Consider the following 71065-nt stretch of genomic DNA (forward strand, 5'->3'; position numbering starts at 1 on the left):
GCCTGTTTTTTTTTTTAACAGGATTCCCGCTTGTTAGATCCTAAGCCAGTAAACAACCCTCCCAGCCTGTTTCTGAAGAGTGGGCTTTTCTGCTAGTGGCCTATGAGAATCCCACTTTCTTTGTCTTTCCTAGGCCTCTTCCCTCAGATGCTGCGCTACATCCTGGTGGGATCCGTTGTCCTCATCCTGCTGTTCTTTGTTTTTCAGATTGTCCAAGCGTAAGTTTTGCACCTGCCCACATCTGCTAGGCCAGTGTTTTTCAACCAGTGTGCAGTGGCACACTAGTGTGCCGCGAGACATGGTCAGGTGTGCTGCGAAGCTCAGAGAGAGAAAGAAAGGAAGAGAGAGAAAAAGAAAGAGAGAAAGAAAGCAAGAGAGAAAGCGAGCGAGAGAGAGAAGAGGAGAAAGAGAACAAGAAAAAGAAAGCAAGAGAGAGAGAGCAAGAGAGGGAGGGAAGGAGAGAGAGAAAGACATAGAGGGAGGGAGGGAGGGAGAGAGAAAGAGCAAAAAAGAGAGGAAGGAAGAGGAAGAAAGAGGGATGGAGAGAGAGAAAGAAAGATGAAGGGAGAGAAAGAGGGAGGGAGAGAGAAATAGAGCGAAAGGGAGGAAGAGAGGGAAATTTTTTTGTCCAAACTTTTTTTAGCCACCCCACCCCACCCCGCTCAATGTGCCTCAGGGTTTCGTAAATGTAAAAAATGTGCCGTGGCTCAAGAAAGGTTGAAAATCACTGTGCTAGGCCCTGGCTGGAACCCCTTCGCCCCCGGGGGTGGGGAGGGGAGGGGAGGTGATGTTAACAGCCACGTTTTGTGCCTACACATTTCCTGCAGGATCTGATTTTCCCATCTTTTCCCATTTCAGGCTTTTCCGTAAACAACGCGATTAGAGAAGACGACTACAGTTCCTGAGCTTTTCCAGGAGTCCTTCCTGTTAAGTAAAAAGGCCTTTGAATTTGTATGCATTTGCAAGATATTCATTGGTGAGGAAATGATGCCTCAGGCTAGAAAGTGGGGGAGAGTTGCGACTTCAAGCCCCACCTGAGTCCTGAAAGCTGGGTGGGTCGCTTTGGGCTGGTCACTCCCTCCAAACTGAACCCACAACACACACAATACAGTATTGTTTGTATGGGAAAGTAGGAAGGAGTCGCTGTCTGCTGGATTATGTTCGCCGCCTTGTGTCATTCGTGAAAAATAATAAAGGTGGGATAGAAATAAGTAGACAAATAAAAGAAGATTAAAGAGGGAAGAGTTGTCAAGACAGCTATGCGGTCCTCAAAGGTTTTAGGGAAAGACTGATCCGAATATAGGACTCGGCAATACACACCTAGGGAGTTTGGAATTAATAAACGACACACACATCCCCTCCACTGACAGTAGATAAAGGCTCCTTTAATACTTGGCAGACCTTGGGTTATAAATACATTCCCCCCCTGCTCTTTATTTACAGCTAGATTCCTGCCCTATGAAGTGAGGAAGGGGTCTAAGAGTGAGCAGTGAAGGGAATCTGTGCTGAAACAGAGGAGAAGATGTCAAGAGGAGAGAGCTGTAATTTCTCCTGCTCGGTTATTGCTATGGGGAGGGGGCATGTGTGTTCTTTAAGCAGCACCCCTCTGATCATCTTGCTACAGAGTGTGTGCGTGCGCGTTTGTGTGTGAGATCACACCCACACCCACATATGAATGAATTAAATATCCTGGGTAGATGACATTCCAGTAATACTGAAGACCATGTTATTTTACTAGCATCCAAAAAAAAAAAGAGATCCTTATTGGTTATTCTACAAATATAACTAATTCTGCTGATAGATTCCCCCTATTGCTGCCTGGTGTGAGGGCAATCCAAACCCAGTATTATTTCTCCATCGTGTTTACATGTGATAGAGATTCTGCAAATCTAAAGGAAACAGGATTGGGGAGAGTTTGACTTAATCTTCCTACCCAGCGGTATATAACCCCTGCTTTTGGGTAATAGTATCGCCCCCATGCAAGCCACACGGGTCTCTCCTTGGCTAGCAGTACTCAGGAAATCTTAGGTCATCTAATCATAGTCCAGCAAGCAATAACCACTACGCGTTCGTCAGCTCGGCAGAACCCCGATACACTAGAAACCTGGTTTTGCTCTACAGGCCCACATCCAGTGGATTCTTTGATGTGGAGTCCCACAGTTACGAACATCTCCCCAATATAGATAGTATCCCCTTTGGCTTAGGACTACTCTCTGGTTCAAACCCTACCCAACTCATAGACATCTCAAAACATCGACAGCATTGCAAACTTAGAGGGCAAAGGATTTCCACATAGCAAACCAAGGAATACTTTGGTTTTATGCCCTTTAAAGACCTTCCTTTGAGACCACCACCACCACCCCCTTCCCAGACCCTCCCATTTTCCCTTTTGGCATAGCAGCCAGCGTCCCCACCTCCCTCCCATCACCCCAATAAATAAGTCATAGGGGGAAAAGGCGGCTTGCCCGTTTGCGGCTGAGGGAGGGGGGCAAGAGAGCCATTAGTCCAGTGCCTGGGTATCCAACCTGTGCCCGTTTCGCAACACTTGTTCCTTGGTGGTACCCCTGGCACAGATGACACGGAACGCTCCACGGCAGATGAGGCCAAACCAGTATATCTGGGGAGCCATGAGGATGGCCGATCCCAAGTTGTACTCGGCAGGGATGGAGAAGGGCACACGGTAGAAGGGCAGGCCAGCATACTGCCCATATACCCAGTACATGTATGGAAAGAGCAGGATGCGGCAGAAGAAGAATGTGACTAGCATGGCCATGCCATTCACCTTGTGGAGAAGGGTGTGCTGCTGCTTGTACTGCGGAGAGAGGGAAAAAGAGAGAGTTGAAAGGCAAATTCAGGACAGGGCCGGCTAACTCTTCGGCCTTTCCATTATGTCTTTTCTTTCTTTCTTTCTTTCTTTCTTTCTTTCTTTCTTTCTTTCTTTCCTTCCTTCCTTCCTTCCTTCCTTACCTACCTACCTACCTACCTACCTACCTATCTATCTATCTATTGGATTTGTATGCTGCCCCTCTCTGTGGACTTGGAGCGGCTAACAGTGATAAAAACAGCATGTGACAATCCAATACTAAAACAGCTAAAAACCCTTGTTATAAAACCAATCATACATACAAACATACCATGCGTAAATTGTAGAAGCCTAGGGGGAAAGAATATCTCAGTTCCCCCATGCCTGACGGCAGAGGTGGGTTTTAAGGAGCTTACGAAAGGCAAGAAGGGTGGGGGCTATTCTAATCTCTGGGGGGAGTTGGTTCCAGAGGGCTGGGGCCGCCACAGAGAAGGCTCTTCCCCTGGGTCCCGCCAAACGACATTGTTTAGTTGACGGGACCCGGAGAAGGCCAACTCTGTGGGACCTAACTGGTCGCTGGGATTCATGCAGCAGAAGGCGGCCCCTGAGATAATCTGGTCCGATGCCATGAAGGGCTTTATAGGTCATAACCAACACTTTGAATTGTGACCAGAAACTGATCGCCAACCAATGCAGACTGTGGAGTGTTGGTGTGACATGGGTATATTTAGGGAAGCCCATGATTGCTCTCGCAGCTGCATTCTGCACGATCTGTTCTTCAAAGGTAGCCCCATGTAGAGAGCGTTATAGTAGTCGAGCCTTGAGGTGATGAGTTATTTTAGTTATGTAGAGTCTCCGATCTTAATCCTAGCGACTTTGGGCATCTAATCAATAAAGCACCATCTAAAATAGTAGTTGTCAACCTGGGGGTTCGGGAACCCTTTGGGGATTGAACAACCCTTTCATTGAGGTCACCTAAGACCTGGGGAAAAGACAAATTTCCCATGGTGTTAGGAATTATTCTGGCATATTGGAACATATTTTTACAATCCGACCAATCATCCATTTACAGTGAGGGTGTCCCTCTGACCTTCTTGCCAATCAGCTTAAAGCTCTGTTGGGAGAATTGGCGCTAGACTTATGGTTGGGGGTCACCACAACATGAGAAGGTGTATTAAGGGGTTGCAGCATTAGGAAAGTTGAGAAAGATTGATCTAAAGTGTCCACAAACCAAACAGCCAATATATAAAACCTATACAGGGAATCCTCGACTTATGACCACAGTTAGGACCAGGGTTTCTGTTGCTAAGCAAGGGGGTTGTTAAGTGAGTCACACCTCATTTTGCCATGGTTGTTAAGAAAATTCACTGCCGTTGTCAAGTGAATGACACAGCCATTGAAGGACTCTGGCTTCTTCTACTGACTTCACTTAAATGGAAGCCAGCTGGGAAGGTTGCAAATGGTGATTACACAACTTTAAGACACTGTAACTATCGTAAACACAAGCCAGCTGCCAAGAGCCCCAAATCTGATTGTGTGACTCTGGGGATGCCACAATGATTGTAAGCCATTTTTTTTCAGTGCGGTTATAGCTTTGAACGGTCCCTGAGCCAGTGCAGGACTTGCAACAGTTCATTTAGTGAACTGTTCAAAGTTACAGCATCACTGAACAAAGTGACTTACGGTCGTTTTTCACACTTAGGATCGCTGCAGCATCCTCGTGGTCACGTGAATTACACTTGGACACAAACATTTATGATGGTTGCAGTATTTCCCGGGATCAGGTGATCCCCTTTTGTGACCTTCTGACAAGCAGAGCCAAAGGGGAGCCAGATCCACTTAACAACTGTGTTAGTAATTCAGCAACTACAGTGATTCACTTAACAAATGTGGGAAGAAAAAGGGCTTAGGGCCAGACTATTTATGGGACCGTCTCCTGCCACATAGTCCCAGTGACGGATTAGATCACTAGGGTTGGCCTTCACCACGTCCCATCGACTAAGCAGTGCCGGTTGGGGGAGCCATGGGGGAGGGCCTTCTCTGTGGTGGCTCCTGCTCTCTAGACCCAACTACCCCCCGAAGTTCCTACTGTCCTCATCCTGGTTCTGCCGGCAGACCTGGGGGCCATGATTCTGGCCCCAATTAAACATGAATTGGGATGTACAATGTGGCGAGACTGCATGAATGAGGTTTCACATGGTATTATTATTATTATTATTATTATTATTATTACTACTACTATTATTATTACTATTATTATTACTATTATTATTATTATTATTATTATTATTACTACTAGTACTACTGCTGCTGCTGCTGCTGCTGCTACTACTACTATTAATTAGATTTGTATGCCACCCTTCTCCAAAACCTCGTGGCAGCTCACAGAGTAAATATAAAAACACAGCGTACAGTACAAATCTAATACATTAAAAAAAATTATAGCTAAAAACCCTATGTATTACTCAATCAATAATATTATTGTTATTAATTGTTTACATTGTTTCATTATTCCTATTGTTGTAAGCTGCCCTGAGCCCCTCGGGAATAGTACATAAAAAATAAATAAAAATTGCAAAATGGGGCAAAGCTCACTTTAAAAAATTCTCACTTAGACACACAAAGGGTTTGTGTGCCCAAACTTTGTGTGAGACATTTTTAAAGTGAGCTTTGCCCCGTTTTACGATTTTTATTTATTGATTTGCTTAAGTTGAGGACTACCTGTGGTTATTAGTTGATGGCTAACTACTTGTGATGCACACCAAGGTAAAAACCAATCCGAACCGTTCCCTTTCCCTGGCTCCCCAAGAGAAGCTCAGCGGCAGGTGTTACTCACCAGGATGAGGACCTTCCCAAGGCAGACAAAAGGGGTGCTGAGTTCAGCCATCAACATACAACCCAGAAAGAAGTCACCTTTGCCTTGACGCCACAGCTGGAGGAAGGAAAGGGATAAGCATGACAGACCTGGGCAGGTGTGGCAACATCTTCTAAAGCACAGCATCTGCGTTTGCAGCTTCCGTCGCATGGATCCATAGCCCATCCCTTCCCTTCCCGTCCTCATCTCTGCATACGGGTCGTCCTGCCCCCGTCGTCTCCCCCCCCTCCCTCCGTCCCTGGTCCCACTCACCACAGACACAGGGAAGCAAACCAACACCATGAAAAGATGGTGAATCACCATCAGTAATTCCTTGTGCAAGTAGGCACGGATGGCGGTGTTCAGCGTCCGGGTCTCAACGCATCTCGACTCGTGCCCTTTGACCTGGTACCTGTGCCAATAGCACAGGAACATAGCGTAGATGTCGTAGATGAAGTAAGGGACTGCAAACTGGGTGTAGTTGGCAGTCAGCCAGTGCCTGCAGGAGGTGAAAAGGGGCAAAGGAATATAGAAACATAGAAACATAGAAGTCTGACGGCAGAAAAAGACCTCATGGTCCATCTAGTCTGCCCTTATACTATTTTCTGTATTTTATCTTAGGATGGATCTATGTTTATCCCAGGCATGTTTAAATTCAGTTACTGTGGATTTATCTACCACGTCTGCTGGAAGTTTGTTCCAAGGATCTACTACTCTTTCAGTAAAATAATATTTTCTCATGTTGCTTTTGATCTTTCCCCCAACTAACTTCAGATTGTGTCCCCTTGTTCTTGTGTTCACTTTCCTATTAAAAACACTTCCCTCCTGAACCTTATTTAACCCTTTAACATGTTTAAATGTTTCGATCATGTCCCCCCTTTTCCTTCTGTCCTCCAGACTATACAGATTGAGTTCATGAAGTCTTTCCTGATACGTTTTATGCTTAAGACCTTCCACCATTCTTGTAGCCCGTCTTTGGACCCGTTCAATTTTGTCAATATCTTTTTGTAGGTGAGGTCTCCAGAACTGAACACAGTATTCCAAATGGGGTCTCACCAGCGCTCTATACAGCGGGATCACAACCTCCCTCTTCCTGCTTGTTATACCTCTAGCTATGCAGCCAAGCATCCTACTTGCTTTCCCTACCGCCTGACTATAAGCAGCTAATAGACCTAGTAATCCCTGCAGATAGCTTGAGCCACGAGCAAAGAGCAGGACATTCTCCGCCCCTTTGGAATGGACTCAAGGCCACAATCAATGAGGAATTGATGGCGTGCTGATATGCTCCACTCCCAAGGACATTGGTAACATAGATTCTGCCTTGCTCACATCTCTCTCCCTCTCTCTCTCTCTCTCCCTCCCTCCTTTCCTTCCTGATCCTGATCACAAACTTTCCCTCCTAGTGCAAAAATGGTTTATCTCCAGTTTTAACCTGCTTCACCTTATTTCTAAGGTACCACAGACACTGCTGCACGCAGGAGAGGTATACTAATAGTAATTCCTCCTTAATTGATAGATCCTACTATATTACTCCCTTTATGTACAGGATGCTTTGGCTTTTGCTAGCATCTGCCTGGGACCCGTGCTTTCGACTTTGCTTAAAAACCCACCAACTGTATAAAAAGACACCGAGATTCGTGTAAATTCAGAACATTGTACTTAGTCTCATTCTACTTAAAATGATTTAAAACACAGGGGTTTTTTTTAAAAAAAATCCTTGGTCAGGGCTCATTTTTGAAAACGCTAAAGAGCCGCCGAAATAAAGATAAATAAAACAGGGTTTCTTTAAAGATAGGAACCAACTTCTTAACCATCGTATCCCTTGCTCAGCTCTCTCTGCTACATCTCCCTGTCTCCCAAACATTTCTGCTGACGTTACTCTCTGCTCCATGCAAGGTGATTAGGCCAAATGCCAAAGCAGCAGTGCAATGCAGGATATAAGCTCAAACGTCCTTGTGGAGTCCAGATGTATAAGAAAAAAGTACGGCATTTGGCATCTGAAGCACTTTTGGGAGGACTGGGCTGTATCCTTTGAGGATGAGAATTTGATTTCCATGCTGAAAGACCTACATGGGAAGCGTTCTTTCTTGCTTTTTAGGTATGAGGGTCAATGAAGAGGATACTTCAAAAGTGTTGAAACGTTGCCAGGGAAACCTCACGTTATTTCCCAGAAGGAGATTTGCTTTGGAAATAAAAACGCCGAGGTAGCTTTCACGTCCTTAAAAGAAGCCTTATCTCATAGCTCCCTCCTTCTATGCATATCCAATCAGAGCTCATGGCAGAGGATCCAACAACCCAACTTCACTCTGTTTTAACCTCCTCCTCACCTTAAGGGCCCTGGAGCTCCTCGTCACTGGCTGCCCAATAAAACTTAATTACACATACACAGAATGCAAATCAGCAATGGAAGCAGCTGTTCCTTTGGTCTAATTCCCTCTGCTGCTCCCACATGCCTATCTAACATCACCCAGGGAGGGAATTAATCCCAACTAAATTCATTAATGAGAAACTAAACTATCCTTGGGAGAGAGAGAAAAAATCCAAGAAAGGATATGATGGAAATAGATCCGGCGACACCTCCTTGCCATATCTTTACAGCCACCCCAAACCCTTCATCTCTACCCTCCCCTGTCCTCAGAGTTCCTCAGTGTAGACTTGTGCTGCGTTTCCAATCCTCCTTGTCCTGCAGAACTGCCCTACTGCCAAATTGGATTCTGCAGAAACCGAGGTCTGGCAGCCCTCCCAGAAGCCAGAGTGACTGACAAATCTGATCCTGGAGCTTATTTCCAGCACATATTGTGGAAATAAGCACCTCTCCCATATATATTGTATCAGGATTTAGGAATACAGTACAGCACAGGAGTGGGAAGACTTGCTGTATAGCTTGAGTGGGGCTGTCCATGGTGCTGAAAGAGTACCAATCCAGAGGCACATGGAGGTGTGTGTGTCTCCCCCCCCCCCCTCAGCACCATGGACAGCGCATTATTGTTCAACAAGGCTTGGAATCTGCCCTCCTGCTACTTTTGTCTTACGTATGCTAACACCTCTATTAAGTTTTGTCATGGGTGCAATCTTTATTTGCAAAGCTTCTAGTCTCCACTACTCCAAAACACCACTTTTCGGAACAGCGTCCTGGACACGCTTTCTCAGCGTCCACAACTCAGTGCTTGGCCCTACGCTGCTATCGACCATAGCACTCCTGTTGGTGGCCCCAAACTCTCTGCCCTGCTCCAAAGCTTCCTGATCCCAGCCTACTCATTGCGGTACATCTGCTTGGAACATGTCACTGTCATCCTGTTCTAAATTTGGTGCCACTCCTGGCGCAGGTATCAGGTTTCTCAGTAGTGTGACCTTGCCAAGATGCTGGTTGAGCTGCACTCAGAAAATAAGGTAGAGATGCGATTGGGGTGGGAAGGAGATTGCTGCACCACAGTGCTGCCCTGGCATTACACCATAAATGCTGACTTACTGGTCATCGATAATGTGCTTGCAGGATGTGGAGATGATGTAGCCAACGGTGGAAGCCATGATGGCCTGAACTGAGGAGACCAATCTGTGACAGGAGAATGGGAAATGGTAAGAAGTTTAAGTAACTGTTGTTTCTTTTTCCTTTTCTCGTGGATTCCAGCACTAGGTCAGAAGGTATGAGGCCCAAACAGTACTTCTCAATCCCAATGTGATGTTCTGGCAGCTGCCCTGGATTATTATATTGCTCCAGAACTCTGCCAGCCTTGACCAGCAGCTTTAATCCCAACCCACACATCTTTCACCATCCCATAACAACTGCCATTGGCTGGATATATTTGGAGATAAGTAGCAATGGCTAAAGGGTTCAGCTGCCCGTTGATCCTGCTACGTTCTCAAGTAATTCCAGAAGTCAGTCAATAGAGAGGCTTTGATGCTTAAAAAAAAACATCCTAAGCGATGAGGGCAACTGAGTGTCCTCCCACCCCATTTTAGAAGACATCCCTGGGGTTTTCACTACATGGCACTTTTTTAAAAAAGCATCTCTTACTACACCCAAACAAAACATCTAGCTCTTTGAAATACTCCTTTTATTTTCAAAATAATTTCTATTTTGGAGTGCCAAGCTGCGGGCACTTTAACTTGCAGCATAATAAACTTACAGTGACTCCAATAACCCATTTGGTGACACCTCGATTCTAGGCTCAATATACCCAGCTAAGGCTTGACTTTCTTGAGTTATCACTACTGTTGGGTTATCAAGAGGCAGCAGTGACACCCTTTCGGCTTTTACTGTGTTGGTTGCTTTTCCTACAATGATCCCACTCCCACTGTGGGATACTAGGAACATCAACTAGCTCACGACCTCAATACAATGCTTCTTCCAGAAAACCCTGGACAGTTTTCTATTTATAGAGATCCCGTACAGGTCCAAGAGAGTTTGAAACTCAATGCACCCTACTCTATTCCCAGCCAGTCCAAGAATTGGCTTCCGGCTTTAACCTCTACTTTTGCAGCTACCAGGAAACCTTGCTAAGGATGAGGACACCACTCCCCTTCCAAAAAACCCTCACCCTTCCCATTCCATCCCCCCAGGAGCCACAGTCCCCCCCCTTTTCCTTAAACCCACCCACATCAAAGTAACAAACCTACAAAAATCAAGGTGCCCAGCAGCTCATCCTTGAGGCCTTCTGCCAGCCCTCCTTCCTTCCCACCCTCTGGACTGCTAGTTCCTGCTGGCATCCCCTCCTGCATCCCTGGTTACCTGGCTGAGACGATGACCGCGTCAGCCTCCTCCCATCGCAGGCCCGGTAGCCACTTGAGGCCGTTCTTGGACAACAGGAAGAGGCCAGGAAAGACAATGGTCCCTGCTACCAAGGCGTGAAACATCTCGCTCAGGCTGCAGGGTTGGGGTGATGGGGGGGAGGAGGAGGAGGAAGGAGGGCAGAGCGGAAGATGGGGAGGGTCAGTGGGGCTGGGATCCCTCCGGGTGTCCACGAGGAAAGCTCATGGTCCCCCAGGGGGCGAGGGGGGATGGAGAGGGAAGGGGGGATGGCGGTGGGAGGGTTGGTCCCTAGCAGAGCTGCTGTGACAGACACAGAGAGAGACACAGTCGGGGGAAGGAGGGAGGGAGGGAGGGAGGGGGAGCAGCTGTCAGCACAGTGCGGAAGCAACTTAAAGAGACAGTGGACTGCGCTGTGCAGATGGACCCGCAGAAAGAGGAGCAGGGTAGCACAGCTCAGCGTTGAATAATCGCAGCCTAAAGAAGCTCAGGGCCCAGACTGCAAGGCATGGTGGGAGACGGGAGATGAGATCTATGCATGGGTGGAGGGGGATGGTGGAGCCCCTGCCAGTTGCGGGGGGGGGGGGGGAAACAAAGCTGGGTAGGATGGATCTGTCTCAGGATTGGAAGGTAGAGCGGGAGGTTTGGGAATCTCTCAGAGAGATCTGGTTGCAGTCCTCAACATCGGCATCCTTAACATCCCGTGTCAGAATCCGCTAAGTTAATCCGTTGCTTCTTTCCCTCTGGAAGCCGGTTGAGCATTGCTCCCCCTTTTCCAAGGCAGCTAATCAGGCATCATCATTTAACCCCTGCAACACCAAAGCCTCACTTCCTCTGCCTCTTCCCTTCTCTGGCAGGATGGCTGGAAATTTGGCTAAGCCTATAATCTCAGCTCAGTTTTGTAGAGGATTGGAAAAGAGACTATGGGGCAGTTAACCCGTTTCCCTCCCTCCTCCCTTGTGCATTAAGGGATAATCCTCCACCTGCTAAGAGGTGACCCTGGTACAAGCTTTGATAGGTAAAAGAGCGATTGGCTGCCACGAGGAAATAACTAAATCGGCAGTGACACCTTATGGCTGACTGTGAGCATTGTAGCATGCTGGTTTGGTAAAACAGGGATGGGTAGAAGTGGCCAGGTTGGGTGGGTAGATGTTCCTGGAAGAGCCGTGAGGGATTTTCTCCCCTAGTCTTTGAGCCTGTGGTTCTTCTAGGTTTGCAGGGAGCCTCCCACCTGGCGGTTAAATAGACGGCAAAGCAGAACTCCATTTTCCAGATGTGAACCAGGATCCAACGCAGGATGTAGTAGAAGCTGGGATAAGCTACCAAACCCAGGAGGAAGAAGTAGGAGAACTGCAGGAGCAAAGGACAGGACTCAACAATTAAAATAACCAACTTTTGTCTAAGCAACACTGGTCCCATTGCTTTCCCTCCTGAACTCACAAAGAAACTCCGAGCATTGATTCCATAGGGTGAGTTTCGTTGGTTTCTTAATAACACAATCTCAACATCCCAATTTTTCCAAGGCAGTACAACTTTTCCATTGGCTACTCAAGCTTTCTTTAAGTATAATTGCACGGAGACCCAATTTATACAAGCGATTTAGCCAGGTCCACCTTGACTTGACTTCTACCACAGGAAGCCATAGGCCTCTGATAGGGTTTTTTTTAAAAAATTCAGATAAATGAATATCAGTTTGCTCTCTTTATGAATGAGTTCAGAGGTTTTACTGGTTACGGGCTAACCATACATAGCCCTTTACACAGTTCCAGCAAGGGAGATGGCCTTTTTAGTCCTTAAATAACCAGTTCATTATAAACAAAGTGAAGTTGTGATGGAATTGACTAAGCATATTAATATGGGTTCAATCAAAATGTTGGTTGGTTAAATGCATAATTAGAACAGGTAATCCATAATGGATCAGGTCAGAGGCCTATCAAGAATTGTGGAATCTGTATGCCACCTGGAGGAGGCATAAACAATTATGCCTAAACATTATTTTTTAAAAAAAATATGAAGGGATTTGTATACAGTTGGCAGTAGTAGGAGATATACCTAACAGGAAAGTATCTAAAGGATTGTCCCATAAATTACCCAGAAATGGGGGGGGGGGGGGTTGTTTGCTCCAAACTTAAGAATTTGGGATTTGATGACATACTAAGACCTTCCTGTTGATGTCAACATTTAATAGTGATCATCTGAGAAGCTGGTGGATCCTCCACAGGCATTAAGCAGAGATAACCAACCACTATATCTGGGAGAGGATCTTTTCTTCCTTTTACCATGGATTAAAATCCTTTTAACTACTTCAGCTAAGGAATCAGTTGACTTCACATATTGTATTACTGATCCATAATGACATTTGCTTGATTTGTGTTGGGCATTGTGTTTTCAAAGACAGGATCAACAGCTCGGCGCGTTAGTGAACCCATCCAATTATGGCTTATTTAATAAACGGAGAGGCAAGCCGTGGCTAATATACAAAAGTGCACTTATGCAAACCCAGCCAGCTTCTCTCCCCTTTACTGCCTCTGAAACCAATTGAGAAGGAATGTATACATACTGGATCTTAGCCGATTGACTCACCAGTTCCTCTGCCATCCTATTGAGCCCAGAAAAGGTGAGAAATGACAGCCATATTATTCCATGTGTCCTCCTCTATGGAGGGTACTTCATGTTGTCAAGATGATTCCCTGGGGGGCTAATTAAGACACCATTGAAATATCATAAGGTAGAAGGGTTTTACTTTTTATAGTAATGAAACAATCAAGCTGGAACATTTGGTTAATTAATTCAGTGAAATAAACGACTTGTGACAGTAAAATAACGTATTGCCTAACAGTTATCAGAACAGCACAAACTAATTAAATGGCATTTCAAATCCCTACATTGTGATGAGGATTATTTGGGAAACTCTTTGCTCAGCCTACCTGATAGGGTTGCTGTGGTTCTAAACTTGGGAAAGGCATGGCAAAACACACACACACCCCGCTCCCAAGGATATGTTTCTTGAAGGAAGAATATGGTAAAGTGTAATCAAATAAGTAATTGTGTGGAGAATAAGGAATAAGTCATCAGCAGTTCGATCGTAACAAAATTCAAAGTTTAGCGAAAACTGCTAATCTCTAAATCTCATTAAACTGAACAAGTTATTTCCAGTGTTATCTGGCTAAGCACATTTCATTGCTCTAGATAATTGCAATCAAAATTAATTGTTCTGAAAATAATGGAAATGGGATTGATTTACTTTGGGCAGGACCGTAGATGCAGAAATTATAAGTGTGTAGTACATAAATACTGTATAGCCCATTTTGCCATATTTATACAGCCTATATATAAATATAGCCTATGTTTGCCATATTTCCTGAATAAATTCCCTTTGCTCTAATCCATATCCTAGTAGATGTATTTATGTTTATCTTTAATTCAGACATTGCACTTGATTTGGGAAGCTTTAAGTTTGCAGCAAGAAATCCTTCCCTAATATATTACTGTTGATCTAAGCTGAAATGAAGTTTGTTGCTTCAGACTGGAAAAATAACAAGGGCATAAGAATTTAAAAGAACGTGGGCAGGAGATACTATATCAATTTACCCTCCAGATTGTATACAGTGACCTGATTAATGAAGCCATAATGTGATTTATTTTGCTTTGCCTTAAGGTGTTGTACATTGACAATTGTGGCCTATTGTTGCAGTGGTTCCCAAACTTTTTTGACCATGTCCCACCTAAGCATCTTTAAAATCCTCCTTGACATATAATTCTTAATATTCAAAAGGTTATCTCCTACTCACACAGAGGAAGCCTAAAAGGCCATTAACTTGGTTTAAATAAGGTTCCAATTTCCCCCATTAAAAATCATGTTGCCCCCTTGTGGTGCATGGGCCCCACATTGGGAACCACTTTAGAGCATTAAACAGCCACTGACTGTAGCTCAACCAACTAAACATGATTTGCAAATGCTTAATTATTGTGTGAACCCAACTAGTGTTAAACATAGAGTTGCAACTCTAGATTGAAAAGGATTAGTCTTAATTTAGCACAACATGCAATCAATTTAGTGCCCTGGAGGATTTAGATGAGTTTTGAATATAGTCCAGGCAAGGCAAAAAGAGCCAATTTCCCAATATGAGTCTTGGGAAATTGTGTAAATGGAATTTGTGTAAAATACCTGTCATGGAATTTGTGTAAAATACCTTTCTTGATTGCGCCTTTAAGATATTAATTCCATATTGAAATATAAACATTAGGCATATATTTATGTTATCCATTTCTGTCTGCATTTCAAGTCGCTGTGAGAGTTACAGAAAGCAAAGAAAATTCCATGGAGAAATACCACACACACCAGTCTGGTGGATAATGAATTACCAGATTTTTAGGCATATAAGATACACCTTAGTTTTTGGGGAGGAAAATGGGGAAGGAAATTTGCTAGCGTTCTTAGTCTGATCAGCTTCATCACATTATTTTATCCCCTGGTTAGGGCTGAAAAAAACCTCTGTTCGGAGAGAGTAACAATGAGAAAGCCTGCAAGTGGTAAGAGCTGGCCTGGTTAGGGCTGGAACGAAATTTATTCGGAGCAAGTAGAGCAATGAAAAAAAGCCTGCAAAGACTTAGGTATGGAAAAACATTTTTCGGAGGAAGAAACAATGAAAAAGCCTGCAAGGGAAGAGCTGGGAAGATCATTAGCAGCTAGCTGGACTGGGGGGGAGGAGAAGCTTAAAAAAAAAAAGCTACATTCAGAATATAAGACCCACCCAAATTTTCATCCCCTTTAGGGAGCAAAAACGGTGTGTCTTATACTCTGAAAAATACAGTACTTATACATATTGACACATTTCACATACTTAGTAAACTTTATCAACACTTCACTGTTAAAGATTGCATTTCTTTAAGAGATCTAATAATTCAACAGTGGAGCAATTGTTTTTGTTTTTAATTTTCTTGCGTGTTAATGGATTTTAGGGGAAGTATGTGTATGTACCTTCGTGCTATTTTATGCCTCCTGGCAACTGCCTGGATGCATTTCTGCAGTTTTCTTTGCAAAGTTTTTAGAAGTTGCTTGCCATTGCCTGCTTCCTAGAGCTAAGAGCGACTGTCCGGCTGGTTTCATACTTATGGCAGGACTGGATTAGAAGGTCTCCCAGCCTGGTGGTTTATTTTCTGCTAATAGTTAATCTTTAATTATTTTGACAAAGTATGAGACAGAATTAGCTGAAAAATGCAAACAATCCGCAAGCTCTAGTAAAAGAAGTCTGGGAACACAATGAAAAAAAAGGGACTAAAATAAAGAAAACCAGATTAATGACAGCAGGTACATACAATAACCAGCCTTAGACTTATCAATTAAGATATTGAGGTAGTGGATAGCTTTTGTCCTTTAGGAACAACAATCAGCAAGGAACAAGAAGTTATAAAATACAGTGCATTGCCGGGAAGTTGTTGGAAAAGGTATTAAAATGCTGCGATGTCTATAATTACAACAACCAGAATCATAGAATTAGTGATGTGTCCTATGACACCCCATGGAAGTGAAAATTGGATTTGAAGAATCAGGTTAGGAAGAGATGCTTTTCAACTTTGGGGCTGAAAGCTCCTGAGAAAACCACAGACAGCCAAGAAAATAAACCAGTGGGTCTCTCTACAAATCAACCCAGTGGTCTCAAAGCACAAATAAGCTGGCTCAAATTAATCTGGACACATTACGTGAGGATCTAGCTCTCTAATGCTGGGAAATGTGAAAGAAAAAGGATATGACGTTGGAAGACCTGAAGGGTAAGTTAGGGACAGGTTATCATGGAGATAATTGATGTGGTCACTAAAGGTCAACAATGACTTGAATGCACATAATCACAGAAGCAACTCTTCAAATGCTTTATCCTTAATGAAAAATTAAATGTTAAGACTAGCACAAAAAATATATAATGCAATATGCTGCAGCTGGGTGCTCCCCAATATATTGGATTATAGCACCCAGCCTGAATTCCCAACCTGGAAGCTATTACATTGCTGGACCCTGATAGCATTTGAGTATTTGTGGGAAAGGGGATATGCTACGATTTCTATGTTTTGCCCCAACATATCTTTAATGGTTGGAATGTACGGGGTGGCGCAGCAGGTAGAGTGCTGTACTGCAGGCCACTGAAGCTGACTGTAGATCTGAAGGTTAGCGGTTCAAATCTCATCACCGGCTCAAGGTTGACTCAGCCTTCCATCCTTCCGAGGTGAGTAAAATGAGGACCCGGATTGTGGGGGCAATAGCCTAGCTCTGTTAAAAAGTGCTATTGTTAACATGTTGTAAGCCGCCCTGAGTATAAGGAGAAGGGCGGCATAAAAATTGAATGAATGAATGAATGAATGAATGAATTCTACTATATCATAGAGCCTAGGATTCAGTCTGATGTCTGCTCTAGAACAATACCTGGGCTGCAAATCACTTAGTGACTCCTAGAGCAAAGAACTGTGGTTAGCCTCTCTTTGTGGTCACCCAAAGTAATTTGCACTGATTGGTAACACTAGGTTGTCAAATGCCTTATTTCTACTGCTTTTCCATTACTATTAAGGTGGTAATGGGAATGGTGGGGAGGTTTATTTGATACTAATATGAAGAATAGCAATTTAGGAAGTCTGATGTTGCCTTCCATCAAGGCAAGAGATATATTGCATTGCTAAGTGAAAGAGCCACATTTCTGGCCTCCTTTGCTGAATTGAGAACTAAGCACAGGGTCAGGGGCTGTTTGATGTTTGCTATGCAGAGTGGTTGAAAGCATTTCAGAAAAAGGCAATAGCATTCATTCCTATTTCCTCCCAAGCAAATCCGGGGACTTCATGAAATCACCAGGATAATTGGAAGAACATTTCCCTTTTTGCATTAAGAGTCAGGATGCAATCCAGCACCTGCCTCCATGGCAATGAGACATTTAATAGCAGTAGCAATTGAGCTTAGACTTATATACTGCACTGCACTTTATGGGCAGTTGACAATATCAGCATCTTGCCCCTAACAATCTAGGTTCTCATTTTACCAACCTCAGAATAATGGAAGGCTGAGTCAACCTTGAGTAGTCAGGATCAAACTCTTGGCTGTGGGCAGAATTTGCCTGCTGGACTGCATTCTAGCCACTGCACCACCAGAGGCCTATATCTATTTGAAACTTATTTAGGAATGGATAAAATCATCTCTGAAGCTTTTACGCTGGCACTAACTTAGCCAGCCTTATACATCTTTAAATAAACTATTAAATGCAACAGAAATATTTAATGCTTGGCCTCTGGGGAAGTCTGACAGAAGACAGCTCCGTTCTCACAGAACTAAAGATCTCAGCAAAAAGAGGAGCCGGTGAATGGAAGAACTCCTTGAAACTCTAGGTCAAGGACAGGACTAGGATCAGGGGTGGGATTCAGCCGGTCCGGACAAACCAGATACTAATTTTACATCTGGTCTGCCAAACCGGTAGTTAAAAGGACTGGTTGGCCATGCCTACCTCCTCCCAGGAGTCTTCACGCAGTCAATTTTGGATGCAAGGTCCTGCGTGGAGGCTCTGGGAGGGTAAAAAAGGGGCCTTCTGGAAGTTCCTGAAGGACCCATTTCCAGCCTCCAGAGGCCCTCTGGAACCCAGGGGAGGCCATTTTAACCCTCCTGAAGTCTCAAGGAAAGTCTCTGGAGCAGTAGAAATAATGCATTAGACACCTCAGTGTTACTAATCTATGCTAATTACCAATCTGTTTCACCCTCCTCTCAACATGGTGCAGGCTGCATATACTACCCCCCACAATGGCCACGCCCACCCAGCAACCGGGTAGAGAAATAGTGGCTAATTTTTTTTGAATCCCACACCCGGCTAGGACCAAGCATAAGCTTGCAGAGTCTACCACCAAAGAAATTGCAAAATAGCAATTCTCTAGTGGCAGGGGGGGTGGGGGGATCACCTTGCCCAGGTTGGGCAATTATATTCCCAAAGGGCCACATGAGAAACTAGGAACTTTGGTGAAGGGCCAAATTAATGTAACTTGATTTGGTGTCCTCAAATTCAATCAGCCCAACTCCACGGGCTGTTCCGGGTGAAGGTTACACAAGCGCAGATTTAGGAGGTGCACCAACAACTGTGCAGAACCAGACCTAACTGAGCTTCTTCTGTCCCCCCCCCCCCTTTACATTTGATTTCTAATTTCCGATTGACCTCATGTAGGCCAGACATAGACCGCCAAAGGACTGGATGTGGTCTGGCAGCCATAACTGCCCAAGTCTGGTGTTGTCTAAGTCCAGTTTCAGTACCTTCAAGCAGACCCTGGGTTGACCCTCTTCCTCTTTTATCTACTTTAAGGGAGTATTTTGTTATTGATTTTCAAGATGTTAAGAATCTTCTGAATGGCAAATATCATCATGTCAGAAAAGTTTATTTCTACCCTTAATGAAATAAAGTTTATATATGTTTAAGGATTAGGATTAGAAATAAAACTGTAAGCAGGACTAGAATGTTGATTTCTGAAAGCTAAACATAGAAACATAGAAGACTGACGGCAGAAAAAGACCTCATGGTCCATCTAGTCTGCCCTTATACTATTTCCTGGATTTTATCTTACAATGGATATATGTTTTATCCCAGGCATGAAGAGCTAAAAGAATGTTTCCTATGGAGTGTTTTAAAATATTACTTAAAAAATACATGAAAATCTTGAATCAACTGTAAGAAAACCTCCCCTGGGGGAAAATTGCTAATTGGAAAATAAACATATGATGTGGGAACTTAGAAGGTTGACAGAGCGAAGCAGAGAGAATTAAGCTTTACAACAAAGGAGAGGAGAATATTAATACAAGGGAGCAATACTATTTGGCTGTAGAAGAAATTAAGCTTGTTTGGGAACAAGCTACACAGAAATTGGTTACAAGATTGACTGACACAATAAAAATGAATTTATCAGAGGATATAGAAGAAGGACAAATTTTACTGGACAAAACAGAGATGGGGGCTGATTCAAAATGCATAATGGAATAAGATGCTGCGGATTTCAAAATGGATTTATACCAAACAACAATAGTGATATTGAAAGGGATGCTATAATGGGATTACATTTGAAACCAGCTAATGTTTTAATAATTAAAGAGGACATACAAATAACAAATCAGAAGAATGGTTTTGAAAGCCTTATTTGGTTTTATGAACAGGATGTGTTGAACTACTGAAGCTGTTCCTGAAAGGAGAGAGATAAAGCGATAAGAAATCAATTTGTGGGATATCATTTGATGGATTAAATAAATGGAAGGTAAGTGAATTTATTTGACCAGAGTTAAAATGTATGCATTGTGGTTTCTGTTTGCTATTAATGACCAGAACTGAATGACAAGGCTTTAAAAATCTATATACCTGTACTGTATAAATGGGGAAGGATTCCTTCTGCTTTTCTTTTTATAGGAAGTGATAACTTGGAATACCAAATGGATTCATTTGATTAAAGTTAAAATAAATTGTCATTTCTGGTAGTTCTTCATAGCTTTTTCCTGATTAAAACTGAGTTTTCATCACATAAATTAAATCAAATACTGTAGATGTTAAATATACAAATATTTTGTTGAAGATGAGAGAAAGAAGTTGGAACATATAAACATATGTGGTGGGATTGTGATAGTGCACAAAAATATGGGATATGGTGTTTAGGGAAATTAGAGTATTTTTAAATATAAATTGAGCTATGTCATTGAGAATTACATTAGTGTTGCTGGTGGAAAAACAGGATATAAATAAAACAACAAAGGAGTTGATTTGATGATAAATTAGTGATGGCTAAATATTGGGGACAAAATTGGGATATTCAAAAAAATGAGGAGTATAATGAAATCTGGAGTATGGCAACAAATGATAAATTAACAAATTTAAATTTAAAAAGAGATGATTAAAGTGAACAATTATAATGAAATATAGGGGGATTTCATTAAAAAACAGTGTTGGTGGAAGGCAAAGGGAATAAGCCTATCCAAGAATACTGTATATGTTGTTTTGGAGGGGATAAGGGCACAATAGGAATACATTGTACAGTGATCCCTCATTTTTCGTGGGGGATACATTCCAAGACCACCCGTGAAAAACAAATTTCCGCGAAGTAGAGGAAAGATATATTTTTATGTATTTAACAAGTATTTGGCTTTTTAAAATCCTCCCTGTATTTTAACAACACACCGCTGCTGACCGCTGAGAGAGACTGGATTCTCTCAGCGGTCAGCAGTGGTGGTAGCGGCTTTCCTGTAGTCGGGTGGTGGAGGACAATCTTAAGAGTTGAGAAACATCCACGAACTGGAGGACAAGGCAACCCGAGCCTTCCCCGCGCAGGGTGAAGGAAGCTACCGCTGCAGTTTCCCTCCCAATATACACACCCACAAACCATCCCTGACCAGGCGTTCTAAGGTGTGAGGCCTCTGCCAGGAATGGGGATGGAGAAGGGGGGACACATCAATCACCCTGAATATTTTGGATATTCATCTTTCACGGTATCTGCGATATAGCAGTCATAAGCTCCCTTTCAAAAAACTTGTGAAGGAGCGAATCTGCGAAAGATGAACTGCGAAGTAGCGAGGGATTACTGTATATCTTTTAATTGACTGAATAAGAAATAAAAGTGGGAAAATGGTTTTAGGAGTGGGGTGCACTATGATATTTGCATTTTTTCCTTTTTGTATTGATTTATATGTGTTATGTTTGTATTATTTGTATTCAAAATAAAATATATATTTTTAAAAACTGAGTTTTTATAATTTTATCGATAAGGAATGAGATACAAGATCATTTTTAAAATTGAAAGGTGTTAGTTTGCTATACTGTTTCTACTTACAGAATCTGGAGGAAGAGGGGAAGTCATTTTTTAATACATCCTTTCATTTTTATTTTATATCTTTATTATTTATTTATTATTAATTATATTTATATGCTGCCCAACTCCCGAAGTCTGGGCGGCTTCCAACAGACAAAAACAATTTCAACAATTTCCTATCCCTTTGTACCTCTTTAGATTTTACATTTTTCTTGGTTTGAATTATTTTTTTTAAATCTTTATGTTTGTAACTTTTAACAAAATTATTTTAATAAATGATTAATATATTAGTCGACTCTACCATGTTAACGTAGAGAAAACACAAAGTATAGAAAAGTTGAACCTTCTTCGACAATGGAGAAATGCATGTTTGCTAAAAGTCGGAATCATGCTTCAAGCAATGCAGCTTTCCAGAAAAGTGATGCAATGCAACGAGCTAAACCCTTTCCTTCAGTGACGTCATAGCCTGATGTGCCAGGGATTAATGACTTCTGTCCTCCCTTCCGACTAAATCAATTTGCATCTCTCCTCCCCCTCCCCGCCCCGCGTCCACTAGTTTAAGGAACTCATTAACGAGTGGTGATTGGCTGGTACATTTGAATTCCTGCGGAGCAGCCTCAGAGGCCCTTAAACACGCCAGCCAATGAAAAGCCCACTATTCTCTACCCTCCCGCCCACCTGCCAAGAGCCTCTCTAGGGTCCCCGGAATACCCTGTGGCCGCCACGGTGAAAGTTTGCCGTTCCCATAGCAACGGCAAAGGGGCTGCAACGAGGGGCGTGATGGCCATTTTGTGCGCATGCGTAATATGGCAGCCGCTCTTCAAGGTAGAGACAGGAAAATGAAGAGTTGGAAGATCGGAATGGATCTAAGAGAAGTGGAGTCCCCATGCCATTTATTTCCGCTGACCTTTTTTTTTTGGCTTCAATTTCTGGCCACAGAAATAATAAAACGCAAATATTTAATATTTAATAATACATATGACATATTATTCAAAAGGTACTTAAATTGTTGATTTGTACCAATTTTAAGAATTTCATATTTGAGTTACCAAGTCGACAAAGCAACCATGTAGAAAACTCTTACGTAGAAGACAAAGTTCTTCTTATGCAGAGCATGGTAGCCCATGGGTTCTATCTATTGTAACCAGCACTTCGAAGCTTTTGGCAGCAAATGCAAATCTTTGCAATCTTCAAAATGCAGTTAACTTCACCCAGGAAACCATTTTCACCTTAAAAACAGCTTTCACGTAGTGTATATGTAAAAGCATTGAAAAGCCCGTCCCACTCAGCACAGCGACCCAATATTGTTAATAGTCTGGTTAAATATGAGACTCAAAAGTGCAAATGTTAACCCAGGTGTAGCTTGCACAAGTAGTACATATATAAACCTACAGAATGGGTAAAGTGGGAAATATCAGAATTATTTCTGAAACTGACTCTCTTTGTATATCTCTCTCTATTCCTTAAAAGAACGAATCTTTAGTCCACCACCACTGAGCGTTTGCGCAGTAAGGTAGAAGCGGAGTACGTATAACGTAGAACGAGGCAAATGCGCAGGCGTGGCATGTGGAGGAAAAGCCACTAGAGGCCGCTATGAACTCCCAATTGAAACGGGTCTTTTACATCTTTCTCACTCCACCCCGTCATTCGCGAATTGTGATTGGTTGCCATAATACTCGAAAGGCCCGCCGAAGAGCAGTCTTGTTGCTGGGTGGATTTTGTAAAAGAAACGAGCCGATGCACTCTGTATAGATTAAACAGGAAAGAAACAATGCTTTGTCCCGAATGATCAGAAATATAAGAAATAAGTTAATAATTTATACTGCTGATGGAATAGGAAAAGGTTTGTATTCCCCTATAAACATTGTAATATTGCCCCCCACCCTTATGGAAAAATCCTCCTTCCGATAACGTCACTTCGGAAGCAGTTGCCAGAACATTGAGGGACGGAGCTTCCACTTTAGACGGTGGATGACCTCCGAACTGATATATGGGAAGCGTTTCTCAATGACGTCACTGGTTCGCTGGACTCTTCCGCGAGCCGGCACGGCTCCACCAAGTTTGGTCGCGATGGGAATCCGTAGGAGCCTGACGTGACGTTGGAATAGATCTAGTTCCCTTGGCGACGGAGGAACGCGATTTTGATTTACACCCTGTGGAAACGGACATTGGTTGACTTTCCTTGCGGGGTTGTTGGGTAGCTCGCGAAGCACATTGTGCAACCTCGATGCTTATCAATATTAACTAAGCAACTTTCTGGCAAGATGAGCAACATCCATAGGGTGAATGCTGATGGGAAACGGTTTAACCCGTTATTTATGTTTTTTTATTTGTTTATTTGTTTTGTCAAATACATATTTGAGATATGTAAAGATATAATAATATTCATATACATGATACTAGTAATAAGAGTAAAAAGTAAGAAGAAACATTAGATATAATAATATTCATGTGCATGGTTCTAATAAAAAAATAAAAGAAACATTAGGGCGGGATGGAAGGGCCTCTGGTGCAATTATGCACGCCCCCTACTGACCTCTTCGGAATGGGGAGAGCTCAACAGTGGATAGTCTAAGGGTAAAGTTTTGGGGGCTAGGTGATGATATTACAGAGTCTGGTAGTGAGTTATGCTGTTGAGAAAGAAAGGCTGGGTTAAGGATTCTTTGATACTTTCTAGCGCTTTTAGTGGGGGGGTTTATGAAAAAAAAACCTGGACAATTTTAAGATGTACTGAAGGTGGACTTCAACTCCCAGAATTCCCCAGCCAGCAATTGCTGCTTATGGAGTTTGGGGGTGGTGGTGGTTTGAAGTCTTGCATAGCTTAAAAGGGGCTGGATTGAAAGAAAACCATTCTAGAGTGCTAATTTTATTTAATTTAATATTCACCATCGAGGGAAGCAATTTGGAAAAGTGAGTGTGCAGACAGCTGTTGAATTCAGATCCTGCAACCGTAATGGATCGGGAAAAAAGTTTTATATTTTCATTACAAAGTCATTAGCTAATGAAAAATCTGAGGTGCATATAAAAGTTACAAATAAGATCATTGGTACCCTGCTTTTGAATAGGGCTTGCCTTTCTTTAAACTTATGCTACTTGTAATGAATGTACGTGCAAATAGGAACTTGGACTAATTGTTTATTAAGCCTTAACTATTTTTTTATCAGTCCAATTATGTTTATGTGGTACAATTTATTGACAATATTTTCTTTCTTTTAAGGCTGTTTGACATCTATGGAGCCTCCAGACACATTTCCCAACTGAGGAATGGCAGTAAGTGCAACACCTCTCTTAGATTTGTTTCATAATTATCCTTTTCTGCCTCTCTATAGGAATGGAACTGCACTTCATAAATATACTTATAAATCAGTTATCTTAGAAGCCCAGAGTTCAACCCCAAGTAACATTGAATGGAATGAAATGGAATAGAATTCTTTATTGGCCAACTGTAGAATAGAATAGAATAGAATAGAATTCTTTATTGGCCAACTGTAATTAGACACACAAGGAATTTGTCTTTGGTACATATACTCTCAGTGTACACAAAAAGAAAAAAACCTACATTAATCAAGAATCAAAAGATACAGCACTTAGTGCTAGTCATAGATTGCTAATAAGCAATGAAATCATACTAGGAAACAAAGTTATATAAATTGTAAAGATACAAGCAATGTGGTTATAGTCATAAGTGGCAGGAGATAGGTAATAGGAAGTATGAGAATAGTAATACAGTCTTAGTAAACAGTTTAATAGTATTGTGGAAATTAGTTGTTTAATAGAGTGATGGCATTGGGGGGGAAACTGCTTGTGTCTAGTTGTTGTGGTGTGGAGTGCCCTATAGTATCATTTTGAAGTTGAAAGGATTTATGTCCAAGATATGAGGGATCTGTAGATATTTTCAAAGCCGTCTTTTTGACTTGTGCAGTATACAAGTCTTCAATCATGTCCTCAAAGCAGATTGGTAGCAATTGTTTTTTCTGCAATTCCAATTATCTGTTGAAATAGGTATCTCTCTTGTTTGGTTGCAGAGCTAAAACAGACAGTTATAGAGGTACAGATGATAATAATTCCTCTGAATCAGAAATAATCTCAATTTTAAGCATTAGATAACTATAGTATATACATGTATTTAACATAACACAAAATGCATGGCATGTGCTATAGTTGTATTTGGATCATTAAGCTGAAAGATTACCTGACTTTTGATTGTTGGAGGAATTATATATTTGGTATAAAGATTGTCAGTCAAAGCTGTTTGGTTTGTTAATGTTTAGTTGAAGTTTACCAAACAAGCCAGTTTGGTCTGATGGTTAAGTCATCAGGCTAGAAAGCAGAAGAACACAAGTTGCAGGCCCATCTTTGTCATAAAAGCTAGGTGAGTGCCTTTGGGCCAGTTCCTATCTCAGCTCAAATCACTTAAAGAGTTACTGTAAAGAAAATAAGAAGAGGAAGGTATGTTGGATATGTTCACTACTTTGACTTATTTATAAAAATAACGAAAGAAAGCTACAAAATAAATAAATATCAAATATTGGACTAACGTGGTCTTGCCTGCGACTCCATTTATGCCTCCTTTACTCCTCACCCCTGCTACTGTCAACCTGCCTTTGACTTTTTCCATCTTACAGACTCCATCGCTGAATCCTCCACCAGATCTCCCCTTTGCTGCCACCTTGTTCCTGCCCCTCCCTGCCATCGTTTTCTTGGTTGTTGGTTCCTACCTGCTGCTCCTCATTCTGGTCCTGGTCCTCAGACAATGCCTACTGGTAACTGGGATGAAAGGATAAATAAGATCTGAACTATTTTCCATATTAATACTGCTCTTATTTCAGCAGTTTTCCATTAGAAAATGAGCAAAAATAATGCATTTAGGCATCAATCATGCAATCCTGAGTGGATTCTCATTCATGCAGACTGAATTAGTTATTGCACATAGTCAGATCTGTTTTCCACTGTTGCCTTACTTAGTTTTACCTTAGCTTTTCTCCAAAGATTGCCAACATGCATTGTTGCTGCTTAGACACGGATTACAGATAGTCCTCGATTTACAATCATTTGATTAACGACAGTTCGAAATTACAAGGGGACTGAAAAAAGTGGCGTATGACCATTTTTCACCCTTGCAACCGTTGTAGAATCTCCATGGCCATGTAATCAAAATTCAGATGCTTGGCAAAATTAAGCCGCCCCGAGTCTACGGATAGGGGCGGCATACAAATCTAATAAATAATAATAATAATAATAATAATAATAATAATAATAATAATGATAATAATAATAACTGATTCATATTTATGACGGTCGCAGTGTTCTGGAAACATAATCACCTTTCGTGACCTTTGGATGAGCAAAGTCAGTAGGGATGCCAGATTCACTTAACAGCTGTGTTACTAAGTCAAAAACTGGAGTGACTCACCAACTCTGGCAAGAAAGGTGGTGAAAAGGGACAAAACTCAGTTGTCTCACCTAGGAAAAGAAATTTTGGACTCAATTGTCATAAATCGAGGGCTGCTGTAATTTGCAATATGTAAATCCAAGAAAAAATATATAGAAGCTTTGGCCAGTGAGAAGCAATACAGATGAAATAGTTTTTTCTACTGTGTTTCCTCAACAATGAGACATGTCCCCATAATAAGGCCAATCAGACTTTTCAGTGCATGCATTGAAATAAGCCCTCTCAACTACTTTTCGGGGAAAGTGGGGGGACATGCTCCATGCACCCCAAATGCCCTTTCCTAAGTGCATTGCTTGCTGCCTGCTCCTGCCCATTTGTTCCAAACCCTCCACTCTTTCCTTGGAGAGAGAGAAGGCAGTGGCAGCAGCGGCCACTCACTCAGTGATTGAACCCATGCCCAGAAGCATGACATGGCGAGAAAGAGCTGAGGTGCTATGGAGCCTGCCGAGAGAGTCACCCACCAAGCCAGAGACACAGGGAGGTGGATCCCGGGACAGATGGCTGGAAGGGTCCTTCTGCGTCTCACTGGCGGATGGTGGGGTGGGGTGGGGCTCTCCCACATCCTCAATTCCTGCCTCAACTCCTCTCTTCCTTGTAGGCAGGAGCACATTTCAAAACACCGCTGGAGACAGAGCCCAGAGGAGGCGAGTTAGTCCTGTGGAGTGTGCGCAATGCCGCAGCAGAGGGAGTTGGCAAAACTGCCTGCGTGTGTCCGCCTCTCACTTGTGCTCTTTCTTTCTCTCCCTCACTGGGAGCTGCACCCATTGAGACGCATGTCTCTTGGTCAACCTTGCTCCACCTGCCACCCCCAAATTGTGTCACACTGCGAGATGCACATTCTGCCTGACACATAGCTCCATCACGTTCCTCGGCGTTGTGTCCAGGGAAGGAAGTCCATTGTAAAAGAAAACATCTCGCAAATTCAACTCAACTTCATCAACTAGTGAGAAATTTTCTTTTTTAATGAGCTTTCATCTCTGGACACAACGGTGAGGGACACGACAAAGCTACAAGTGTCAGGTAGGACACCCGTCACATGGTGAGACGCAATTTGGAGTTGGCAGGTGGGGCGGGGTGGGATAGGCCGCAAGACACACGGCCTATCTGACATTTGTAGCTCCATTGTGTTCCTCGGCATGTGTTCAGAGAAGGAATTCCATTGCAAAACAATATGTCTTGCAAGTTCGAGGTTTGATTGAATTCACGGGTTTTCTTTTACAGTGGACTCCCCTGGACACAACGGTGAGGAATGCAATGGAGCTACAAGTGTCAGACAGGACACACATCTCATGGCCCAGCCCACCTGCTAGAAATGAGTCTCTGTGAGACTTGTCACGCCACCGCTGTTGCCTTGTGGAGCAGGACTCTACAAGGCTTCTTGTGCCATTGCATTCATGAACAGCAGCACCACCTCGTGTTTCAACATATTGGCACAACCACGAGTGGTAGGACCCAGCTGTGCCGGTATGATGAAGCCTTGCAGATTTTTTCTCCACAAGATGGTGGTGGCAGGCCAGCCGCTTGGCTGGCGCCAAGAACAGGGAGTGGAGGTGGCAATAATGGGACATCCAGTCCCACACTCAACGCCTACTGCACCTCCAAAATAATAAGCATCCCCTCAATAATAAGGCCAAGGCCAGATTTTAGGGGTCAAAATAAAATAAGACCCTGTCATAATTTTGGGGAAACACAGTAAGTACTGTATTTTTCAGAATATAAGACACATCCCCCCCTCTAAAAGAGGCTGAAAATTGGGGTGTGTCTTCTACATTGAATGTAGCCCTATCTACCCGCCAGTCCCCACGCTTTGGATGTTTTCAGCCTTCACACAAGCTTTTAGACCCTTTCCAGACAACGGAGATCACCACAGCACATTGTTGTCTCCATGCGTCATGTTTTCAGTCTCCGCACGTCACATTTTGGCCTCCGAAAGCTCCGTTTTAGACCTGTTCCTGGTCGCAGGTATTGCCACAGCACATTGCTGTCCATCACCGCCTCTGCGCATCATGTTTTCACCCTGCACGCATCGCATTTTCAGCCTCCTCACACCCCATTTTTAATCTCTGCGCATTGCATTTTTGTGTGGTTCCAGGCATTGAGGTTCAGCAGCAGCAGCAATCCCCACCACCTGGAACTGCCCAAAACCACAACAATCAGAAGCCAAAAATGGGAAGTATGGAGGCCAAAAACATAATGCACTGAGACAGTGATTGGCAGTGATGTGCTGTGGTGATCCTCGCATCCTGGAATGGGACTAAAACGAAGCGTTCGGAGGCTGAAAACGCAGTGCGCAGAGGCCAAATACATGAGGCACAGAGGCCAAAAATGAAAGTCATGGAGGCGGTGATGGTCTGTGGCAATCGCTGCAACCTGGAACAGCTGATTGGGAGTCTTCTAGGACAGAGGTCCCCAACCTTTTTTGCACCAGGGACCGGCTTTAAGCTAGACCAGTTTTCCATGGCCCGGTGGGGGGGGGGGGGGGGCTTTGGTCATATGGGGGTGGGGTTATGGAGGGGTGGAGCCAGGGCCGCCATCAGGAATTTTGGGGCCCCATACAGCCTAAGTGTCTGGGGGGCCCCCTCCCCGCCATTTTAAAACTACTTTATTTTGCGACATACCAATTATGTATGAAATTTACCTTCTTTGGGGAGGGGTGAAAGGGGAGAGTAAGAGAGGAAGGAGTGAAAGAAGGGAATGAGGGAGGAAAGAAGGGAGGAAGGAAAAGGAAAGCAAGAAATGGAGGAAGGAAAGAAAGAAAGAAAGAAAGAAAGAAAGAAAGGGGGAAGGGACAGGAACAGAGGAAGGAAGCAAGGAAACTTATGAAAGGGGAGAGTAAGAGAGGAAAGACTGAAGGAAGGGAGGGAGGGAAGAAGGTAGGAAGGAGAAAGAAAAGAAGAAATAGAGGAAGGGAAGGTAAAAGAGAAAGAAAAAGAGAAAGAAAGAAAGAATGAATGAAAGAGAAATAAAAATAGAGAGGGGGAATGAAAGAAATGGAAGGAGGGAAGGAGAGAAAGAAAAAGAAAGAAAGCAAGAGAGAAAAAAGAATGAAAGAGCAAGAGAGCAAAAGAAAGAGAGAAAGAAAGAAAGAAAGGCAACTTCAAAGAAAGGCTCACTGAGCATCTCTCACTCTCTTTCTATCCCTCTTTCTTTCTCTCTCTTCCTTTCTATCTCTCCTCTTCCTTTATCTCCTCTCTCTCTCTCCCTCTCTTTCTCTCCCCCCTCTCTCCCCCCTCTCTCCCTCTCTCCCTCTCTTGCTATCTCTCCCCCCTCTCCCTCTCTCTTTCTCTCTCTCCCTCTCTCTCTTTCTCCCTCTCCCTCTCTTTCTCACTCTCCCCCCTCTCTCCATTTCTCTTTCTCCCTCTCTTTCTCTCTCTCTCCCCCCTCTCTCCCTCTCTTTCTCTCTCTCCCTCTCTTGCTATCTCTTTCTCTCCCCCTCTCTCCCTCTCTCTTTCTCTCCCTCCCTCTCTTGCTATCTCTTTCTCTTTCTCCCCCCTCTCTCCCTCTCTCTTTCTCCCTCTCCCTCTCTTTCTCTCTCTCTCCCCCTCTCTCTTTCTCTCTCTTTCTATCTCCCCTCTCTCCCTCTCTCTCTCCCTCTCTTGCCATCTCTTTCTCTCCCTCTCTCTTTCTCTCTCTCCCTCTCTTGCTATCTCTTTCTCTCTTTCTTTCCCCCTCTCTCCCTCTCTCTTTCTCTCTCTCTCCCTCTGTTGCTATCCCCCCTCTCTCTTTCTCTCTCTCCCTCTCTTGCTATCTCTTTCTCTCTTTCTTTCCCCCCTCTCTCCCTCTCTCTTTCTCTCTCTCCCTGTTGCTATCCCCCCTCTCTTTCTCTCTGTCCCTCTCTTGCTAACCTCCTGTCTCCCTCTCTTGCTATCTCTTTCTCTCCCCCCTCTCTTTCTCTCTCCCTCTCTTGCTATCTCTTTCTCTCCCCCTCTCTCCATCTCTCTTTCTCTCTCTCCCTCTCTTGCTATCTCTTTCTCTCCCCCTCTCTCCATCTCTCTTTCTCTCTCTCCCTCTCTTGCTATCTCTTTCTTTCTCTTTCTGCCCCCCTCTCCCTCTCTCTTTCTCTCTCCTTCTCTTTCTCCCTCTGTTGCTATCCCCCCCTCTCTCTTTCTCTCTGTCCCTCTGTTGCTAACCCCCCCTCTCTCCCTCTGTTGCTATCTCTTTCTCTTCCCCCCTCTCTCTTTTTTTCTCTCAGCAGCGGCAGCAGGGTGATCAGCTGTGAGGCGGAGCTACGGAACTGAGGCACGGACGGCGGCGGCGCAGGCTCGCCCAGCTGGGAGGCGGTGTTCTCGCCCCCCCCCCCCCCAGCTGAAACTGACATCCGGCCGGGGCGATTCTTCCCCGGCCGGACAAGCACGCTTGTGCTGCCAAAGGCAGCGTGTGGGCAAGCCTGCGCTCTGCTCAGGCTCGCCCAGCTGGGAGGCGGTGTTCTCGCCCCCCCCAGCTGAAACTGAGGTCCGGCCGGGGCGATTCTTCTGCCGGGAGGGCAGCGCCGCCGCGGACCGGCTGGAAAACCCCAACGGCCCGGTCCCGGTCCGCGGACCGGCGGTTGGGGACCTCTGTTCTAGGAGGCCGATCCACCTCCCAATCAGCTGCTCATGCTGAATTAGGCTGTGATAATGTGTTGAAGCTGACCAGGCTGTTTGCTATTTGCTGCAAGGATGCCAACCAGATAAATAGGCAGAGGAAGATTTTTTTTTTCTTGTTTTCCTCCCAAAAACAAACATAACTGTTATACTCTGAAGCATCTTATACTCCAAAAAAATAACAGTAGTTCTTATGTAATGAAACTATACGTTGTTTTGTTTTTTAATACTGCTTCCCAGGCCAGAGGTTTTTGTGCCAATTGCTGTTCCTGTGAGAAGCGGTCTTGGCCAACCATGTGTGAATGCTGTATGGCTTGTGCCGAATCATGTGACTGTGCCCTTCACACTCCAGCCCATTGTCTAGATCACTGCTGTTCTTGTGCTAATGTGAGTTTTCTCAATGCCTTTTTTTCCTTGAGTAAGAAGATAAGTTGATTTAGATAATCAATTGTGAGGGCTATGTTGAATGCCGACAGGGAAACCTTCAGCGTTTAGAAAATGTTAAGAATGTTTGTAAAAGGGAAAATGTATTTTGGGTCCAATCTGAAACAAACGTATTGTGTGTTTTAAGTTTCGCAAAGTTATTCCAGACAGCTGTGAGTCAGTAGGATCAAAAGCCTGGAAATGATGTTTTTTCTGGATTTGGACCAAGACAATATCCAAAGGGCAAGATCGGTGTTGGATTTAGATTAGGGAGAAGCTTTACTTGGCTATACAGATAGTCCTCATTGAATGACCGTTCAGTTAGTGACCATTCAAAGTTACAACAGTGCTGCACAAGGGGCACTTGCAATAAGCCCTCCTGGTTGCAACCATTGCAATGTCCTGTAGTCATGTGATTATGATTCAGGTACTTGTCCACTGATTCATAATTACAACATTGTAATGTGATTGTCCGTCTTGACCTTCCCTGCTGGGTTCCACTGGGCAAAATCTATGAGGACACTGGCAAGAGGTTGCAAATAGCAATAGTACTTAGACTTACATATCATTTCACAGTGTTTTACAATCCCGTCTAAGGGATTTACAGAATCAGCACTTTGCCCCCAACAATCTGGCTCCTCATTTTACCAACCTTGGAAAGATGGAAAGATGAGCCAACCTTGAGCCAGTGAGAATTGAACTGCTGGCAATCTGCAGAATTAATCTGCAATACTGCATTGATGCTGTAATTGCACAGAATTCACCTAATGGCAGCAAATGAGAGACTGCCGCAACTACTGAGTTAGAGTTGTCCCCAACTGCCTGCAGCCATTGCCACATACTACAATGCAAAGAGGTTGATAAGTAAGTGGAGGTTGCAGAGGGCTGCACATGCGCCAATGCAAACACTTTCCTAATCCCAACCATGTGTTGTGTTGAGGTGCACATCCTGTGTGTTGATTGGTTGATCCGACTTCCTCTTCTGTGCTTTGCTGTTTGGGGACCCCCTAACCAGAACATTCAAATTTACTGACCTATAAAAGGAACACCTATGCAACCTTCTCCGGGTCCCGTCGACTAAACAATGTTGTCTGGCGGGTCCCAGGGGAAGAGCCTTCTCTGTGGCGGCCCCGACTCTCTGGAACCAGCTCCCCCCGGAGATTAGAACTGCCCCCACCCTCCTGCCTTCTGTAAACTCCTTAAAACTCACCTCTGCCGTCAGGCATGGGGGAATTGAGGCATCCCCCCCCCTCCCTCGGGCCTATACAATTTATGTATGGTATGTCTGTGTGTATGTCTGGTTTAATAATGGGGTTTTTAATTGTTTTTAAAATTATTATATTTGTTGTGAATTGTTCTATTGTATGTTGTGAGCCGCCCCAAGTCTACGGAGCGGGGCAGCATGCAAATCTAATTAATAAATAAATAAATAAATAAATAAATAAATAAATAAATAAATAAACCATCCCCAAGCAACATCTGCATAAGTTCCATCTCATATGCAGTGTCGGAGAAGGCTGCTCCAGCCTTAAATTGTCCTGGTCACATGACATTCCACTTTATGACTGTATCACTTAGCAGTGGGGTTGCTCCTCCCAACGTTTATCATTAAGTGAGGCCTACATGTATTATTGAGCCTTCATTTTATGATGGAATCAGATTATCCAAGAATATACCAGTTATGCTATAAATATGTCCCTAGATTTCTGACTACTATGGAGAAGACAGCAGCCTCCTAGGATGAAGTTTTTGGCTATGGAGAAAATCAGAATTTCTAGATGTCTGGGTTTGTAGGGAAAGTTATATCAGTTAATAAATTGTACTAAAGTAATTGAACACCACTTTTTGCTAGCTTTTACGAATATGATTGCTTTTTTTAAAAAAATCTGAAATTGCCCTTCTCAATAAAACAGACAAGAGGGTCTGTTTTACGAATGAAATATCTCGGAGCCAAGAAAAATTAATTAAATTTTGAACAGAAAGGCATAAATGACTGAGAAATAAAGCCAATACATAGTTAAGTGATAATCATGAGATCATGGTTAAGAATGAATGGAATACAAGTAATTCTTGATTTATTACCTGCCCATTATGGTAGTAAGTTTTGACAGTCATAAAGTAGGACACCTAATTTTACACCTTATTGTGCCGGTTGTTAGGCAAACCCCACAATTGTAAAGCAAACCCATTGTTTGCTGTAGACCATTTTTGCTGAACACCATAGATAAATACTATTGGGTTTCAGCAAAAATGTCCTAAAATGTGTTTGTGTGACTGCAGGATGCTGCAAATGGTCATAAATATGACCTGCCATCCGGTCACATATTGGCAGAGGGGGTTGGCCATTGGAACCTCAGAACCTGGTTGGAAGTAGCTCTGAAGAGGTCTGTTGTAACTTTGAATAATTGCTGAGCAACCAGTCAAAAATCGAGAACTACTTATACAATACCAATTTAATTGACTTAATTGACCTAAGTAGAAAAATAATGCAATTTGTCTCAATCTTCAGTGAGATAGAATCTGAAAGAAAACGAATCTCAGTATTCAAAATGACTTCCAGCTGATGTCCTTCAGGTTGCCTATTATCTCTTCCTTGAACATAGATCACAATTCCAGAAGCTTTATGCTAATCATTCTGCAATATTGCTCCATGCCTTCAGTTTGAAAGGATTAGTAGATTTTGATGGAGAATATTCTGTGGCTTAACAACATATGATTTTTCACTTCCCAACAGGGCTTGGAGCCAAGAAGTTGCTCTTTTCCACGCCTGTGCCCACTTTGTGACTGTGCCTGTACATACCAGCCCCCAGACTGCCAGAATATCAACTGCATTTGTTTTGAAATCAAATTGCGTTAAGGGACCTTCGCTTTCTAAATAAAAGAGATTTGTATCTGGAAGCATGACAAAATGTAGGAGACTGCAAGTGATGATTAATACAGTAAACTGTTGCTCAAATTAGCAAAATTATCTTTTGTGTTGCCAAGAGATTTAAAACTTTGCACTTCTTTTTCGTATTCTACCCCCAAAAAAAATACTATTGATTTTTATACTGCTTGTTTGATACCATGTTTTATATGAATTGCTGCATTTTATAATAAATTGAGTTGTCTATCCCGTGTCTTATATCTGTACATGCATTAAAACAGTGGCCCCTAATCTTGGGCACCAGGGATTGGTTCCGTGGAGAGAGGTTTTTCAATGGTCTATAGGGTGTGTGGTTTTGTGTGCTGCCTGCATCCTATGGATGTGGCTTTGCTTGTCTGTGTGGTCCTGTTTCCAGCATGCCGCAACCCAGTGCTGGTCCTTGGAACAAGGCGTTGGGGACCCTTGCATTAAAAGACTAGTAAAACAGTATAGATGTAGATACACAGTAGGTATGTATAAATGCAAACCTCAGTGAGCAGTTTGGATGCCAATTTTATGGAAGTGCTTGGATATTCATATGCATTTTGGTAGTTAAATATTAAACAAAACACTCAATTTCATGCAACAATCGTTCATCTGATGCATTTTGTCATCCTCCCATGGTCATAAAAAAAGTCTTTCTTACCTGAATAATTTTATTAGTTGCAATCTGGAAACAAGTGAATTTTGATTTGGCATAGATAAGCATTTTTTTAAAAATTACAGGTTTGTTCAGGTTTGCAACTGAATTGGTATTTTGGAAGCCAAGGCAGCAGAAAGGGAATAACTGGAAATATAACAAAGTTGAAGGGACCTTGGAGGCCTTCTAGTCCAACCCCTTGCTCAAGTAAGAGACCCTACACCAGTGATGGCGAACCTATGGCATGTGTGCCACAAGTGGCATGTGAAGATATGTCAGAGAGTACGGGAGGCATTGCCCTATGTCAGCTCCAGCATGCATGCATGTGCTGGCCAGCTGATTTTTGTTCTTGGGGAAGGCCATTTTGCCCTCCAGAGGCTTCAGGGAAGCTTCCCTAAAGTCCTAAAATGCAAAAAACTGCCAAATGGGCAAACCAGAAGTTGGAAAAAAGTTGGACTTCTGGTTTGCCCGATGTGCTATTTTTCACAGTCCAGAGACTTCAGGAAGCTTCCTCGAAGCTTCCGAAGTGTGAAAACAGTGCAATGGGCAAATCAGAAATCAATTTTTTCCAATTTTCTGTTTGTCAGTTTGCCTGTTTTTTCACCATTCCATGTTTCATTGAGGCCTGTATGCATGCACGGGGGTGGAGTGGGTTGGGTTGTGCATTTTAGCACACAGACCAAAAAAGGTTCACTATCACCGCCCTATACCATTTCAGACAAATGGTTGTCCTAAGTTTTTGTGAACTCCAACCCGAATGCATCTTGGCTGGATCTGCACATTGTGCCAAGCTAACATAAGGCCACTTTGGGTTACTGTGTCCTGTGATCATGCCACAGTGGTTTGTAAGCTGGCTTAATATTTTATGATGCGTAACGCCAATAAATTAGTTTATATAAACTATAGATAAACAAGCCATGGCTTTACAGGATATGTGAACAACTCATTTTCTAACAAGTTCAAATTTAAAGAAGAAATTTATATTTTAAGCTCATATTTCCCTGCCAGGGAGCCTAAAAATTGCATTATAAGAAGGATAGGTTGAAAGGGATATGGGTTCACCCACTCAGATTTATGCCTGAGCAGGAATGCAAAGCTATATCCCCTCTCTCCAGCCAGATTGGTACTCTATATCACACCAGCTATTAAAAGCGGTCTGGCTCTGTTTTTTATCTTACAGTGAAAGATACTGAGGTGTCTCATTTAGGTAGCATGTAGGCCAACTTTTTGCTGTTGGGGCCAGAAGCAAAAACCTGCACCAGTGAAGATTTGTGCTATTATGCCAAGCTGCCTAGGGCCAGCAATCTGTTTGTGCAAGGATCCAGATAGCTCAGCTCACATGTCTGTAGCTGCATAATGCTTTTCCTCACGTAGGTAAACAAATTAAAGCAACTGCTATCTTGATTGCTGTCTTTGTAGCATAGCCAGAATTCTTTCAGCAAGTCAAATGTTGCCCTCCAAAGCCATGATTCTTGATTCAAAATATCAGTATACAGCATAAAATGAGCTATTATATATATATGTATGTATGTGTGCATCACAAACCTACGTGTATATCTTTTTTAGATTCGTACGTAAATGTAAACAAGCAAAATACCATCTTTTCCCATGTATTTATACACACATTGAACCAAGGGAAACCCTCTCCTTATTTGAGTAAAGAGTAAATGACTTGAGGACAAAACAATTTGAAGGGCAATGGACAAAACCAATGTAAATATGTAATAATTGAGGGTTAAGGTGTGAGGACCTTTGGTCTTAACTGACTTAAAAGATTGCTGCTATACCTCCCAGACAGATATAATTAAGTCTAAACATTTGCTCTTAGTCAGATGACCTTATAACAAGGTTAAAGCCCACTGAATTATGACTTTGTACGGTGACAAATGTATATTTTATTTTGTGTACACTGAGGGCATCTGCACCAAAGACAAATTCCATGATTAGACACACATGGAATTTGTCTTTGGTGCAGATGCCCTCAGTGTACACAAAATAAAATATACATTTGTCAAGAATCATGAGCTACAACACTTAATGATTGTCATAGGGGTCAAATAAACAATGAGAAAACAATATTAATAAAAATCTTAAGGATACAAGCAAAAAGTTACAGTCATAAGTGGGAGGAAAAGGGTGATAGGAATGATGAGAAAAAACTACTAGTAATTTTAGGGCAAACTTAGTAAATAGTTTGGCAGTGTTGAGGGAATTATTTGTTTAGCAGAGTGATGGCGTTCGGGGGGAAATTGTTCTTGCGTTTAGTTGTCTTGTGTGCAGTACTCTGTAGTGACGTTTTGAGGGTAGGAGTTGAAACAGTTTTATGTCCAGGATGCGAGAGGTCAGTAAATATTTTCACAGCTCTCTTTTTGACTCGGTGCAGTATGCTGGTCCTCAATGGAAGGCAGGTTGGCAGCAATTATTTTTTCTGCAGTTATCCTCTGAAGTCTGTGTCGGTCTTGTTGGGTTGCAGAACCAAACCATACTGTTATAGAGGTTCAGATGATAGACTCAGTGATTCCTCTGTAGAACAGAATCAGTAGCTCCTTGGGCAGTTTGAGCTTCCTGAGTTGGCGCAGAAGAACATTCTTCGTTGTGCTTTTTTGATCATGTTTTTGATGTTAGGTCTTGAGATGTGATAGAACTTAGAAATTTGAAGGTCTCTACTGTTGATACTGTGTTGTCTAGCATTGTGATAGGTGGTAGGATGGGAGGGTTTCTCCTAAAGTCTACCACTGTTTCTACGGTTTTGAGTGTGTTCAGTTCTAGATTGTTCCGGTCGAACCGCGAAGCTAGTTGTTCAACCTCCCATCCGTATGTGGTTTCATCATTGTGTTGAATGAGACCAATCATTGTTGTATCATCTGCAAACTTTCAGTAGTTTAACAGATGGATCCTTTGCGATCCAGTCATTGATACATATGCAATTAAAATATGTTCATTCCACAGGTAAGCAATTGTTTGCTTCATTCATTATTTACTGACTAAATAGAAAAGTATGAAGACAAAAATGAATGATACCAAACAGAAATTGTTAAGTTTGTTGAAAATTCTGAAAGTGGATGAGAATTGTAATTACGGTACGTAACACCTTTCTCTTTAAGATCTGGACACACCCTCACCAGCCTTAAACTTTTGTAAAGTTGTTAGGGCACTTGGAGTAGCTGGATAAATTCAAATTGTTAGATTAGGGCATCTAGTTTTTCTTGTTCATTGTATTGTTTTATTGTGTTTCTTATTACTGTTAGCTGCCCAGAGTCGTATTTCATGAAATGGCGAGTGATAGATTGTGTGTAAGAGAGAGAGAGAGAAAGATAAGATTTAGCTGGAGGGTTGAACCTGTAGGGTGAATATTAGAGGTCTTAATTCTCCATTCCTATCATAGAAGACAATTGGTTCTTTATAACTGGACTTGCCATCTTGACTTGATGCAACTTTTATAATTACTGCTGCTACGGGATGCTGTTATCAGATGTCCTGCTTTTAACTGTAACTTGTAAGATAGATAGGGGTCCTAGAGCCTTTCTGGTTAAATTAGTGGAAAAATAAGGCTGATTTAAAATGTCATAAATTATACAGCACCAATTTGTTAGTGTGAAATGTGTGTCTGGGCAAATCAGACACACACACACACACATACCTTCCTCCTTTGGGAGCCAGATTAATATCACATGCTGCACACAAATTTCACAAGTTTTACACACACAACAAAATGTTTTAAAAAGCCTTTTTTCTAATTTGAACTAAACATCAAAGGTGAAGATAAAAATAGAGAAATGTGAAGATCACAAAGAGCATCTGAAGATAATTTTCAGTCAGAAAAAATATGTAAGAAAAGTTAGAACTCCGCTAAGATTTACAATCCCTGACTTGCTATAAAGAAAACAGAGCTGAGGGAGGTAGGAAGAGGGAGGGGAGCAGGAGGGGGAGAGGAGAGAAGAAGCTTTTACTTCAAATTTGTTACCTGTTCTTCAGGAATAAATAGATCGCCATCTGTGAAGGGCCGCTCATCTTTGGCGCTACCGGTGCGCCCTCTGGGGGCGGTGTGTGTATGTGTGGTATATGTGTGCGCACCCGTCAGCACGAGATTTGGCTTCTGCGCATGTACAGCAAGCAGAATCTCGTGTGAGGATGTGTGGGCGAGCAAGATTTTGGTGATTTTTGCTGATATTTTTGCTTCCGCGCATGCGCAGAAGCAAAAAACCCTGGCAAAAATCACCAAAATTTTGCTCGCGGAGTGTCCTCACACAAGATTTCGCTTGGTGCGCATGCACAGAAGCCACATCTCTCACAGGGCACATGTGCGCACATCAGGGTCGCGCAGCTGTGCAGGCATCCTGGAATTTTCTACCCAAATGGAGCACCTGACCACACCGGCTGCTGCCCATCACTGACCACTGTGGGAAAAATACGCTGCTGCTTCCTGGATTTATTAGATCCTTAATTCCAGCGTTTGAACAGTAGGCATCTGGGGGACAAACATGAAACCTACAGTCTTTTTCACTCTATGGGTTCAGCCACAGAACTTTATTTTAATTCACAAAATAAACTTACAGTACTTATAAATCAAGCTCTATTTCTGATGACAGCCTAGTTGCAGACATTTTTTTTCTTGGCAAGAAAATTAATTGCAGAATTCTGAGTTTCTGAAATCTCATTTGGACTGCTTCAGCTCCCTGTTGCCAAAATTCATAGAGCTTTCGGTTAGGATAGGTAGAGGAAAAAGGACACCGTGCTAGGAGGAGTCTATGGATGGGGGGCTTCCCACACAGACTTCAGAGGATAATCAGAACTGGGGGCAAAATTGCTGCCACCATGCCTTCCATTGAGGACTTGGGTACTGCACAAATCAAAAAGAGGACTGTGAAAATATTTACTGACCCCTCACATCCTGGACATAAACCTGTTTAAACTCCTGCCCTCAAAACGTCACTATAAAGCACCGCACACCAAGACAGCTAGACATAAAAACAGTTTTTGTCCCGAATGCCATCACTCTGCTAAACAAATAATTCCCTCAACACTGTCAAACTATTTACTAAGTTCTGCACTACTTTTTTAAAAAAAATATTTTTATTAATTTTATAATATAAAACAAACACATAACATATAACAAGTGTTTTGTGAATTGTGCCCACCACCAGAAAAACATTCGAGCCCCACCACCAATCGGGGGTGTTTCCTGTATAAACCATTTTAACCCAAGAGCAAACTATCTATTTACATATAAAGTGATTCCAATTTGTAGCTTGGTCTCGGATTCTACTCGCCATGTATCGTATTACCTTGTCCCATCGTCCCATCAGTTGTCGCAAGTCAGTTTCATTTACCAATTTCATCCTTTTGTCCATAATCTCAAATTGAATGTGGTCCACCATGTACTGGTACCAATTTTGCATTGTCCATTTTGTTGCATCCTTTCAACCCAAGACTATTACCGCCTGAGCACTTTCTATCGCTGCTTGTTTTATTTCTCTAAATTCTCCCATCTCATTACTTTTGACTACGGTAATACTGCCATTTCCTTAGTAATTATCCATCATATATTTAACATCCTATTAATATCCTCTTGCACTTTCTGCCAAAAATTCTGCACTACTGGGCATTCCCAAAACATATGCATAAACACTCCTTTATCTTAGTTCTGCACTATTACTACTTGTTTTTTCTCATTATTCCTATCACCTATTTCCTCCCACTTATGACTGTATGACTGTAACTTGTTTCTTGTATCCTCAGAATTTTTATTAATATTGTTTCTTCATTGCTTATTTGACCCCTATGAGTGTTGTACCTCATGATTCTTGACAAATGTATCTTTTTCTTTTATGTACACTGAGAGCATATGCACCAAGACAAATTCCTTGTGTGTCCAATCACACACTGTCCAATAAAGAGTCCTATTCCATTCTATAAAGAATTCTATTCTTTGAGTGTTAAACACCTTAAACTGTTGCCGACCTCTGGTCTAGGCTACATCGTGGTGGTGACTCTTTCAAGTCCTGAGTAGTCCTGGCCTTCTCAGGATATTAGCTTACGTAAAGTTAGACATCTGAAAAATGAATTATAAGACCTGCCTGCATCTGTTTCTAGTTTCTACTGACATTCTTGGTCCTCTGAATTCCAATACCAAGGACCATTGGAAGTCAATAATCTTAAATATTGGCTTTTGATCAGCAAACCCATGGCTAACTGGACTGATACTGTATGTTTATATTTACAGATTTAAAAACCCCACCTATTTTCATTTATCTGTGAAAGCTTCTAAAAATCTAGTCTAGTCCTGAGTTCAGAATTGTGCCCCGGTTTATTGGAAACATCCAGAGGTGGATTCCTACTACTGCCACTGCTGGTGCGCTTCATGCGCAGCTTGGTTCTCTTGTGTGGATGCACATCCCAGTGTGCTTTTTGCTTCTGTGCATGCGTATGAAGCAAAATGTTACAAGGGGACGTGTGTGTGAGATTTTTGAGATTTCTTTTGCTTCTGCACATGCGCAGAAGCAAAAAATCACCAAAATCTCACACATGCATGCCCTCACATTTTTCTTCTGCGCATGCACATGAAGCAAAAATACTCTGGGATGCGTGTTTGTACACCTAAGAAAAGGTGCATGCACAGCCTAGTGTTCGCTACAAGTGCGCTGTCCTCTTCCGTACTGGTAGAAACTCACTACTGGAACCATCTGTTAATAATCGTACCCCTAATCATATGTAACTTATATGTAACTTTTTAAATTCCTCATACCTTACAAAAATTGACTCCATATTTCTATATACTTTTAATGCTCCGTGTGTCAAGCCGGTGCAGAAGTTGGGGAGAAATTAATGGCTTGCCACACTATTTAAAAGAAGGCCTGATGTTTATGGGCTCTTGGTACACCATGTACTCTAAGGCATATGCCAAATAAAAAAATTAATTACATCCCCATCCATCCACCTTTGCAGCTACAAATCCAGCTCGACCGCAGCCTCCACCTTCGCGTGGAAGGTCATTCCCACAGTCAAGATGGTGGCAGCCCCTTCCCCTAGACCCCTTTTGCCAACCCTCAAGATGGCTGCCCCCCCCCCCGCCGCCGCCGCTTTAACAGGGGAGGGGGAGGAGAGGGTGGGTGGGTGCGTCACTTTCCCATCAGCCCTTCGGCAGCTGCAATCCCGATTGCGGGCAGCGGTTTTCGGGCAGGGGCGGGTCGGCTGTACCCCCCCCCGTCCCATCCCAGGACTCCCAGGCTTTCCGAGGGCAGGGCAGTGCCGGGGGGCGATGAGCGCCGGGCCGCGGGGGTTATCCGGGGAAGGCGCCGGCTGTTGAACTGGGGTGCCGCGGGCAAGCCCTGCTGCCTACCCGGGAAGGAGTGCAGGGAAAGCGGGGTGACATGTGCAGCCGAGGCTTTATTGTGGAGTCCCTGCGGGGGAGCCTCGGCAGGTCGCTCCGCTGATTCGGAGGATGTCCTGGGCGAAAGCGGCGCCGGGGAGTTGCGGGACTGCGATGCCGCGGTAGAGAAATCGCCGGGCTGGCGGAGATAAAATGGGGGTTTCGGGGTCTCTTTGCCGGGCAGAGTTGCGGGTGGAGGGGTAACGAGGCCGGCTTCGGAGGAAGAGCTAAATGGCATCATGTGGGATGCTCCCCATTTAGGGAGGGGGGTCGCCAGGGTTTCTTTTTCCTGACTGCTGCAGTGGGGCTTTTGGGGGTGGCGGGGAGAGAAGGCGGGTCAATTCCTGATGTGCCAAGAGGCCTTGGGGAGATAGTTTTAATTAGCTGAGAAGCAGCAGCTGTTAATTGGGGTGCGGTGGTTCCCTCCCGAGGACGACCTAGCAATAGAAGGATGCAGGGCAGAACGGAGTCGAACTGTGGCGGATCCACTCGAGGCTTTTGTGCGTTAAAGGCTACGTGGGCATAGACATTCTTCCTTAGGATGGGTTTGTGGCTCCGAGGAAGATAATCCTTTCCGTTTAGGTGCCTGTGTACCATGCCGGCTTTGTCTGTGAAAAATTAGGGCTTTTCAAATTTGACTTTAAAATGAGAGCACCGTGTTATATATATTTGCGTTGCTGATGTCTAACGTGATGCTTCGTGTTAATTTAAACGGAGTGGAGATTTTGTAGCGGACTCAATCTATTCTCTTAATTTTATCTGGATATTAAAAGACCCCCATATTGATTCCTATGTAAATATATTACTCCTATTGTATGCTGATGTTTTTCGATGGAAGCTACCTTTCCGTAGCTGGTTAATTCTTAGATTGATTGTAAACATAAAGGGATTTATCCTTGGAATGGTTTATGGTTGTTGAAAGTGTATCCCTCCTATTATATTCAAAACCGGGAAACACAGGAAAGACTTAATAATTGCATCCTGTTGATGATCATTTGATTGCAGAAACTTTTTTTGTTTTTTTGCATTTCTGAGATATTACTTTTCTTGTTCGGGGAAAATATTACTGTGGTGTGGAAGTGCGTGGATACTCTCAGGAGTTTGAACAGTGGACTTTAGGTGGAAAGATTTTAGGGTGAAACTAGATAAGAAATCCTGGTCCCTTGCAGAATTACCCGTCCAATTATTTAAAGGTCCTACTAAACTACTGAAAGAAGCAATACTCCAATGCAAATATTCAACAGGGTAACGTTTATTTCGTAAAGAGTTGTTAAATACTGGAGCAAAACGTACCAGGTTTTTTTTTAGGGCTAGCATTCAACAAAGGGAGTGGTGGGTTTTTCCACCTCCAATGTTCCCCCAAGCCATGTCTGCTTTTGGGGATGCGCATGAATGGTACATGGGAGCTCTGAGCCGTCAGGAAGCAGCTGCCTGTCTGCAGGGACATCGCCATGGGACCTTCTTGGTACGGGACAGTACGACCTGCCCTGGCGACTACGTTCTATCCGTCAGTGAAAACTCCAAGGTGATGGTTTATTTTTTTTTGCGGGGTGGTGATGGTATAATTCTAATATCTGGTGGGGGGAAAGAAAAAAGATTCTTCAAGAGCCATGAGGGCAAACCTATGGCACGGGTGGGGCATGCTGTCAGCTCCAGCGCACTAGTTCGCTGATTTTCGGGCTTCTTTTCCCCCCCTCCAGGCTTCAGGGAAGCCTCCTCAACCCTGGGGACGGTGAAAAATGGCCCAAGAGGCCAACCGGAAGTCCGGAGGCTTCAGTAAGGCCTGTGTGCATGCGTGGGGAGCAGTGCGGAGGGTTGTGTGCATGCAATATGGGTGCATTGCATTATGGGTGTCGGCACGCACACGCGCTGTTGCACGCATGTGCATTCTTTTGGCACCCGAGCTAAAAAAGGTTCGCCATCACTGTTCTGGGGTCTTAGCATGGATTTCCTGATATATTTATGTGACTTTTAGACATTTGAACTTTGGTGTCCAGAATACTTGGCATCGGAGCATTTGTGGCATAACCTAGGGCAGTGATGGCAAACCTTTTTTTTTCCTTGGGTGCCGAAAGAGCAGGGGTGCACACTATCGCACATGCACAAGTGCCCACACCCATAATTTAATGCCTGGGGTGGGCGAAAACAGCTTCCCCCATCCCCCTGGAGGCCGGAAATGGCCTGTTTCCCAACTTCTGGTGGGCCCAGCAGACTCGTGTTTTGCCTTCCCCAGGCTCCAAAGGTTTCCCTGGAGTGGGGAGAGGGTAAAAACACTCTCCCCAATCCCCTTGGAGGCTCTCTGGAAGCCAAAAATGCCTTCCCAGAACCTCTCTGCAAGCCAAAAATCAGCTGGCTGGCACACACATGCACATTGGAGCTGAGCTCGTGTGCCAGCAGCTATGGCTCTGCGTGCCACCTGTGGCACCCATGCCATAGGTTTGCCATCACTGGCCTCCTCGTTGGTCAAGATGGATTGCTCTGTCATAGGAATTTGATGGAAGGTTTGCGATAGCAACATTAACATTTCTTTGCTTATTCTGTCTCTTTCAGGTTTCACACTACATCATAAACAGCCTCCCTGGGCGTCTGCGGATCGGGGAGCACGAGTTCGATGGTTTCCCAGCTCTTTTAGACTTCTACCGCCTGCATTACCTGGACACTACCACCCTGGTGGCCCCCTTGGGACGCGTCGTAGCCCCTTCCTCTGCCCAGCCGCCCCCTGCAGGCGAGTGGGTCCGTGCCCTCTATGACTTCGTGGGACGTGACCAGGAAGATCTTCCCTTCACTAAAGGGGAGCCTTTGCGAGTTCTGGCCAAGCCAGAAGAGCAATGGTGGACAGCTCAACGTGCCGATGGGCGTGTCGGCATGATACCTGTGCCATATGTCCAGCCTTGTCCATATGCTCATCCCAGCAGCCACGGCGCCCCCCGACACGCTCCCGTAATAGCCAGAGCAGTGCAACGAAGGGTGCCTGGCGCCAGTGACAAGACAGCACTGGCTTTTGAGGCAAGTCATCAAAACACTAAAAAATAATAATATCTTTCTTTTTATTTATTTATTTTTATTGAATTTTCAAAAAGTTTTACAGACACACATAAAAATAAAAAGCAATGAGATAAATACATACAACAAAAGGAAAATAAAAGATAAAGAAACAAAAACCCCCAATGCAATATAAATAGAAGAAAAAAGAAAAAACATACACTTATCACTAATATTTGCTTCTTTGACATCAATATATTGTTTTTTGTAATTGTTTATATCAATATACAGTTTACCTATGTATAAATGTTTCCTTTTCTATTAGTATCGCAATTATACATTCACCATTGCAATCTTTTGTGCAATATCTCACCCCAATTTTATTGTTTTTAAGTTTATAATTTTTTTTCTCTTTTCAAGCCATATGCATAGTTTCTCCCATATAATGTATATTTCTTTCCTTTGCTCATTTTGCAATTCTAAGGTAAGTTTGCTCGTTTCTGTGCATTCCAGTAGTTCATTAATTACCATTGTTTCAGAGGGCATGTGTTAAAAAAAATGAATATATTTCAAAGGGGTCAGGATACTCTTGATCATGGAGGCTGGTGGGGTGATCTGGTTATTATGTTATGTGAATGGGGATTTATGACTCACAGTGGTGATGTTATAGGTTAATGATGAATCTTGAGCAATGCTTCTTTTGTTACCAGGAGGCATGGAATTATGGCCTGCCACCCCATTACCATTAAAAGTAATAATGTCAGGGAGGGAATGCTAATGATGCTGATAGGATTATTCAGCAAAATGTTGACTGGAACAGCTTTATTGGTGAAAGAATCCAGACTGCAAGCTTCTGTCCATGCTCTTAAGAAGCCCATTGCAATGATCAAACTATTTCCTAGGAGGGAGGGATGTACAGGAGAGTGAATTTAAAAATCATAATAAACTGAACATGCTTGGATTCTGGCATTCCTAGTTCCTTCATGCCAGCATTTTTGCAAATTGGAAAAGGCAATAGCATTTATTTATTTATTTGTTTATTTATTTATTTATTAGATTTGTATGCCGCCCCTTTCCGTGGACTCGGGGCGGCTCACAACACAATAAAACAATTCATAACAAATCTAATAATATATAATTTAAAATTTAAAATAGTTTAAAAAAACCCATTTTTAAGCAGACATACCTACAAACATACCATGCATAAATTGTATATGCCCGGGGGAGATGTCTCAGTTCCCCCATGCCTGACGACAAAGGTGGGTTTTGAGGAGTTTACGAAAGGCAAGGAGGGTAGGGGCAGTTCTAATCTCTGGGGGGAGTTGGTTCCAGAGAGCCGGGGCCGCCACAGAGAAGGCTCTTCCCCTGGGGCCCGCCAATCGACATTGTTTAGTTGACAGGACCCGGAGAAGGCTGACTCTGTGGGACCTAATCGGTCGCTGGGATTCGTGCAGCAGAAGGCGGTCTCGGAGATATTCTGGTCCGATGCCATGAAGGGCTTTATAGGTCATAACCACCACTTTGAATTGTGCCCGAAAATTGATCGGCAACCAATGCAGACTGCGGAGTGTTGGTGTAACATGGGCATATTTAGGAAAGCCCATGATTGCTCTCGCAGCTGCATTCTGCACGATCTGAAGTTTCCAAACACTTTTCAAAGGTAGCCCCATGTAGAGAGCGTTACAGTAGTCGAGCCTCGAGGTGATGAGGGCATGAGTGACTGTGAGCAATGAGTCCCGGTCCAAATAGGGCCGCAACTGGTGCACTAGGCGAACCTGGGCAAACGCCCCCCTCGCCACAGCTGAAAGATGGTTCTCTAATGTGAGCTGTGGATTAGACTTACATACCGCTCCATGGTGCTTTTACAGCCCTCTCTAAGCGGTTTACAGAATCAGCATGTTGCCCCCAACAATCTGGGTCTCATTTTAGCTACCTCGGAAGGATGGAAGACTGAGTCAAACTTGAACCGGGAGTGAGATTTCCTGAACTATAGCTAGCAGTTAGGTGAAGCAGCCTGCAGCCCTCTAACCACTGCGCCCCCCTGGCTCATGCCTTTATGCCAGTATTTTTGCAAATTGGAAATGTCACTGGCGTGGAACCTATTCCTTATGTGAGATTACTTGCCTCATTGGTCAGGTGTTGGGGGGAAAAGAGGCCATTTTTCACCAGCTTGATGCCCAACAGTTGTGGGAGTTGTATTGCAGGAGTTATAATTCTAGCACAGAAGTTATAAAAAAAAGTCTGAGATGCTGGGAAAGTACAGAAAGGTGGGCAGACTTCTGATCTTGGCTTTGTGTCTTGTGATATTGCACAGGTGGGTGATCTCATTGCCGTCACCAAGATGAATGTCAACGGCCAGTGGGAGGGAGAGCTGAACGGGCGCCGTGGGCACTTCCCTTTCACCCACGTCAAAGTCCTAGACTCTGAAGAAACCAGCTGAACACCCAATGGGACACTGAACTTGCTGAGCCTCACAGGATTCTGAATTCTGAATTCCCTTTTGGACTTCTTGAACTTTTTGACCTGAACATTAAATTATGACTTCTTCCTCCTCAGTAGACTTTTGTGATGATCCAGCTCAGTTCCTGGATACGGACTCTGCGACCATCTTTACCTCCTCGACTTAGGAAAGCAGCTCCTTGAATAACATTATTCTTAAATGCTATTGTAGTTAATTTGATATACAGTGGTACCTCTACCTAAGAACGCCTCTACTTACGAACTTTTCTAGATAAAAACCGGGTGTTCAAGATTTTTTGGCTTCTCCTCAAGAACCATTTTCCACTTACAAACCCAAGCCTCCGAAACTGTAACCGGAAAAGGCAGGGAGAAGCCTCTGTGGGGCCTCTCTAGGAATCTCCTGGGAGGAAACGGCAGGAAACAGGGCCGGAAAAGGTGGGGGAGAAGCCTCCATGGGACCTCTCTAGGAATCTCCTGGGAGGAAACAGGGCAGGAAAAGGTGAAGAGAAGCCTCCATGGGGCTTCTCTAGGAATCTCCTGGGAAGAAACGGGGCCTCTACCTTCCCTGTGGTTTCCCCAATCGCATGCATTATTTGCTTTTACATTGATTCCTATGGGAAAAATTGCTTCTTCTTACTAACTTTTCTACTTAAGAACCTGGTCATGGAATGAATTAAGTTCATAAGTAGAGGTACCACTTGTTGGGTTTTTTTTTTTCTGGGCTTGTTCCCCTTTGCTTCCTAAGAACTCTACTGCTTTGGCCTTGTGATTTTCAATGATATGCCCTTAGAAGTTGCTTCATTTGCATCCTACGACTTGTAAAACAAGAAGCTCTGAGCTTTCATGAGGAAACCTTTGCCTCCTCCCTCGGGCCTTGCTTGCTTGGAGAAGTAGCCACACGCCTGGATTTGACCAGATAAACAGAACTGTGCCACTTCTTGTAAGACCCCTGCTCAACTTGTTTGTCTGTTCCAAAAGCCGCCTTGTTAATTAAAGTTTCCTGCTGATTATTTCTCAGCTGCCATGGACTTCTTGGGAAGGGGGCTGGAGGATGGATCTGGGGAGAAAGTAACAGTGCTGTCATGGTAACTAGCATCACAACCCAGGCCTTGCAGGTTGCCATGGGGAATTGGATCCCAGCCTATTGCTGCAGATAGGCTGAAGATTGCAGCAGTATGTACCACAAGTGTGATTTGGGACTTCTTGATCTCCACCTGTTGTTCCATCAAGCTTTCCATGCGCAGGAACAGCTCCTCTGGCTCATTGGTGCAGTATTTTTCCTTACTAAATTATAAGCAAATGTATTTGTCGACCTCTGCTTAGCTTCTCATCCACCCCATAGAATTTCAGCTTCCCAATATTAATTCATTTTCTGATTATACCTGGTGTGGTAGATTCAGAATCCAGTGTGCTAGAAGAAATCTTCCCAATCACAATTCTTAAAATACTGCGGTGATCCCTCCAGTGTACATGACTGGATGTACGGCTGTGGAATTAATAGGCAAGATTTTTTTTTCTAAATTATTATTATTTATTATTATTTATTGGATTTGTAGACTCGGGGCGGCTAACAACAATGATAAAAAACAACACGTAACAATCCAATTAATAAAACAACTAAAAACCCTTATTATAAAACCAAACATACACACAAACATACCATGCACAACTTGTAATGGCCTAGGGGGAAGGAATATCTTAACTCCCCCATGCCTGGCGTTATAAGTGAGTCTTGAGTAGTTTTCGAAAGACAGGGATGGTGGGGGCAGTTCTAATCTCCGGGGGGAGTTGGTTCCAGAGGGCCGGGGCCGCCATAGAGAAGGCTCTTCCCCTGGGGCCCACCAAACGACATTGTTTAGTTGACGGGACCTGGAGAAGGCCAACTTTGTGGGACCTTATCGGTCGCTGGGATTCGTGCGGTAGCAGGCGGTTCCAGAGGTAAATTCCTCTAGGTATCTAAACATGTAAGCTGGTGGCAGGCATTTTTTGAGTCTGAGATAGCCTTAAGATAACACTTAAAAGAGGCCCAAGGATTCATTTCAGATGTACACTTAATACTCCTGTATTTTCTAGCTCTCAATGATAGAAAATTCTAAATCTAAGAGTCATAAAAAAAGCTCCTAGGATATATGATAAGTAAAAGGAAGGGGGCCTAGTATAGATCTATCTCAGCCTTGTTACAATCTCATCAGCCAGACATACTCTTACTGGGATTTGAATATATATGCACGCACACATATACTATATATTAAATTCACTGAAGCATAGCATTCTGTGCAAAAGCCTCGGGTTCTTCAAAATTTTTTAAAACACTTATGTTGCTATTACTCCCATATTAAGCCAACATTTATAATGTATTTTAATTTATACTCTTGGCCTACAGTCTAATTCTCTGGAGCAAGTGGGAGTGAATCTGATCCTAATCACCTTCAGGATAACTTTAAACCAGGGCTCTCCAGCCTTGGCAACTTTGAGACCCATGGACCAACTCCCAGATTTCTGGGTGTTGAAATCCACAGATCTTAAAGTTGCAAAGGTTGGAGACCCCTGCTGTAAACATTTGACGATCACAGGTCTTAAACTTGCCAAGGACATTTTGGCCTGTTAATATAATAAGTACGGTATTCTTAAGACAAATCACTGCAGGCTTGGTGTTATCAAAGGTTGGGTTCACTCATATTATCCAATTGTTCAACTATGATTTTTTTTAAACAAGCCATTTTGGTTAATATACAATGTTAAGCCATGTGCAATGATTTACTGATTGCCATGATTAGCACCTACCCCTAACACCTATACTGTGATTTGTTTGTTTTGAGATTAGTGTGATATATAAATCCCCCATTTATGTTGAGAATTCTTGTGAGAATTTATAACATGATCGGATTGCCATAACAGTTTCTATAGGATAGGATCTATTCATGCAACAGATCAATAAGCTGAAAACTATAGATGATCCTATCTAAGCCCCTACAACCTCTCTGTGGCTAAATTGACAAGCCACACGGAAATATCTTGCTCATGTTTACACTTGCCTCACTCAGAAACATGCTTATGTAATGTAAAATGAGAGCACTTTTTCCCCTTCGGGCAAACGTTGCAGACTGCACTTCTGTCCACCTCATGCTAATGAAATGTTTGCTAAAAACCATTTGATTTATAACAATTCTACTGCAGCCATTTCCTTCTCTCTTAATTATTGGGTGCGGAAGAATATGTATGACATTCAGTTCTTATTAATAGCTGAGGCACGGTTTGTTTTAATACAGGTAGTTCACTTCTTAACAATGATTCATTTAGTGATGGTTATAACTTACAATGACAATGAAAAAATAACTGGCACTCACAGAATTGTTGCATCTCCATTGTCACATAATCAAAATTCTGGCGTTTGGAAGCCAGCATGTATTTATGGCTGCTGCAGTGTATCCTGCAGCCATCATCATAAAACACGATCTAAGTATTGGCCACAAGATCATATGCTGCAATTTTCTACCTGTCAATGACAACTTCAGCTTCAACCGCAACAACACAAGAGCACGCAACAGATTCAAACTTAATATGAACCGCTCCAAACTTGACTGTAAAAAATATGACTTCAGCAACCGAGTTGTCGAAGCGTGGAACTCCTTACCTGACTCAGTAGTGTCAACCCCTAACTCCCAACACTTTACCCTTAGATTATCTATGGTTGACCTATCCAGATTCCTAAGAGGTCAGTAAGGGGCGTGCATAAGTGCACCAGTGTGCCTTCCGTCCCCTGTCCAATTGTCTCTCCTTATTTCATTTATCTTTTCTTCCTTTCAAATATGTTCACCTATACTTTTATATCTTTTCTATTATTTTCTTTACTTATGTTATTACATATCTTTCTCTTCAATGTGTATTGGACTAAATAAATAAATAAATAAAATAAATAAATTTTCCCAGTCAGCTTCTGACAAGCAAAGTCAATGGGAAGATGGAGTTGCTTAAGAATTGCATGATTTACTTAACAATCACAATGATTTGCTTAACAACAATGGTAAAAAAAAAAGATGGTAAAACCCAGGCGTACATCACACCTCATTTAGCAAGAGAGATTGTGGTCCCAATTGTGATTTGAAGTCAAGGATTTCCTCTTAAAGGTTTGTTAGGTAGCCACGACAGTCAAATTCTATCTATTACATATAGCGGATGAATTACAAGTGCTGGATTCAAATCTATACTTTCTGTTATGCACACTCAGCATATGCAAATTCCTTGTGTGTCCAATCGCACTTGGCCAATAAAGAATTCTGTTCTATTCATACAGTGCTCTGTGCTGAAAATTAAATTGTTCGTACAAAGGAGCAAACTTTGACAAAATTAATGCATGATTTCATACTATACGCACAATAGCTTTATCAGAACTACACAAGACTGTGCAAACTTGTCAGTTCTCTGGAGATGTTCTCTGAGAGACAGTGGGGCAAACACAGGGGGGGGGGAGGATGAGAGGAGAAATAGAGATAATCAGATTTGAACAAGAAGCAGCAATGTCCAAAAACACTTTCATGCAATGTTGATTAATATCTCTCTGCAGAAGTCTTAATTTATGGAAGGGAAAGAGAAGTGTCTAAATTTCCGGTAACCCTTAATGTAAGCTGCCCAGAGTCACCTTGTGGCAAGGTCATTGGCAAACAAATTTAATAAATAAGCAAAACCCTTATTCCCAATCAAAAACAGCACCCCTGATCTGTTTATTGTCCGCCAGTGGAAGATTTGTCTTCAAATTTTTGCTTTTGCATTCCTTGGGCCAGTGCTCCTCAAATAGTGGGGCGCGTGACCCTGGGGAACATGCTTTTTTTTTTTGCTGCAGGGAGTAGGATAGTGGTGGCAAACCTATAGCATTCGTGCCACAGGTGGCACATGGAGCTATATCTGCTGGCACACGAGCCTTTGCCCTAGCTCAGCTCCAGCATGCATGTGTGTGCCAGCCAGCTGATTTACAGCTCGCAAAGAGGCTCTGGGAGGGCATTTAGGTTTCCGGAAGGCCTCTGGGGGGAGGAAGAAGCTTCTGGAGCTTGGGGAGGGCAAAAATGGGCGTACCAGGCCCACCAGAAGTCAAGAAATAGGCCATTTCTGGCCTTCAGAGGACCTCTGCAGGGGCGGCCATTTTCACCCTCCCCAGGCATTGAATTATGGGTGCAGGCACTCACACATGTGTGATAATAGAATAGAATAGAATAGAATAGAATTCTTTATTGGCCAAGTGTGATTGGACACACAAGGAATTTGTCTTGGTGCCTATGCTCTCAGTTTACATAAAAGAAAGATACCGTACATTTGTCAAGAATCATGTGGTACAACACTTAATGACTGTCATAGGGGTCAAATAAGCAATGAAGATACAATCAATATTAATAAAAATCTTAGGATACAAGCAACAAGTTACAGTCATACAGTCCTAAGTGGGAGGAAAAGGATGATAGGAATGATGAGAAAAACTAGTAGAAATAGAAGTGCAAATTTAGTAAAAAGTCTGACAGTGTTGAGGGAAATATTTGTTTAGTAGAGTGATGGCGTTTGGGAAAAAACTGCTCTTGTGTATAGTTGTCTTGGTGTGCAGTGCTCTGTAGTGATGTTTTGAGGTTAGGAGTTGAAACAGTTTGTGCCCAGGATGCGAGGGGTCAGTAAATATTTTCCCCACCCTCTTTTTGACTCGTGCAGTATACATGTCCTCAATGGAAGGCAGGTTGGCAGCCATTGTTTTTTCTGCAGTTCTGATTGCCCTCTGAAGTCTTGTGTCGGTCCTGTTGGGTTGCAGCACCAAACCAGACAGTTATAGAGATGCAGATGACAGACTCAATGATTCCTCTGTAGAACTGTATCAGCAGCTTCTTGGGCAGTTTGAGCTTCCTGAGCTGGCACAGAAAGAACATTCTTTGTTGTGCTTTTTTTATGATGTTTTTGATGTTAGGTGACCATTTTAGGTCTTGAGATATGATAGAACCTAGAAATTTGAAGGTCTCTACTGTTGACACTCTGTTGTCTAGTATTATGAGAGGTAGAAAGGTGGAAGGGTTTCACCTAAAGTTATCACCATTTCTACGGTGTGTTCAGTTCTAGATTGTTCTGGTCACACCACTGTGTGTGCATGCACACCATAATGTGAGTGCATGCACTTTTGGCACCTGAGGGAAAAAAGGTTTGCCATCACTGGAGTAGGATGTGTGTCCAACTTGGTACCTGTATTGGTACCTCCGTTGCATTCCTCGGCGTTGTGTGCAGAGCAGCCCGTTTTAAGAAAATGTGTCAAGAGTTCAATCAAACTTCTCAAACTCCTGAGACATTTCTTATTAGAATGGCCTGCCCTGGATTCAACACCGAGGAATGCAACAGAGTTAATGATACAAGTATCAGGTAGGACGTTATTTCACTTTGTGGCGCAATTTGGGGGTGGCAAGTCAGCGGGCAGCACCGCGCATCAGCGGAGCATTGGGGACACAAAATGTTTACTTCTCCGGGGGGGGAGGGGTGTAACAGGGGCAGCATAAAAGTCCAATTAATAATAATAATAATAATAGCTATTAATAATAGCTAGAAAAGTTAGTGAAATATGACAATCTAAAAATCGAGCTGCAACGACTCTGGCATAAGCCAGTGAAAGTGGTCTCAGTGGTACTTGGCACGCTGGGCGCAATACCAAAGGATCTCAGCGGACATTTGAAAACCATTGGAATTGACAAAATCTCCATCTATCAATTGCAAAAGGCCGCTTTACTGGGATCGGCAAACATAATTCACCGCTACATCACGCACTCACCCGACTGATGATGAAATATGAAATTTTATTTATTTTATTTATTTATTTTGTCCAATACACAATGAGGGTTTTAGTGGGTGTGTGTATATATATATATATATATATATATATATATATATATATATATATATATATATAGCTGATGAGGCCAAAATAAGGCCGAAATAGATCTATCCTAGTCTCCCTTAATTTTCAAAATTCAGCTTAAACATGTGACATATATATATATATATATATATATATATATATATATATGTACACACACATAGTAAAATACATGATGAAGGTTATAGAGGAGATACTCATAGTAAAATATATCTAACAATAGAAAAGAAGATATAGTAATAGAACATATCAATGAAAGAATAGAAGAAGAGATACTGTATAGGAATAGAAGAAAGGTATAGGAGATATAGGAGAGCAATAGGACAGGGGACAGAAGGCACTCTAGTGCACTTGTACTCGCCCCTTACTGACCTCTTAGGAATCTGGATAGGTCAATCGTAGATAATCTAAGGGTAAATTGTTGGGGGTTTGGGGATGACACTATGGAGTCAGGTAATGAGTTCCATGCTTCGACAACTCGGTTACTGAAGTCATATTTTTTACAGTCAAGTTTGTAGCTGTTAATATTAAGTTTAAATCTGTTGTGTGCTCTTGTGTTGTTGTGGTTGAAGCTGAAGTAGTCGCCGACAGGCAGGACGTTGCAACATATGATCTTGTGGGCAATACTTAGATCTTGTTTAAGGCGTCTTAGTTCTAGGCTTTCTAGGCCCAGGATTGTCTAGTCTCATAGGGTATTCTGTTTCGAGTGGAGGAGTGAAGGGCTCTTCTGGTGAAGTATCTTTGGACATTTTCAAGGGTGTTGATGTCTGAGATGCGATATGGGCTCCAAACGGATGAGCTGTATTCATGGATGGGTCTGGCAAAAGTTTTGTAAGCTCTGGTAAGTAGTGTGAGATTGCCAGAGCAGAAGCTAGAGCAGAGCAGAATCCAGCATAGTGATCTTGTTTTCTGTATTGTACTGACAATAATAATAATAATAATAATAATAATAATAATAATAATAATAATAATAATTGGGAAGCGCTGTTGGGAAAACTGTTCTGTTTCTTTGTGCCTACCCCTTTTGTTGTGTTGCAGTTGGCAGCCTCGACCCATTTAACGCTCCAGTGGTTTAAAAATGCTGCTCCCCCCAGAGGACAGTAGGTGGCATTGACAATCTTGGCATCCCTGGGCCCAGGAACAGAAAACTGAAATCCAGCAGAAACCAGAAGTGAGATACCCAGAGAAGGTGATTGGGTAAGAAAGGGCGGTGTCTTCACAGTGAAATATTTTTTTATCCCCTACGGTGGCGGCGGTGGTAGGCAGAGGGGGGGTGGGAGAACCAGAAAACCTGGAACAGGAAGATCTGCTAATCAAATCTCTCTGCGTGCGGGCTTAGATGGCTTCAAAGTAGGAAGCGGGTTCAAAGAAAAGAGAGTGTTGCAACGGAGCGATGCCCCTTTGGTGGGGGTCGGCTGGCCGTAGGCCCTTTCTCTCCCCCCCCCCACTCGCTTGCCCCGTGACCCTCTTGCTGTTCCTTGCTCTGCAGGGAATGTCAAGAGCCTCGTGTTTCACCTGCTCAGGTCCCCGGGCCTATATTTAGCCTGGCCAGCGAAAGGTCAGGAGTTGGGGAGAAGGTTAGTCCAGCCCCGCCCAGTGACTGCTCCCTCTTTTTATAGCCCTCCTCCGGCCTTTGCCTCTTGCCAGTCAGCAAGCATCCTCCGGAGCTGCCGTGTCTCGCCAGAACCCCCTGCTATATCCACGGTATGGGATGGGAGGGAGGGGGAAAGGGGGAACGTTACTGCATTAGTTTCAGAGGGGAGGCGAGCAAGATTGGGGAAAGTAGAGGCTGGCAAGAGAGAAGTCGGCTCTGCTTTGCCATCTTCCTCCTTATAGCAAAGACCCTGGCTGGCTGGGTAGTAGGTAGGTTGCAATAAGGTTGGCTGCAGATCCACCTTGCAAGTAATGTCTTCCCCAGACTCAAAACTATCCATCTCTTCTAAAAGAGAGAGACGGATAGTTTTAGTACAGTGTATCTATCTCAAGTTTAGAGAGTTAGATTATCTACTTTAAAAAGATAATGCCAAATATCTTCTTTTAAACAGGACCCTAAAAGGGAAAGTTTTTTATTTTTTAAAAATGTTATTTTTTGACAGCCAAAATCTCTCTTTCAATCCTTATATCTCTCTCTCTCCTTTCCTCTTGGGATTTTAGATACAGTATTTTGCATTTGTGTATGTGTGTTTGTGAGAGAGAGAGAGTGTGTGTGTGCATTGCCTGTTTGAGAAGATTTAAGTTCCAGTCCTGTTTGGGATCGGGTTTCTCTGCTTCTTTTGAACTCAGAAGTTTATTGCTGGCGTTTCAAACCATGCCTTAGCTAACATTATCTAAGACAATTGTTTCTTTCTTTTGACTGGTATGACTTGCAAAAGGTAGAAGTTGCTCGTTTGAGGAAATACTGCTAACACAATTTCCTGTTCTGCAGACCGTCAATGTTTATGTCTAAATATTTTCTCTGCATTCTTGTGAGGTTATCTAATCTTTTTGTCTGTGAATGTATGTCCCCTGCAATCTAAGTCAACTCATCTACATCAATGCTGCTATTTTGCACTTTCTCTTTTCCCCCCTTGCTCCTAAACGTCTTTCATCCTTATTTTCTTGGATGGTAGGATAGTTTCGATGTAGATTAATTTATATTGGTCCTTGTACAGCATCCACAACTCATTTGCAAAAAAAAGTCTCTACAGGGCTGAACATTTATCATTGAAATAGATAATGAATTGATTTTACACTCTTAAGTATGTCCATGTCTCAGTCCAATCCTTAAATGAAATGCATATTTTCATGTTTTTAATATGCTCATAACTTTCTATTCTGCATTATAATCAATGTTCCAAACTCTATTTTTTATATATCACTTGTATAAATGATTCCTGAAAATGTGAGAGAGTGTCTACATTTTTGGCTTGCTAAACCATTAGCCTGCTAGAATTTTATGGCTTGCTAGCCAGTTACTGGTGTATAAGACACACTAAGATTTCAAAGAGGTAAGAAAAAAAGTTTTTGTCCTCCCCAGCTACAGGAACACTCTGCAAGCCTCCCAAACCCCCTGTGCACCTTGCTTTTCACCTGATTTTGTAAAAAAATGAAGTGGACAGAAGTTTTGGGAGGCCTGCAGAGAATTCCTGGGGGCTGGGGGAAAGCAAAATCACCAACATTTTTGCAAAAAAATGACCCATTTTTCACTTGTTTTTTCCCAAAATGGGGTGGGCAGAGGGTTTAAGAGGCCTGCAGAGAGCTTCTGAGGGCATGGGAAAGGCAAAAACACTTCCGTTTTTGTGGGAAATTAACTGTTTTTTGACATTTTTGTTTGCAAAAATGGGTATTTTTGCCCAGAAGCACGCTGTAGGGCTCCCAAATCCTCTGGGCAGCCAGTTTTTGAAAAAAACAACAGGCCTATTTTTTGCAAAAATGGGATGCAGGGCTGGAGCTTCAGGAGGCCAAAATTGGCTATACACGTTAAGTATATAAGATTCACAAATATTTCCATCCTCTTTTGGGGGAGGGTGACGGTGCATCTTATACTAAAAAAAAAAAAGGGTATGTTAAAAAGACGGTAGTAGATCCTTATAAATGATCTATGTTGCTTTTATTGGTTTACTGAGGTATGAAAATCAGGAATAGTTTTGATAAGAGGCTGGATAGGTCGCACCTTTCTTCAGGTATCCTTGAGTCCCCATCACAATCTTGGGACTAAAACTCTGTACTATAATAATAATAACAATAATAATAATTATTATTATTATTTATTAGATTTGTATGCCACCCCTCTCCGAGGACTCGGAGCGGCTATAGTTTGTCGCAAGACAATTCTTACGGCAACCTGCTCTGTTAAGTGTTTTTGGTGCCAGAGTGCATGTCATACAATTGATAAAACTGCTTTTGTGTCGCGAATTTGATGTCCTTGCCAGCCCCTAGAGAAGCTCTCTTGAAGATGAAGAGGAATGCATTGAATTGAAAGTTTATCTGCTTTCCTCCCACACTGCGCCCTCTTTGGAGCCCTCCCCCACCTTCCTTTCATTGGAGCTCAGCTGTTCATACTCTCCCTTTAGCTAATCTATGAGAGGAATTTGGGGGTCTGGGAATAGTGAGCCAAGTTACTAGGTTTCCTAAATCCTGAAACCCATCAGAAAATATTACAGCATTGTGGGCGGGTCTAACTGCCGACCTCTCGTCTTGCGTCTATTACACGTCTGATCTATAGAAACCCCCAAAGTGGATTAGAATAACTGCATACAATATAATTATCTTTCAGATTTAAAGACTGAAATGCCATTGGTAGGGCAAAAATATGGCAGCATCCCTGGAGCAGCTGCCTCCCAAGAGCTGCATCTGTTCTTCAGAAATTATCCTTTAGTTTTGACAGGGCTACAGACAGAAAAGACCATAAGTGGCAGGGGCGAAAGGAGGTGGGGGCTCCCCACACTGTCCCCTACTGCTTGCTACGTGAGAAGCTGCACAGAGCCTGTGACTCAGCAGTTACCGTAATCATCCCAAAAGAAGCCCATTTTGGATTCAGCCTGGTTTTAGGCTAGCGGCTATCATTTAAAAAAAAAAAGTTTTAGGTAGGGCTTAAGAAATTTGGGCAACTGGTGAGATGCTGTTACACTGAGAGCAGAGGGGTCGAGCCACCTGTCTCCTGTCATAAATCAAACAGCGGCGAGGCAAATATTTGTTAACCTTAGCAACATTCTGATGTGTCTTCCAACTCTTCATCTAAGAGTTGCTAAGGCTGAGAAACACTGGCCCAGGCACTGCGGCATTTGGTAACTCACTAGGAGTACTGCTTCCCACCTCGGCAAATGCCTCTCTGCATTCTTTTATCTTCCATTTGTTGTTTCTTTTAACAACTGAGCCCATTCCAGAAGAACAGGCAGCCCTGTTGCAAGGGGATTCAACAGTTGTTCCTCGATGTCAATATGCTGCTTGAAAACTCCTAGGGACATCTACATTTAAGTATGATCTTTGCTCAGAGTAATTAATAGGCCTTTCTACTGAACATTTCACCTTCAATATCCAGTAAGCAAATCGGGAAGATGCATTTGAGCCATGAGTGACATCGTGTTCATGTCATTCAGATATGGACTTGCTCCTAAGGATTCTTTAGGTACAAGCAAAATCTCTCTCCCCAATCCACCCGATTCCTAAAATGTGTGGTTTAATTTCAAATAAATCCTTTTTGCTTTTTTTGCTTGTATCCTGACAATTTATATTGATCAGTTCCTAATATGATTTGATTGCTTATTTGTACCTTGTCATAAGGTACGACACTATTAAGTGTCATACCTTATGATTCCTGACAAACTTACCTTTTATGTACACTAAAAACATACGCACCAAGACACATTCCTTCTGTGTCCAATCACACTTGGCCAATAAAGAATTCTGTTCCGTTCCCTTCCCTTTCATTCCATTCCATAAGCAGAAAGTGTTTCGCCATTCACTTGCTTTATTTCTTCAAACAATAAACATAGGTTTTGCGAGGAAACTGATTCAGATTAAGGTGCCGTACAAACTAAGATGCGTTCCTTTAAAAAAATATTATTTACAGCTCAATAGATGTTAAAGGTTTGACTATCAGTCGAGGATTACGGTCATGTAATTGTAATCATGTTTTGTGGAATTAACATAATATATTGTCTTCACACCACATACTAATTAACTATCAGATGCTGTGTTGGTGCAAGCCAGGAAGTCAGTTCATTGTATGAACACAGCCTGGGAATACTGTAATTACCAGTCCTAGGTTCTTGGAATCAACACTGCTAGATTGGCACAGGCCATGCCACTTAAACTTAAAAAAAACTTTTAAAAAATTAACATGATGGTCTCAAGCTGCTGAGCCACTGACTCCATGGATTAAAGCAGTGTTTCTCAAACTTGGCAATTTTAAAGACAGGTAGATTTAGATTCCCCGGAATTCCCAGACAATTTTTTCCCCTCCTGTTCAGAATCCCTCCATCTGGCCTTACCCCTGTCTATAATGTTGATCCTCAAGATAAAACCCACCCTGCAGGCAGGACTGGTTCAAAGGCTTGCCTAACCCAACATCTATTCCCATTGTGGCTCATCCATGCCAGAGAAAGGTTAAGATAGAGAAGAACTGGGTAGTGGGGACAACTCTTATCTCCCCCCTCCCGCCGCCCCTCCATCTTCCCTAGCCACCAAGGAATCTATACACCGCCTTTTGCTATGTTTTGTGTCAGGAAGTTATCCCACTTAGAAGATCTGGTGATTCCAAATTGAAGTGTTTCAGCTTGCAAATTTGGGCAGATGTAGCAGGCAGTCACACAACATTTCAGGGTCCCACCCCCCTAGCCAGGTCTATTGATCTTCCTGCTCCTGCTTTCCTCCCTCTTATCACTTCCATAGCCTTTTGCTATCTTTCAGTCCATATATGCCCAGGACATTCTTTTTGGTAGCTGAGATCCAGTACTCGTGGGCCAGGGTGGGGTAGATCCAGAAATAGTACTTGTGTCCTTCAGGGAAGGACAGAGAACCCAAGGAAGAGTGATCGGGTTTCCCCTTGAAAGGTCAGCACTGAAATGGAAGTTGGAGAGGATGTTAAGGAGGGGGGGGAAAGGGGGGGCAGGTTGAAAACAACCCTACAGAGCCACCAATTTGATGTAACTTTAGTAGTTGTTTTTTTTTTAAAGAATTCCTTCATGCCCTTCCTTATCACTGCAGCAGGGTAATCAAAGAGAGAGGATGGCTGTATCTTTACACCGCCCAATACTGTACTTTGGGTGGAGAATCCCTTGCCATGAGATTACCATTAGAAAAACCACATTATATCGATTGTGTGCTTTTAAACTGCTCAGATTATGCAGCAGTAGCTTCTTCTTCTGTTTTGCACAATCACGGCCAAGCCATGCGAATTATGCACCCTGCCCTTCACCCCCTCCCCCGGTGCGCGACTCAACAGAGCCCCACCCGCCCACGTTACTCTTCGTTTCCTTCTGTGGGTTTTAAAACAAAAAAACAAAAACCCTTCGCCGCGAATCGGAGAAAGAACTCTGGCCCCTTTAAGTCTCTCCCCTCCTCTTCTCCCCCCCCCTCCTCCCCACCCTAATGAGTCAACTTCTCACCCTTTTCCGCTTAAGTTACGCGACGTTCGATTTCGGAACGTTGGGGCTCTCCGCGTTCGATTCGAGCTCCTCACTCGGGTTCCGGGCGCCTTAGCCATCTGTAGCGGCTTGTGCTGTGTCCCCCGCGTGCACGCGTGAGTAGTACTTTTTCCGAAGGAGGAGAGCGGTGAGCCATCTTGACTTGGAAGACGGGGAGTGGGAGGGGGGGGTTAAAGAAGGGGAGCAATGAGCACTGCTAAAAGATTGGAGGGATTTTAATTCTAATTTCTCTCTCTCATTCCTTTTTTTTTTAAATGCAAGAATCTTGTTTTGCAAAGCTTAATATTTGCTTGAAGGGAAGGAAGAGAGGGAATGGGGGGGGAGAGCAGGAGGTGGAAGTCACGTGGCGAAGTTTAATGTGTAACTGTTGCGCCGGTGAAATGCGGGATGCGGGATTCCCCCCCCCCCTTTCTTCTGGTATAATTCCCAATTTTTACAAAAGATCAGATTTTGCGCCCCAACCGTAACCTCGTTTTATGCTTTCGGGGTCCCCCCCACCTCTCCGCTTAAAAAAACCCCCCACTACAGTGGTTTGAAGAACGAAAGATGAGACTAGAAGAAATATTACAGGCTGCGCCGGAACATTGGAGTTAGGAGAGCTGAAAAAAGGAATTAAAAAGGTTCCTTTGTCCTTGAAATGCCCTTGGCTGGGTTAATTCCTCCCTTCACAGGAGAACTTAATGTTCTTGTTTTCAATTAGGAAGGCCTCCTTCTAACCTGAATGGAAACCCTCTAATCTCTATAGTAACAGTTCTCTTGTTAAAAACATTTGGCGGTTCATCAGGAATAGATGGTGTGGTTGTGTTGCAGTGAGGCGTGTGGGGTGGGTGGGGAGAGAGAGATGGGAGGCGGGATAAGGAGACCTGATCATAAATGGCCAGTCATTGACCCATTGCAGTACTTGGAACCGTGGCTCAGAATGAATAAACATATTCTAGGTGTCCTTCCTAATTAGGAAACCCTTCAGATGTTTTCGCAATACTGTTGTGATGCTGGACACCTGCGGGCTAACACTTGCATGCCGACCTACCTATAACACAGGGGAAAGCTGGCTGGGGAATTCTGGGAGTTGGAGACCTCCAGGATTAATAAAGTTGCCAAGGTTGGAGACTTCTGCTATATAAAGTCTCAGAATTTGGAAGGACGAGATCAAGACTCCCCTGAGCGTGTGTGTAGTGCAGGAATTGATAAAACCCCATAAAAACGTCGTATTTCCCCACCCCAATCGCATCATGAGTTATAATTTGGGGCTACAAACTGTTGCTACTGCTATGGCTTTTGGGGATTCAGAAGAGCACATGGAGTCCTCCCACTGATCATCCTTCAGCTACAGAATCCATGTTAAAACACTTCCTGCCTTCCCTCTCAGTTTAGTCATTCAAGATGCCTCACCAATACCCAGCTTTGACTCAGGAGCAGAAGAAGGAGCTGTCAGATAATGCTCTCCGCATTGTGGCAACTGGCAAAGGGATCCTAGCAGCTGATGAGTCTACTGGTAAGAGACAAAGGGGAACAATTGGGAGGCCCTTGAGCTGGGGTTGGGGAGGCAGTGGGGAAAAATAGGGGGAGGGCGAGAGCAGGGCTTTGGAAAGCCTGCAGGTCTCAAGTGCAGCATTTGATCTAAATGTCTCTTTCGTCTTTTACCTCTTAGGCAGCATTGCCAAACGCCTGCAGTCCGTTGGCACCGAAAACACAGAAGAAAACCGCCGCTTCTACAGGCAACTGCTCTTCACCGCAGATGACCGTGTCAACCCTTGCATTGGTGGCGTGATCCTCTTCCACGAGACCATGTACCAAAAAGCTGATGATGGGCGCATCTTCACCAAGGTCATTAAGGACAAAGGTGCCCTGGTTGGCATCAAGGTAAGCGTTTCAATCAGGGGGTTTGCAAAAACTAAAATTGGAACGGAATGGCCTGAACAAATATAATAATTTAATAATAATAATAATTATTAATAATAATAATAATTTATTAGATTTGTATGCCACCCCTCTCCGAAGACTCGGGAACATGATGTGAGGAACGGAACATTTGATTTCACCCATATCTAATTTTCTTGTAGTAAATCGCATAAGAAAAATGATGGATGCTAATATTCATTGTCACTAATTTTTTGGATGGAGCTGTTTGGAGTCATGATCCAAGATATATGAGGCCACTGGATTTGGGGAAATGGGTTTAGAAACATAGAAGATTGATGGCAGAAAAAAGACCTCATGGTCCATCTAGTCTGCCCTTATACTATTTCCTGTATTTTATCTTAGGATGGATATATGTTTATCCCAGGCATGTTTAAATTCAGCTACTGTGGATTTACCAGCCACATCTGCTGGGAGTTTGTTCCAAGCATCTACTACTGTTTCAGTCAAATAATATTTCCTCACGTGGCTTCTGATCTTACCCCCAACTAACCTCAGATTGTGCCCCCTTGTTCTTGTGTTCACTTTCCTATTAAAAACACTTCCCTCCTGGACCTTATTAGCACACAGCTCAGAGATTAATACTTAACCAACATATATAAATAACAATAACCAGCATTACAGCAGACCCAATGCAACAACAGAATGTAATCATAAAATATAACCGTCAGAATGTAACAGAAAGCAGAACATCTGTCTCCCCCACATTACCAAATTGCAGCCTAGCCCATAACCGCCGCCTGGCTCTCAAAGCAATACCACCATTTCCTTCTAACATTCTATGCTGGCTTATCTATAATACAGTGGTACCTCGGTTCTCGATCAAAATTCGTTCCAGAAGTGTGGTCAAGAACTGATTTGGTTGAGTACCGAATTAATTTATTCCCATAATGGAAATGGATTTAATTGGTTCCCAGCCTCTGTTGACTCACTGGGAACCAATTAAAAAAAATTTTTTTTCCCTATGGGATAAATGTTACGGGGGGGGGGGGGGGGGGGGCTGCAATCCCGGCAGCTTCAGGGGGCTGAGGAGCTCTATAAGCGCTCCAAGCTGCAGGAAGGGTGGGGGGCGGCTGCAATCCCGGCAGATTCGGGGGGTTCCTTTCCTCAATGCTTCGTCTTATTACCTGTAAGCAGCTGCACCAACTTTCTCCTTCCCGGTGGCGGCAACGGCGGCGGGAGCGTCACGTAATGAAGGGAAGCTGTTGGAGCGGCGGCAACTGCTGAGATGGCTCTAGCGGCTTCCCTTCATCACATGACGTTCCCGGTGCTGTTGCTACTCGAAGGGAAGCCGCCGCTGTTGCCGCCACTGGGAAGGAGAAAGTTGGTGCAGCTGCCCACAGGTAATAAGACGAAGCACTGAGGAAAGGAGCCCCCCTGAAGCTGCCGGGATTGCAGCCGCCCCCGGCGGTAACATTTCGGATAATGAACAAAATTTTCTGTGGCTGTTCGGTATCCGAATTTTTGTTCCGATACCGAAGGAAATTTTTGCTGAAAATTTTGTTCGGTATCCGAATGTATGACAACCAAGGCATTCGAGAACCGAGGTACCACTGTATATTGAAAACCCAACCAAAACAGTAGGTGGTACTGACAGGGTGTATTGATGAGAATGGAGCGACTGGTCATCTGTTTGACAGATAGTTTTCCTTTCTTCCCTCCATGTAGGTTGACAAAGGTGTTGTGCCTCTTGCAGGAACTAACGGAGAGACCACCACCCAGGGTGAGTAAATATGTGCGAACAGATTGTACAAGATAGCCGACACAATGGACTAAACCTGGATTCACTTAGCAATTGAAGGCTCAAGTTGAGGCATTCGGAGACGTTCATTCTTACAATCTCTTTAACTTTGTAGGTCTGGATGGCTTGTCTGAACGCTGTGCCCAGTACAAGAAGGATGGTGCTGACTTTGCCAAGTGGCGCTGTGTCTTGAAGATCACTCCCACCACTCCTTCCCACCTGGCCATCATTGAGAATGCCAATGTGCTTGCTCGCTATGCCAGCATCTGCCAGCAGGTGGGTGCAAAGCAGCATTAGGAGAGGAATCCTGGCTGTCAGGTTGGGTAGCGGCCACTTTTTTGCTTCCAGCTGCAATCGATGCATCCACTGATATTTAATGGAAAGGGAAGAATAATGGAGCAAATGCAATTCATGAAACAGAGCCCAAGTTTTTATCTCTTTTTAAAAAAATTTTGGCTGGCTGGGTTGGTAGACAGGCTGGGTTTCATTTAGCTCGATACAGCTCTGGAGCAGAGCTACTTAAGTAATGTCATTTTTTAGCTACTAAGTATGTCTCAAGAGGGTGGTGTTGAAATTTCTGTTTTGTGGTTTTCTAAAATGTCTCTGGGCAGTTTTGCAAGGACATTCAATGTCCTTATTTTGCCAGTGGCTGCAGTTAAGATACATGATTGTAAATTTTCCCTGGGGTCTTCAATAAAGATCCCCAAACATATTATGCTTCACTCCTTAAAATCCCAACAGACAGAATGAACAGATTGGAAAGGAATAAGAGTTTGGGTGGTTGTTTTTTCTCTACTGAAAATAGATGGTTGTCACGGCAGGGTTTAAATTTATAAACCCCCACATTTCAGGTTTCCCCCAAAAAACTGCCATCTATCGGCAATTTGAAGAAGGGAACCCAAGGGAATAACCATATTAGCTTTACCTATTTAAAAAAAAAATTCCAATATATATTTATTAATTTTTTCCATTTTTTAAAAAAAGTACATAATCATATTTACAGATGAATCTACATCCTATATACATTCCTATCGACATTGTCTTCTAATTACTTTTAGATTTCTTGATATTTTATTTCGATGTTTCTTTTGAGTTTCTTTTTTTTGTCCATTGGTACCATTTTGTCCAGGTTTCATAATAGTCCGATTTTTTTCTATTATTAAGTTCTATTGTCAATCTGTCCATCTCTGCACAGTCGTATATTTTCTTGATGATCTCATTGTCTTCAGGTATTTGCAGATTTTCCCAGTTCTGTGCAAATACAATCCTTGCGGCTGTTGTAATATGCAATCTTAGATATTTTACATTTTTAGAATAGGTACCTCTCATAATACCCAGTAGAAAAAACTGGCGTATATTCTATTTTTGTATTTGTTATTTGACACAACCAATTATTTATTTATTAAATTTAAAAAAAACCTATTTAATTTATATCCTACCTCTTGCTTGGGTAAGAAGTTCAAGGGAGTTAAGAAAATTAAAATTAATTTGAAAAACTGTGTGATTAAAAGCTAGGTAGTCTTCGACTTATGACCATAGTAGTCTCCTTCTGTGGTGGTACGGTGTGACAGTGGAAAAGGGGTTAGTCACGTAACTCAGAGTTCCTCAGCCTTTCTGGAGGGCGGGGATGGTTCTGTGCGAGTGATGAGTACATTGTCCACTGTGCAGGCAAATGGAACACGTGCATTCATTTGCCCATTGCTCACTCCATAGATGTGCACACCCGCCCACCACCTCTGTGGCCCAGTTTGACCAGCTCAAGGACCAGTAGTGGGCTGTGGCCCAGGAGTTGGGGACTTCTGATGTAACTGACTGGATTTTATAGCCTTTTTTGCGATGGTTTAAAACGCCAGTGATTTTCTAAATAACTTTGAGAGGGGCGGGCGAACACGTTTCTGGAGAGCAATGTAGCTGCGGTCTCTCCAACAGAGAGGACACAAAGGAACAGCATGAAGTCCTTAATGGCCAATAGATTTGTGGGAAGCAGGGGGAAGCCCTGCAGATAGCGAAGCGCTCGGCCATTTACGCCAGCACCTTAAAAAGTGCTTAGGAAACGACTGGCAGCTGGTGTAGTGCTGCACGCTATTTCAAAATTGAGCAGTCTGATTTGAAAAAAGGGTTGCCTCGGATTCTGAAATGGGTTTTTTTAAAACAAATTATTTTGTGCATTGCCAATTTGGGGGTTTAGTTACTGACGGCTTTCCTTTCTCTGGACCACAGAATGGAATTGTTCCTATTGTGGAACCAGAAATCCTTCCCGATGGTGACCATGATCTCAAACGCTGCCAGTATGTGACAGAGAAGGTGAGGAGGGGGAGAGGGTGGGGCAGTCAACTTATCTCCATGGGTCACAGTGGGTTATGGGCAGAAAATCCTTTTGCATGCCATGTTAACACCATACAACTGGGAATTCTTTTGACAAAGGAAATCTTACAAATATCTTCCCTTGATTTACTTTGCGGGCAGGTTCTGGCTGCTGTGTACAAGGCTTTAAGTGACCATCATATCTACCTGGAGGGGACCCTGCTGAAACCAAACATGGTGACCCCCGGCCACGCCTGCGCCACCAAATACGCAGCTGAGGAAATTGCTTTTGCCACTGTGACGGCCCTACGCCGTACCGTCCCTCCAGCAGTGCCTGGTAAAAAAAAAATCAAACTTCCACCCCCACCCACCCCATTTTCTGTGTGTTTCTAATCCCAAAGTGGGTTGTGTAGACATATGAAGGTTACTTGTCTGCATTGGTATTTCTCTGCTGCACTTTACAGTAACAAAAGTTGTTAATGTTAGTTTCTTCATTCTGGGGTTCTTCGGTTGTGTTGGGACTGTGGGACTGGAACTCTGGGAATTGCAGATCCTCCCCAGTCAGAAAACTGATCTGGGACATTATTGATGATATTTTATACTACACAAAGAGTGGAAGTGGTTCGTTTGCTACTGGAGTCCTGTAGTAATATATTCCCACTTTGTAACTTGGGGACTGGAACCAATTTTCGTAAAGGTACACAGCACAATTTCTGAAGATAGATAGTGCGTGAATCTTCAAGGTGTCCAGCAAACCTGGAAAATAGGGAAATCAGGGAATCATCAGGGAAATCGGTGGTTCAGGGAATTATCAGGGAATTAGTGAAAAAAACAGAATAAATCAAGGGGGGAAAAACCAAACTATTAAAATGTTTAAAAATCAGGGAAACCCCCCCCCCCCCCCCAGATTGCGCTGCCTGGCAGAGTCAAGCAGAAATGAGCCTAACTGTGGCAACAACTTGCTTCCTCAGCTACCAATATTTCTCCATGGCTTAGCCGTTTGGTATGACGTCATCTACAACTGCACTTTACAGGGAAATGTCAGGGAATTTCAAAATGTTTTCCCCCTGGACATCCTGATCCTTAAATTTCTCCTGGATTTCTCAGGGGTGACAATGCAGCAACAGGAGAGCAGACAATTTCCCCCATAAAAGCAATTCCACTTGTTACAGATAGACCTTAAATCCATGTTTCGTTCTGCCTGGCTTACTCACATTCTCCTTGTGGTCACAGGAATCACCTTCCTGTCTGGAGGCCAGAGTGAAGAAGAGGCTTCCATCAATCTGAATGCCATCAATAAGTGCCCTCTGCACAAGCCTTGGGCCTTGACCTTCTCTTATGGCCGTGCCCTGCAAGCTTCTGCTCTCAAGGCCTGGAGTGGCAAGAAAGAAAACATGAAGAATGCTCAGGAGGAATACATCAAGCGTGCTTTGGTAAGTTTCATCTAGCAGAGCTTAGCAAGGGGTTGTCTTGACTGCTGAAAAGTACCTGTAATCCATGAGTGAAAGCTTTACAATTATTCAATCCCCCCAAAAGTTAAGCAATACAGAGTTTTACATACACTGTTTAATTAGATGGGTCAAGGAGATTAATTGAAAAAGCAGAATATTGGAACAACTTTAGTGGGAATGATTTGTGATGTTACCATATCATAATAGTCCTGGTGACGCAGTGGTTATAATGTAGCATTGCAGGTAAATTCTGCTCACAGCCTCTGAGTTCGATCCTGATGGGCTCAAGGTTGACTCAGCCTTCCAAATTTGATAAAACGAGGACTCAGATTGTTGGGGAACAATGTGACAATAATCCCAGTGTTGTAAACAGCCCAGAGAGTGCTGCAAAGCATTATTTATTTATTCAGGTTTTTATGCCGCCCTTCTTAGACTCAGGGCGGCTTACAACATGTTAGCAATAGCACTTTTTTTTAACAGAGCTAGGCTATTGCCCCCACAATCCTGGTCCTCATTTTACCCACCTCGGAAGGATGGAAGGTTGAGTCAACCTTGAGCTGGTGATGAGATTTGAACTAGATCTACAGTCAGCTTCAGTGGCCTGCAGTACAGCACTCTACCTGCTGCGCCACCCCGGCTCATTATGGGGCAGTATATAAAACTTAAGTGCTATGGCTATATTATTCTAGTGGCGGTAAAGAGCAGCCATTCGTGGCCCTACTAGAATGCTCCAGGGGGTTGTGCATGCATGTGCACCCACTCTTCAACTTGCTGCACATGAGCCTAGTCATGGCCAGAGGCAGTCCCAGCTGGGAGCCACCAGCAGGAAGAAATCCTGGTGGAAGGGGAGCAGCACATCAGGGAAATGATGCTCCCCAGTCACTCGCGCCACCTGCTGTCAGTCTCCGTGACGAGCTGCTCTCCTTCCTGGAGGATTTCTTCCTGCTGGTGGCTCTGGGACTGACCGCCGCCGCACCTCGCAGGATCCAGCCCCGCGGCCACCAACTAGCTGCATCGGCAGCAACAGCAGAAATACCCAACGCCCGCCAACAAGCGCTGCACTCTCTGGGCCCACCTAGCAGGGGGCGCTGTTGCTGCTGGCTGGGACGATTCAGCTGTTGCTGCTGGCTGGTGAGATTCAGCTGTTGCACGTGTGCAGAAGCCGAATCTCATGTGCACGGCCGGTGGTGATGGAACTGACCGTGCAGCTCTATTTCCAACAGTGGAACAGCGCTCCACCCCATTCCACTTCCTACCTACCCCTGTCTGGTGGTCACACGTACCCAAGAAAGAGAGTGAAAATGGAAGGAGTGGTCCTGTATTTGCCAGCAATTCTATGTTTCTAATTCTGCCACAAAAGAGGTTTGTGGGAAAGTTTAGATTCCTTGCAATTACCTCCTCTCAGCAAGAGAAAGGACTTTTACTGTTGGCTGCCCAGGAGCTCAGAAAGACAGGGAAAGCGAAGCGATGTGCTATTTTCTACCTTTTGACCCGGGACGAGTCCTGCTTGTCTTTCAATGACTTTTCCTCCCTTACAGGCCAACAACCTTGCCTGCCAAGGCAAATACGTTTCCACCGGCCAGACGGGAGGAGCTGCCAGCGAGTCTCTCTT

The 71065-nt window shown here is 43.3% G+C and overlaps 3 protein-coding genes and 1 long non-coding RNA gene across 6 annotated transcripts in view; 3 read left to right on the forward strand and 1 right to left on the reverse strand.

The window, feature by feature from the left end:
• Positions 1-2500: 2500 nt before the first annotated feature.
• Positions 2501-9200, reverse strand: LOC139155861 (ceramide synthase-like). Its single transcript, XM_070731202.1, has 4 exons — positions 9127-9200; positions 5931-6156; positions 5640-5735; positions 2501-2812 (listed from the first exon to the last, which is right to left on the reverse strand). Exons 1-4 carry the CDS (start codon positions 9183-9185, stop codon positions 2501-2503), a joined length of 693 nt encoding a protein of 230 aa, XP_070587303.1. The 5' UTR covers positions 9186-9200.
• A 14071-nt stretch (positions 9201-23271) lies between these two features.
• LOC139155855 (uncharacterized) lies at positions 23272-34774 on the forward strand. The gene is made up of 5 exons (XR_011557125.1): positions 23272-23486; positions 24422-24474; positions 25830-25967; positions 31480-31626; positions 34397-34774. It is a non-coding gene; the product is annotated as an uncharacterized lncRNA (long non-coding RNA).
• A 7567-nt stretch (positions 34775-42341) lies between these two features.
• LOC139155853 (crk-like protein) lies at positions 42342-49028 on the forward strand. The gene is made up of 3 exons (XM_070731187.1): positions 42342-44101; positions 45127-45582; positions 47873-49028. The coding sequence occupies exons 1-3, from the start codon at positions 43928-43930 to the stop codon at positions 47996-47998; spliced, it is 756 nt and encodes a 251-aa protein (XP_070587288.1). The 5' UTR covers positions 42342-43927; the 3' UTR covers positions 47999-49028.
• Positions 49029-56036: 7008 nt separating this feature from the next.
• Positions 56037-71065, forward strand: part of LOC139155844 (fructose-bisphosphate aldolase A) — a 15403-nt gene continuing 374 nt past the window's right edge. The window contains exons 1-9 of one of the 3 annotated variants that reach the window (XM_070731174.1): positions 56037-56107; positions 63407-63532; positions 63689-63900; positions 65626-65680; positions 65814-65974; positions 67919-68002; positions 68165-68339; positions 69236-69435; positions 70992-71065. The exon at positions 70992-71065 is cut by the window's right edge and continues 374 nt beyond it. In XM_070731174.1, the coding sequence (XP_070587275.1) occupies positions 63421-63532; positions 63689-63900; positions 65626-65680; positions 65814-65974; positions 67919-68002; positions 68165-68339; positions 69236-69435; positions 70992-71065 (1073 nt within the window). In that variant the 5' untranslated portion in view covers positions 56037-56107; positions 63407-63420. Of the gene's footprint in view, positions 56108-56130; positions 56615-61864; positions 62133-63406; positions 63533-63688; positions 63901-65625; positions 65681-65813; positions 65975-67918; positions 68003-68164; positions 68340-69235; positions 69436-70991 lie in introns of those variants that run through there. The other 2 variants (XM_070731173.1, XM_070731172.1) reach the window with 2 other exon arrangements.

Source organism: Erythrolamprus reginae, unplaced genomic scaffold (genome assembly GCF_031021105.1).
Source record: "Erythrolamprus reginae isolate rEryReg1 unplaced genomic scaffold, rEryReg1.hap1 H_7, whole genome shotgun sequence".
NCBI lineage: Eukaryota > Metazoa > Chordata > Lepidosauria > Squamata > Dipsadidae > Erythrolamprus > Erythrolamprus reginae.

Coding starts and splice junctions, on each gene's coding strand:
- LOC139155853 (XM_070731187.1), top strand. CDS start 43,928: ATGTTCCCCCAAGCCATGTCTGCTTTTGGGGATGCGCATGAATGGTAC. Junction 44,102..45,126: donor CCGTCAGTGAAAACTCCAAG/GTGATGGTTTAT, acceptor TGTCTCTTTCAG/GTTTCACACTACATCATAAA. Junction 45,583..47,872: donor AGACAGCACTGGCTTTTGAG/GCAAGTCATCAA, acceptor GATATTGCACAG/GTGGGTGATCTCATTGCCGT.
- LOC139155861 (XM_070731202.1), bottom strand. CDS start 9,185: ATGGCTTCCACCGTTGGCTACATCATCTCCACATCCTGCAAGCACATT. Junction 6,157..9,126: donor AAGCACATTATCGATGACCA/GTAAGTCAGCAT, acceptor CACCTCCTGCAG/GCACTGGCTGACTGCCAACT. Junction 2,813..5,639: donor TTGGGAAGGTCCTCATCCTG/GTGAGTAACACC, acceptor CTCTCTCCGCAG/TACAAGCAGCAGCACACCCT.